Source organism: Malania oleifera, chromosome 11 (genome assembly GCF_029873635.1).
Source record: "Malania oleifera isolate guangnan ecotype guangnan chromosome 11, ASM2987363v1, whole genome shotgun sequence".
Classification (NCBI taxonomy): Eukaryota; Viridiplantae; Streptophyta; class Magnoliopsida; order Santalales; family Ximeniaceae; genus Malania; species Malania oleifera.
The window spans coordinates 46,073,389-46,145,477 of NC_080427.1; the positions used below are offsets into that span (position 1 = coordinate 46,073,389).

At 35.9% G+C, this 72,089-nt stretch overlaps 2 protein-coding genes across 4 annotated transcripts; both read left to right on the forward strand.

Moving 5' to 3' along the window:
• Positions 1-5,652: 5,652 nt before the first annotated feature.
• Positions 5,653-31,751, forward strand: LOC131167761 (UPF0400 protein C337.03). 3 transcript variants are annotated; one of them, XM_058126641.1, is made up of 9 exons: positions 5,653-5,982; positions 6,298-6,379; positions 8,106-8,226; positions 9,709-9,956; positions 11,715-11,834; positions 11,938-12,094; positions 13,706-13,845; positions 13,938-13,973; positions 30,760-31,751. In XM_058126641.1, the coding sequence occupies exons 3-9, from the start codon at positions 8,151-8,153 to the stop codon at positions 31,534-31,536; spliced, it is 1,554 nt and encodes a 517-aa protein (XP_057982624.1). In that variant the 5' UTR covers positions 5,653-5,982; positions 6,298-6,379; positions 8,106-8,150; the 3' UTR covers positions 31,537-31,751. The 3 variants fall into 3 exon arrangements, with proteins under 3 accessions (XP_057982624.1, XP_057982625.1, XP_057982626.1); XM_058126642.1 differs by having other exon boundaries at positions 5,657-5,982; positions 8,127-8,226; XM_058126643.1 differs by lacking the exons at positions 5,653-5,982; positions 6,298-6,379 and adding an exon at positions 6,544-6,675.
• A 19,895-nt stretch (positions 31,752-51,646) lies between these two features.
• LOC131167762 (glutaredoxin-C1-like) lies at positions 51,647-52,322 on the forward strand. Its single transcript, XM_058126644.1, has one exon. The coding sequence runs from the start codon at positions 51,735-51,737 to the stop codon at positions 52,131-52,133; it is 399 nt and encodes a 132-aa protein (XP_057982627.1). The 5' UTR covers positions 51,647-51,734; the 3' UTR covers positions 52,134-52,322.
• Positions 52,323-72,089: the final 19,767 nt, after the last annotated feature.

Here is a 72,089-nt window from a genome sequence, read left to right on the forward strand (position 1 = left end):
TTCGTCGACAAAGCTTGCCCAAATTACCACTTTACCCTTATTTCAAATATTAAATCCACATACCACGGTTCGGGTTCTTACACAACCTATGCCACGGGGTAAATAGGTGTAATTATGTCATGCCAAGTTGGTCGTTGTTCTAATATTCATATACATGATTTAAAAGCTTTATGGAGAAAATTTATAGCATATACGTTGTTATACATGTTGCTTCACAGTATTGAAAATGTTCGCTGTTTGTATCAGATTTAATTAAATAAGTATATGCAGTCACACATTGTTGTAATACCTTCCACCTTACTGAGATATGTCTCACCCGATAACCTTTGTTTTCAGGTCCATCGAGACATTGGTCTTAGTTGCTAGAGGGACTTGGGAGGTTGTTTTGGGCTAAGCTTACGTGAGTGGTTCTTTTGTGTATTAAACTTAGTGGAGTACCTTTTTGGAGGTTGTAATAATAGGTTATGTTATAAGTCTGGATAAATGTAATTGAGGATACAATAGTAAGCTCTGGTATATGTCTAATAGAATCCCTATGGATGTTTATATTTTTCCGCAACATTTACATTACAGTCATGTGTATGATACACCCATATGTCCCCGTGTAGGGTGGGTGGTTGTTGTATGTTATTAGTTACAGGTTTACAGTAGGCATGGCAGCAAACGGGGTCTATTTAAAGGACCGGGTTGTTACACATAACCTGCCTCATCAACCCTTGAGGCACAGAAGGAGACTCATCACTCGCAGTCTCCTCGGAGCCACTATCCAAGTTGTTATCCTTGGGCTCCATTCTGAAAATAGAATAGGAATCAATAAGAATCCCTATGTCATATACAGTTTATGCAATCATTGACATCTAATCATGTTAACTACCCATCTCATGGTCTAGGTCTATCCTATCACACCAACACAAATTCATCAATGGTTTGCCGTGATTTTACTAAAATAGTCCTTTTAGGAAAAACACAGAACCCCGCCAACGAGTCCCTGTCTAGCAACAAAACAACCCTCGACCTTCTCTACCAATTTCCTACATCCTGTACTCTGGTACGTACACACGGCTATGCCTAACTAAGTCTACAAGACCTAGCAACTTGGTTAGCTCTTATACCAAGTTGTCATGCGCCGAATCCAGCAATGAGACTCGGGGTGTGATGTAGTAACCTAACATGTCCCTGTATCATACAAAACATAAATGATACAATAATGAATAAGGGTCCGACCCCGTGGGGTTCCCGTACACCCTATACACATTCATATACACGACATATACACAGTGGAAATGTTCATTCCATACATACATTATACCATACCAGAGTCTAAACAGAGTCTAAACTCCGTAATACAAAACATAACCTAGGGTGCCAACAAATACCCAAAACGACAACCCCGTTACTGTCCTAGTACTTACATAAGCACTTCACGTAGTATACCGACCACTACTGTAAAGACCTCAATTTCTTAACATAAAATATAACAATAATAAATGGAAAAGTCAACCCGAACCCATGGGTAACCGGGACACCTGTCAATCACAGCGGATACCTAAGCAGCAGCAAGTATAAAAATCTCAATCATCCAACCTTAAAACATAATACCAGAATTTACTATATCATCAAAATACTGTTCCGATATACAACCTACAAAAAATCAAAATCACACTAGGATCATACAACAAAATCTCTCGATCCTAGTTCAACGCTTACCCTTCTAGTAGGGAAGCTCCAATCACTCAACGGCGGCCCTGACCCGCTGGTCTCTCTGGATTTCCTGAAAATCATTTAATGTTCGGGGGTAAGACACTTCTCAATAAGAGAAAAAAAACTAAATACATCTGTGTGGCAACATGAATATTTAATGTAATTATACATATACAATACATTTCATATATCTGTAGACATTTATCATCACATACTGAATAATCATATACTTTCATAATTGCTGATAAATCACGTCGTATGTAAACATCTGTTATACTGATAATACTGAAAACATACTTAGGATGAATAGCTAGCTGGTGTCATGTATTACCCCCCATGACGTGCAGCCCGAAGGCGGGACCCGATAATGGTTGGCTGACTAGTGGCGAGTCGAATATGTCTTTAAGTACGATGGACCCGCCACACCCTAGTCCGGACTATCAGGTGGACGTCCACACTCTATTGAAAGCCACATCGATTATCCATCCCCCACCCCCTCGTGGGGTGGTTAGCACTAATCCGTCATAAACATTTGATCTATAAGCTACGGTATCGAGCTCCTAAATTGAACTAAACTAACATCCGGGTTTTGATAACATATAGTACATGATTATATAGCAACTTTCATAATTACGGCCTCGTGCCGAACATATCATAATATTGTTCTGAAATTACATCAATAACCATGCATTTCAAAATCATCATAATATATTGTACTCTTTCATAATTTCATAAAACATATTTCATTTGTATCATCGTAGTATCATGATATTCTTACATTGAAAATAATATTCATGCCACACATTTGCTGAATAAAACCATACATTATATTCTAAAAATCATAATTTCTGGCATCTCATACATATCTATACGTTTCATCACATTGACAGTATTTTTCTCAAACATACATTTATTCCATAATATTCAAATATCGTAAATATTTTCAGGAAATCAAGTTACTCGTAAATAATAATAATTTGTGTAAAAAGTAACTGTTTTAGTTTATTCCCTTACCTAGCTACTGAGAAAGCTCATAAAATATCATAGTTTAACTCCTGTAGAACTTCCTGATAAATACCCTGAAACTGAAAATTTCGAGTATTAAACTTTAGTATTTCCATGTGTACATAATTTCCTATGACTACCATAAGACCAAATTTGGCTTAAAAAGTCTTACCTCAACTCAGGGATGATTTCCAACTTGCTTTCACCAACGATTCGCTCCTGCAGATTTGGAGAGAACTTCCCCAGGAGCGTCGTGGTGACTTCAGAACGTCGAACCGGCGTAAATCCAGCCCAAAATAGAAGAAAGAGAGAGAGAGGACCGAAGGGAGGAGAGAGAGGAAAGAGTTTGCTTAATTTAGAAGTAAAAATTCGGATTTTAGATACTTATAGAACTGGATTCGTCAATGAGTCCTTCAATAATTTTGTCGACGAAATTCAGTCGGTTCAAAACCTCTCTCGGTATCTCTTCGTCGACGAATCCCCTGTATTCGTCGACGAAGCCCTGATGTTTCCCTTCGGTTATTCCTTCCAAAGTACAATGTCGTCGACGAAGTCGACTTCCTCCTTCTGTTACTATTTCCATTTCCCTTCCTCTTTATTATTTAAATCCCATTATTATTTGGGTTGTCATAACTACGCTTCCAACACAAGGACGCTAGCTTCGGTTACTCGAAGGACTTGAAAAACATGTACGTACAATAGGGATGAAACACCTATCAGTAAGGAAAAATAAGGTTATATCGGTGCGTGGCATATGAGTGTTATCATGATATAAAACATACACAACCAAATACAATTTCGGTATTTTTCACAAAACAGTTCTAGTATAATTCTCAACACACATATGATCAAGCAACCTGATGTCGTCACACCCTTCGACCCGAAGCCGACCTACATTACACAGCGTCCCCGGCACATGGCGTAGCCCCAGGCTCACATGGCATCATACCGGTACAATTGTTGGATCCACACCCTTTGGTGATCAGCCAGTAAGAGGCGATATTTCACGCCCTTGAATATGGAACCAGATACTCTTGTCACTGGCAGGTGGTATTTCACACCCTCGGATATAGAGCCGGACACGTTTTCACAACTTGGAACAATTCAGAGCTCACGTTCCTATATCTCATTTCAGCAAATCACAACTCAATGCATGCTCATATAACAGTTAATTCCACACTCATTTGGTTAATTTCAAAATCATGATTTCCAAAAATACAGTTTAAAATAAGTCAAGACACGACCATCCCCATAACACAATATATAACACAATATATCCACGATTTTCCAACGAAACTAGAGATGCAACCCGATGCCCACTTTTTCCCAAACTGTAATACGAAAACCTCATAATTTTACCTGTTAGATTTCTTCAAATAAGTAGTCAAAACACACACAGGATTGTGAACCACAGTTCTACCGAATCCGATTTAAAAAATAACCGATATAAACAGAATCCCCTTACCTTTCCTCGAAAATTCAAATACGAACTTTACCGCTCCTAAACAGCGAACCGAGTTCCCATAACCTATAAACCACAATACAATAATTACTTACAATCTTACTCCCTACAGTTCTACTAAAATGGAAATGAAAACCGACCCTATCTCTATTTTTGGGTCACACTGGAAAACCTCAAAACGAAGATCCGTTCCACAAAACACATAGAGATTTTTTCCTTGATCATCGCAGTAATGTTGGTTTGTCGATTCTAACAACGAACGAAGAAGAAATATATATAGAGAGAGAGTAGAGTTTCGAGTTTTTAGAGAGAGAGAGAGAGAGCATTTTGATAACTTAGCTTCAAAGCAACCCAAAAAGATATTTATAGCACCTTTGACTCGGCCAACCTCGTCGACTAGGCGGCGTCTTCGTCGACGAGTCAATAAAGGGGGTTCGTCGACGTAGCGGTGGCCTCGTTGATGAGCCTGAGATTTTCGGATTTCCCGAAACCTCTCGACTTCTCCTCGTTGATGAACCTTTGAATTTCGTCGCTAAACAACAAAATGGCCTTCGTCGACGAACTATGGCTTCGTCGATGAAGCCTACTCAATTTACTGTTTTACCATTTTCTTATTTATTTATTCCCTATCTCACGGGTCGGGTTCTTACATATACAATCATTTAATTTTAATTTAAAAAATACGTATAAAACTATTTATTTAATCCAAAAAAAGTAATTAACTTATTTTACGTCAAAATATTATCACTTTTACCTAAATATGTGTGTGTGTGTGTTTTACCTTTTCCAAATTCCATCAATTAATATTTTTTAGGCACAAAAGTTTTATATTTCATAAACAGAAAATACATTAAATAATTAGACAAATTAAGTTTCCTTGTTATTAATAATTATTCTTAAGTAGCATTTTCTTTGGGTATATTTAATGTCACACGAACACGTCAATATGTAGATATAAATGTGAATAACTTAAGACGCCGTATTCAACTTAGTGGATACTCTTCGGTCAACGGTCGAAACGTCACTGATGCTTAAGATAAGTGAAATTAATTGAAACAAATACAAAAGTTTAAAATTTAATGATAATCGTTAGATAACAGTTGTATCAAATGATTTAATAGATCAAGAATGACTAGAGCTTACAACGATAATCTCTACAATTTTAGTATATTTTAGGTTATCCTAATGAGAAATCGGTCCCACATTTTAAAATTTCACTTTAATCCCTATATGTTTAAATATTTTCAACACAAATTTAAGGAATTTGTTTTGCCCGGTTGAACCCGTAATATTTTGGATATATGAAATTACATCCCCAATTTAAAATTTTAACAGACGCTGGGGGCTTTGGCAAATTACCAATTGCCCACACAGAACGAGCGAAACGGCGTCGTTCGAAGGCCTCCCATTACCCTACGATGACGTCCTCTCCGACCACGTATGCCGACGCTTAGATGGTAAAAATACTGAAATTCCAAAGCCAAGGGCATTTCCGGAATCCAAAATCCACACGTTCTACACCGTACCGGAGGCAAAGGAAAACCTGTACTCCGCCCTGCCTCTCTCCCTCCTCCTCCTCCTCGATATCGCCCTCTCTCTCTCGGATTCTATCGCAGAGCGGAGGAGAAGAAGAACGGCGAGCTCCGATTATACGAGCTCTCTTCAATTCCTCCGGCTCGCCGGTGCAAACAGACTCCGATGCCTCAACAGCTTCCGCATAAATCCCTAGCTTCTAGCATGAATGAACGATTCTAGTAGATTAAATTATTGTCACTGCCAGTTGTTTGTCGCGGTTCCGGCATTCTTCTTCACAGGTTCACATTTGTTCGGCTCTTTTTGTTCTCTACTTATTCCGTTCAAGCTGTCGTTTTTTTTAATTGGTAGTCCTTGTGTGTGCTTTCTCCCGAGCTTTCTAATCGTTTTTCGTTTCGTTGCGTTTTTCTTGTTTGCGCTTTAGGGTTTTACTTCCTGCAAATTTAGCTGTTTTTTTTTTTCGCAATTTATTTATTTATTATTTTTGTTTTCCTTCTTTGTTTTCTTGTTTATTTTTGTCTGTCTGTTTTTTAAGTAGAATCATAAGTTAGTTCTAGTACTCAATATAATATATTTTGGTTCCTTCACTTTCGTAGGACGCAATTAAATTTGCCTTCTGCCAAAAAAGAAAGAGAAGTGACACTGTTATGGAGCTGTAATTACGAATTGGTGCAATTGGTAAGTTTTTCATCCCAATAAGCTCGATGATTTTAATGGAAAATTTTCACAATGCGTTGGTTTGTGTGGTTAACAGTAGCAACGAGCAATGGCAAATTAAAACTTCACTTGTCCCCTTTTGTTAGAGCGGGGATAATTTCTGTAGCTGCTGGTGACTTGAGATTTATGGTCATGGTTTTTGAACTGAAGTTTATAATGGTGGGGCAAAAGAATTGAGGAGTCAGAACCCTTGTTGTTGAAGTAATGAGTATCTGGCATACTATCTTCACCTTTACAAGTTTCATTAGTGTTTCTTGGTATGATTTGAGTGGCTAGCTTAATTGTAGAAAATAAGCAAGTGCAATTCCTTCATTTCATCAATTGAAACTTAAGCGTAGGGACCAAAATAGGTTGTAGTGAAAAGAGTAAGAACTGGCTTATTATTCTGTATATATATATATATTATCCTCGGTTGCTTTGTTTGGATCTTTTGCTGTGTTAATTGAGGATTCAGTTACTTGTGGCATTATTCCAAGACGCATTATTCATTTATTTTTCATTTTTGTTTGAGTGTTATATGCGGAAACTGCTTTATTTGGATGAGAGTGTAAAGTAAAAAGGATAGTAATGTGTTGTTTAGCAAAAGAGATTCGGAATAACTAGACTGGGCGAATCACATTAAAGTTCTGTACTTTTTCTTGTAAGTGAAAAAAACAGAGTATGCAGCCCATCCTCAGTTGCTTGAACGGACTTTATTATCCAGGCTGGCTTAGAGCCTATTGTTTTGACCCATGTAGTATAGAGGTTTTAGGAGATATTTGGGACATAAGGTTATATAGGATTTCTAGGTTTCAGTGAGGGAGCAATTTAATCATCATTGTGGGAATTTCCAGTTGCTTAGTGGATTTTCTTGTCTCTCTATCATGGACATTGTCCTTAGTTTTGAACCACATTAATCTTTGTCTGTGTTGGGATTGTCTTTGTTGTTTGCTTTGATTTGAACAGTTTGGCCCATTTAATCTCGTGTCTTCCAGAATTTTCCACAACCACGTCTTTATGCCGTTGCTGAACAAATATATAGTTGTTTTATTGGTCTATGTCAAATCTGTGTGGTATCTACTACAACTTCAATAAAACCCTGCTTTTCCATGACTAGAGCTTTTCAGCGTGTATGATTGCCTCAAGTGAAGTGAAAACTTCTAAATCTCTCTCTCTCTATCTTTAATTTATTTTTTAAAAATGTAAGTAGCACTGATATTTTGAGCTTATGGCAGAATTATCAAATGTTGAGAAAGAGAGAGACGGAGAGAGAGAGAGAGAGAGAGGCTCATAAAAAAATAAGGGCAAGGTTGCATCCCTGCAGATGCAAATAAAGAAGCAAATAATACTGTCATTAACTTGAGCAGAAAATAAAGAAGCAAATAATACTGGCATTTTGGTTATGTAAATGTTGGGATATCTCTAACGTCCCCAAAAGAATTATATCTGCTGAACCCTGTTGCTGTTTATTGTATTATAGGAACTTTGCAATTTTTATATGATTGGGTTATTCTTTTTTTCCTCCACACGTGAAACAATAGCTGCGCATCTTTCTTTCTATGTTTAATATTTTTCTTGTCAGACAATGAATTTACTTTATTTATTTATATATTTTTTGATTGTTTATCTTTCATTCTATGCTTGATATTATCTTGTGAAGCAATGAATTTACTTTGGTGTTCTTATTATTTTTTTCACTTTTTTGAAGGGCTGTCTCTTGTTTTATTAGTTGTGTGTACTTCTATCAGAATCAATGGCCAGTACATTTAATCCGCAAATTTTGGTGGAAAAGCTAGCCAAGCTCAACAACTCACAACAGAGCATAGAGAGTATCCTTATTGCATTATTTCAATTGCAGTGATAATTTCTCTTCCCTGTTTATGCCTGTTGTATATTATTTGTTACATTCACTTCCATAGAGGCATTAGCCTCTGCTTTCAGTGTTCAAGGGTTCAATGATCTGTGACAATTGGGAATTAATTATTGTTTAATTACTGCTCTGATATGTGGCTGTTAACTTTTAGGGGCCATTTGGTCTGACATTAGAGGGATTGGATGGCAGCATTGATGTATACTTTGCTTCTTTTTTTTCCCTTCTGTTTTTGCTGTGAAGGAGGATGGCTTGTCCTCTTTCTCCTGATTTTTACTTTTTCTTGCATTAATGAAGTTTTTGTTATCTAAAAAAATTTAGGGGCCGTTTGATATCATTTTCAAAAATTAGAAAATATGAAAACCAGAAACAAAAAATAAAAACTGAAAACCAAAAACTTCATTAGTTAATATTTATAAAACTAATGCAAATTAAAACCTTGATTAACAAATGCTGATTTTTGTTCTTAAATCAAATAAAAATTAAAAGTATAATTGAATTAATAAAAATATGAAAAATTATATAAATTTAAAATATGTCATAATAAAATAAAAATTATATATTGTTTTACTAATTATTATATTTCAAAAATCACTTTTTAGTGATGCAACAACAATCTCATTATATATGAAAATTGAAAAATTGTAAAGTTATCTTTCAAATGACAAATTATTTTTTAAAAAAGTTTTTAGACATTTATGGATGTTTATTTTAAATTTATTCTTAATTCACACAGTTATTTTATATAAATTTCAATTAAAAATTATGTATAAAATGAGTGATTTAATTCACAAAAGCTAATTCTGCATATTAAAGTATTTTGGCAATAGGTTGCCAAAACAACTAAAAATCATAAAATCTGGTTCTCAATTTTTTTGAAAGCAACAAAAAACTGATAACAGAAACAAAAAGTTGGCAATTTAATAAACAAACGCATCTCAGATTCTGATTTGTTATTACACAAAAATGAAAACAGAAAATTGAAATGATACCAAACTGAATTTAGGTGTTACTGTTATTCCATAGTAATTTCTTCCGTTCCTTACGATTGCTTTTACTGGATAATGATTAATAATATACAGCTTGCACCTTCTTGTCCACTGCAGATTAATTTCCCCTTTCTGTTTCAATTAAGACATGAATGTTGGTGATTTTTGTTTGAATTCTTATAATGGATCCTACCATCTCTTTTTTGGGTTGACAAAACTTCTATTTTCTTATGGTCCTCTGTTTGGTTTCTTTTTTTAATTTGATTTTTTTTAATGCAGTAATTGTAGCAACTCAAGGGATAACACAACATTGTGTTAAATATTGATTCATAGGCCTGCACATTTTTTGAATTATTTGTTTTGTTCACTTCACACTTTAGCTATTTTATATATTTTATGCTTATCATGAATATATTCTATAAATACTCTTGACTCTCCTTAATGCAACTAAGCTCTATCGCATTGGTGTATTTTCCATATGAACAAAGCGAAACAAGTTGTTGAGACTTGGGCCCGACAATTTCATTGCTCCCCACGTGAGCAAAGATTGGCTTTTCTATATCTTGCGAACGATATTTTGCAGAATAGTAGGCGGAAGGGTTCAGAATTTGTTGGTGAATTTTGGAAGGTTCTTCCAGATGCTCTTCGTGATGTAATTGAGAGTGGCGATGAGTTTGGAAGAAATGCTGCTCTACGACTGGTATTTTTCTTCTAAATTTTTGTGCTTGTTGGGTTTGCATTTGCCTATATCGTAGATTTAATTCCTTTATCAAATGAGATGTATGATTTTGTCTTAAACCTTAAAGCATTTTGTTATGGAAAATAAGAGTGTATTGAAACATAGAATTCAAGTGCTTAGCATACAACACCCTGGCATGTTAGACAAAAATGTTCATGCACTTTAGGGGTTCTTGATGACAGTGCTCTGTCATCACAGTTTTAAAGTTACCTTTCAAGTTGAATCCTGATCATTCAGTCCATGGAAACATTTTTGAGAATAAGATTTATTTAGGGATGCACAATTTGTAGTTTGATAATTTTTTGTTGTTTGACCATATATTGAATTGAAAAAAAAAAAAAAAAGCTCTTTTTTCAAAGCACCAGAAATATATGGCCCATTTGTCTCTGAATAGTGAAGCTTATAAACTCAATTGTCTTGCAGGCTGATCCTCTTTATTTTTTAGCTTCTGAATTCTGTAAAACATTTCATATGAAAGAATTGTAGTCAATGAATTTATTTATTATTGATTGATCGTCAATTGCTAAGTGATGGGAAAACCTCTCTCTGCATCTTGGGCTTTCAGATTTTCACAAAAAGTTTCATAAGTTTTAAATTTTATAGAAATTTTCATGAGTTTAAAAGTGTAGAAAGATGCAAAGAGTTGGCTGAAACTATCCAAATAATCTAAGAGGGAAATCGCATTATGTCAAAGCTAAATGAGCATCATGTCATGTCTAGTTGAAAAATGAGACATTGAGAATATGTTTGGTTGGATGGAAATGCTTGAGAATCAAAATCTATGTGTCATTAAGGATATGTACATAGAGCAATAACTAGTGTTAGGACTAGGGGTGGAGAATCTGGGAATTTTTCCACTCAAAAGGATCTGCTTTGTGCCCCTATCTTTTTGCATTAGTAATGGATAAACTTTGTAGGAGTATTTAAAATGAGGTTCTATGGTGTATGTTTTTTGTAGATGATATTGTCTTGATTGATGATACTAGGGGTAGAGTAGAATTAAGTTAGAAATTTAGAATTATGAGGAGAAGCTTTAGAGTCTAGAGCTTTTAGGATAAGTAGAAATAAGGTAGTATATATGAAAATTTCAGAAATGATGAGAATAATGTTGGAGAAACGATTAAACATGATGATCACGAAATTAATGGCATTAGTAGATTTCAATAGTGTGTGTCTATTATGCAAGCAGAAGGGGAAATTGAAGAAGATGTAATAAGTAGAGTTAAATTAGGTTTGGTAAAATGAAGAGTGCTTTGGGCTTGTTGTGTGATTGTATAATACCCCTAAAATTAGGAGTAACTTTATAGGATGACTATAAGACCAACTATGCTAAATGGATTTGAATGTTGAACAACTAAGAAACAACATATCCAAAAAGTGAAAGGTGTTGAAATGAGAATGCTAAGGTAGATGAGTGGTATAACATTAAAAGATAAATTAAGGAATGAACGTTTCGAGGTAAGTTAGGCATAACACCTGAAAATAAGATAATGGAGGGGTGCTGTGATGGTTTGGGCACTTAGGCCAAATATCTTGTACCAGCTAGGAGTGAGCTGGTTGTTGTTACTGGCAATAGCTGGTTCTAACTTTTTCATAAGAAAAATTCTAATGTGCCCTCTGCGGCCTACTTTATTGTTTGAGAATTGAATTCTTATATTGGTATACTGAAAAATACAATGAATTATTGCTTATTGTGGTATTAACTGGTTTTATGTCCAGATTGGCATATGGGAGGAGAGAAAGGTATTTGGTTCTCGAGGGCAAATTCTTAAGGAAGAGCTTGTGGGAAGGCACATGGAAAATGGTAACAGAAATGGGAAGCATTCTGGCTTAAAACTGGTATCGTTGATTTTCTTTTGACTGCATATTTACATGTATATTACATTTTTAATTTTTTGCAATGTGAAAATTAATATCAGCATTTTTTCTTTCTATTGAGCAGAGACATTCTTTTGGGAATACAGTGGACAAAATAGTTTCAGGTTATCAGGTTATTTATGGTGGCCAAATGGATGAAGATGTTATATTGAGCAAATGTAGGAATGCTATTAGCTTTGTTGACAAAGTAGATAAGGAAGTCAACGGTGATTTGAGTTCAGGTATTTCATGCTTTTTTTTTCCTCCCTTTATAATAACAAAACACTGCTACATTGAAATGTTTTTGATGTTAACGCATTTATGGAATGTAATTTGTGCATGCTTGCTTGTTGCATGTTTATTTCCAGTTTACACACGGACTCTCTCACATGGCGCATTGTATTTTCTCGATCCATGTTTAATTTGCATAATGTTTTGGCATTCCTTATTATAATGCTAGAATGATGCACTTTGCATTGCCTATTGTAGGGGCACTTGTTATGAATGCAAGTTTACTCATGCGTTCTTGTACAATATAATGCTATCCATACTGAACTGTAAGTTTTAGTTGTGTCCATGAGTGTGTACCCTTGTTTTAGTTTAATTGGGTTTCATTGATAAATCTTCTTTTGGAGAAAAGTTTTAAGGCCATTCCAACCCCTTAGTGCGATGAAGAGCCATTATTTGTAATATATGCTTTCCGCATTTTTGCTCGTATTAATTGCTTTAGAGTTTTTGAGGCTATGATTCTCTAACTTAACAGAACAACTATTTCACTGATCATAGTCTAATAAATCAATTTTAATTGTTTTGGAGAAAAGATTTAGAATCTAGAGGCTTTAGGATGAGTAGAAATAAGACAAAATATATGAAATGTAATTTTAGTCATAGTAGGAGGAATATTGGGGACAAATTTAAACTTGATGATGAAGAAATCAATAGCACTAGTAGATTTTGGTACCTTAGATCTATTATGCAAGCAGCAGGAGAAATTGAAGAAGATGTAATGCATAGAGTTAAAGCAGGTTGGTAAGATGGAGAAGTGCTTTAAGTGTGCTGTGCGATTGTAGAATAACCCTTGAAATTAAAACGAAGTTTTATAGGACGGCTGTAAGACCAGCTATGCTATATGGATCAGAATGTTGGGTGGCTAAGAAACAACATATTCAAAAAGTAAAAGTTGCCGAGATGAGAATGCATAGATGGACGAATAGTATAACGTTAAAAGATAAATTAAAAAATGAACATATTCACAGTAAGTTAGGCTTAACTCCTGTAGAATATAAGATGAGGGATGACTCGGGTGGTTTGCGCACTTGCAACGTAGGCCATATAGTGTGCCAGTGAAGAAGAGTGAGTATTTTACTATGAGGAGGGACGGTGGAACCTAAAATAGCTTGGAATGAGATAGTAAGGATTTAATAGCCCTAAATTTGTCCAAGGAAACTGTCCATGATCGCATAAATTGGTGCAAAAAGATTCTTGTAGCCGACGCCACCTAGTGGGATTTAAGGCTTGGTTTGTTTTTGTTGTGATTGCCGGAGCCTTGACATAATAACTATGGAACAAACAGGGTTCTAGATGTCAGTTTCAATAAATGCATCCTTGAATTTTGAAAAGTTAACAACTGATAGGTTGAATTCATGTTTGACATTTTAACTTTTTTTTTTTGGAGAACATGATCTTTGTTGGCCTTTCTGATATGTGTTTCTAACTTCTGAGCAACTCTGTTCCAATTTCAACATGCTTATAGTAGTACTAATGTTGTTTGCATTTCACATGATTTTTTTTCTCCTCATTTAATTTTAAAGAAAGAAATAGATAAATAAAAACACTGCAATTTTTCTGAACAGGTCAACTCCATGGATCTGGATTTGTGGAGGAGCTGCAGGGGCAGCATGGTGTGCTGAGAGACTGTATTGAACAGCTAGCAGCTGTTGAATCATCAAGAGCAACCCTTGTATCTCATCTAAGAGAGGCTCTCCAGGAGCAGGTGGGAGATTTTCTTCCCTTTTGTATGTATGCTTTAGCTGGCTTGTCTTTCTTGATCATTCTGATGGAGAATTGACATGGTTTTGTTATCAGGAATACAAGCTGGATCAAGTCCGTAGTCAACTTCAGGTATTCTCTTTGCACTTACATACCATTTTAATAGTACAGTTTTAACTTTATAGATAGTTGTCATCAAGTTCTTTATATTTAAACATGTGGCACATATTGAATTGTGATTGAGAGTGTGTAATTCCTGGGAGCAGCTTCTTCATAATTTATTTATTATGATTATTGTTATTTTAAAGCTGATGGTTAGAAATTAGGATCATTTCCAAAACTTGCTTCCTAGGACACCACTTAGTAGTACCAGCTTTGGGAAAGTTATCTTTTGTTTGCATATAGACATGCATTGATCTGGACGTGGCAATTTTGCCTTTGCTGTTCTTGTGGTTCTTTGTCTGTTCTAGTGGTAATTGAAATTATTAATGCCTAATTAAAATTGATTTGTGCTGATTTTTATTGAAGGTATTAGACCTGTATTTAACAGATAAATATTCATTAATTTGGTTTATGCCCTTGTATATTTAAATGTCAGGTATTGATTGAAGTATGCTTGTTTCTGAGTGAGCAGAAGTTCTGTATATTTGAATCAGACATACAATTAATTTTGCATTTAGGTTACATCCTGCTATCATTTGCTTAACTTGATTCTTTGATTAGCATTCATAGATGACAATTGTGCTGGTACCTGGACTTTGTTTTGGGATTGATAATTCTAAAACCTTGGAGAATAGAGTTCCGTACATCATCCTTCTGTCATCTCTTCTTTATGTGAAATGCTAGTGTTAATTAGAAAGCTGGTAGTTCTTTTCAAGAAGTTGTTGCTGACTTCCTCTCCATTTGACTGGCTGGGTGGGAAACTGCAGTAGTCGACGTAACAGAGTTTAGGTGCTGTCAAGAAAGCTCTTGGCTCATTGTCAGTTGAGTGTCGGAGGTTGGAATTCAGAAAATGAAGGCATCATCAATACACCCTCCAAATGTCTGGCTTTGGAGTTTGAGGATGAAGTGTTGGAACAATTGGAATTCAGGGAGGTAGCTATTGCTGTTGGGGGTCTGGTGCAGTTGTTGTCGCGGAGTCTTGCACACGATGGATGCCTAAAGGTGGGATATGGAGCTGGTTGTGCTCCTGGTGATGGATATACATATTGGATGGTGCCTGTGGCATGTGATTCAGTGGCAGCGCCCTTTTCCTTATTGGAGATTCTTTTCAAGCTTCTAGGAATTTGCATGGACTCTTAAGGTTGGTGATACCCCAATTAGGTGTTAATGCAAATAAGAGGTTTTGATGCATTGTTTAGAAGAGTGATGAGATTCATATTTTGTGAATTATTTTATCATACTAAAAAACTTGAAAGAAACTTGTAAGCGTACTCATTTTGATTGCAGCATCATACAACAACAAACAAAAACAATAACAAGCCTTAAGTCCCACTAGGTGGGTCGGCTACATAAATATTTTTCCACCAATTCACCCAATTGAGAACATTTTCCTCTATTAGATTAAGGGCTATTAAATCTTTCCTCATTATCTCATTCCAAGTTATTTTAGGTCTACCCTACCCTTCCCTTTTTCATGTCAGAAACAATAACTAACTCACTCCTTCTCACAGGTGGTCTATTAAGCCTGCGTTTCAAATGCCCAAACCATCTAAGCCGCCCCTCCCCTATCTTTTCTGCAACCGTTGCTATGCCTAAATTATTGCTTATATGCTTGTTTCTTACTTTATCTTTTAATGTTATACCACCCATCCACCTTAACATTTGCATTTCTATAATTTTTACTTTTTGTACATGTTGTTTCTTAGTTGCCCAACATTTTGAACTATAAAGCATAGCTGATCTTATGGCTATTTTATAGAACTTTCCTTTTAGTTTTAAGGGTATTCTACGATCACACAACGCACCTGACACACTCGTCTATTTTACTTGACTTGTTTATGTTCTATATACATCTTTTCCAATTTCTCCTTACGCGTGCATAATAGATCCAAGATATCGAAATCTATTAGTGCTAATAATTTCTTGATTATCAAGTTTAATCTTCTCTCTGCTGCTATTCCTTAGATTATTGAAATTACATTTCATATATTCTGTCTTATTTCTACTTATCCTAAACCCTCTAGACTCTAATGGGCTCTCCAAAGTTCTAACTTAGATTCCACTCCGCTCTTGCTATCATTGATCAACATGATATCATCTGCAAACAACATACACCAAGGGATCTCATTTTGGATATTCCTAGTAAGTTCATCAATCACTAAAATAAAAAGATAAGGACTCAAAGTAGAACCTTGATGTATACCTATTATAATTGGAAAATCTTTAGATTTGCCGCTTGTAGTCCTAACGCTAGTCACTACTTTATCATACATATCCTTAATGACCTTAGTATATTTTCTGCAATAAAAATAAAAATACAACATTTGCTAGGATGTCACAATAAAAAAACAATTGAAAATTAAGATATGTGATTTTAAAAAATATCCCATTAAATTTACCTTACTATATATTATATATTTAATGCCTCAACACCATCATAACCATATTAAATAATTATTAATTCACATATAAGCTACATCTTTGTCCTTTTTTTTTTGGTTAAACATATAACTAAAATTTAAAACTATTAAAAAAGCATAATTTTCTTCAATAACATTAGAATCTACAAAGAAAAACAAATGTTTCATAAATCACTAAATCCATGCAATGAAAAGTGATTGAGGTGATAGATGACATTATTGGTGAATTAGAAGGCTGTGAACTTTGAAACTTGCCGGCTTGAAATATTGATCGCTGCCGCTGATGGCTGAGAATGATTTCCTTTGGACAATTGTTTAGGACACGATATTTAACTTTGAATTACCAAGGGATACAAAGGTAAAAAAACAGATTGTTCAGTTTTTCAGGAAAAAAAAAACCATCTTTTGTTACAGGCGATGGAAACTTTGGGGGTTTGGACTGAAATAAGGCTCAAAGGAAGCAGGACTAGGCTGTTTCAGTGGTCTCTCCCGTGTGCTAGGGAGACTGTGTATTGGAACATCGTTGAAATCTCGAATGAAGGGAAACAAAATGCTGATTTGAGAAGACAGGATGTTTTTGAGAGTTTATAATGTTATATGGTGCCCCAAGGACAAAATTCTCTGATTTAAACAGCGAAAGATCTGATATAAAATGCATTCTGGTGATGTTGGCTGGAGCTGGTTAAATCGAGGGAAGATGGGAATCAGTTTGAGCAGGGCAGACTTTTGGCTGTGATTTTTGGTCTGATTGAAGCAACAGATATTTGTTTTGAATTTGAGTGGTAATTGGTCTAGGAATAAGCTTAAGGCTCGATTTTTTATGATAGGGCTAGAGATTGACCAGTTGTAGCAGTGACTGGTGGTAAAATAGCCGAAGCTCTTGATTGACTTGCACTATATGAAGGAGTTTTCTTGAATGATTGTTGTGTTTCTGATCAGAAACTGGCTTGGGCAAGTGTGTTGAACCTGGACACTAATTGAAGAAGAATTGCAAAAGAAGATGGTTCAGGAACATTATAAGCTTTTGAGAATGGGGGGAAGCGATCCCGATTCGTAGGATTTCATGGGAGATTCTGGTTTTTTAGTTTTTTACAGAGTTGCATCTTTCTTTGCTGGGAATCCTAGGAATCAAAAGGCATGGTTGCCTAGATCCATTGTTTGACCATATCAGAGTAGCTACTGGTGACTTGGTTCCTGATTATGTAATGGAAACAATGAGGAACTGGACACATTTTTGGATGCTAATGGTGATTCTGAAGAGGGAGTCGGTGCTTTGCAAACTGAGGATGAGGGGAGGTGGATATACCATCATTAAGTGATGGGGGTTCATGAAGGTATCTATATTCCTTGTCACTAACTGATTTCTTACTTTGCTGAATTAAGATTTTTTTTTTCTCTAAAAGAAGAGGTGTAGATTGTTAGAGAAGGCATTTGATAAGACCTTACTCAAGGTGTCCAGGGCCAGATTGAGATGGTTGATATGAATTTAAATGACTCTTTCCTTCTAGCCAAAATTGTATTGGTATTTCAAGGTCTTTCGTTGGACAAAGATTTGGGTCTTGATAAGGAGGCTAGTCTAGTTTCCCTCTCTTGTTTTGCAATCTGGATGGTAACCTTTACTCTTTCATTCCTAGGTCTTATTCATCTATTTACATTTCAATTATGAATGAGTTTACAGGTGCTAGTGTGCATAACACTTAGTCTTGATCTACAGTTGTTGAAGTTGATGCAGGGACGAATTATTGAACTGCCAAAAGGGGTTGGATTTTAAAGGGGTTGTTGTGTATCTGGGATACTCTAGGAGGTAGAGGGACACCTAGGAACTACAGGGTTGTTGGGTAACTTGGGGTTTAGATTAGTTGGTTGCACTGATCAGGAGGTGCATGTTGTTGCGAGTCTAAGGACTCAGGAAGAAACTTGCTGCGAAAACTTGCTTGTTTGTCTGGGGGATTCTAAGAAGCATAAAATTAAAAAATAATTTCAAAGGCTTCCCCTGATTTCATGATGATTCAAGAGTCTAAATTAGAAGCGATTGATGAATTTTAGGTGTCTAGGTTTGAGGATTCAGAGTGGTTGTGTTCTTTGTGGTTTGCATGGGTGTACCCTTGTCATCTAGGCTCTAGGTTAGCTAGTAAGGTTGATAGGCTCTTGTGGTGTTTTTGATTTTACATTCTTTTAGGGCTGAGGAGTTGTAGCCAGTGGTGGTTTATCTATGTTAAATTGTTAATGGCTGTAATTTTCCAAGAGTTTAGTGCTTTCTTGTTGGGGGTTAGTGTTACCTCTAGTATGAGAGTTTCTGATAATTCTATTATAGGATGACTTGCCTCATATCCTTGTTGAATGTGCACTTTACTTGGTTTGCTGCGGTCTATAGCTACTCAAATTGATTGATTCCTGGTTACTCTGTAGTGGAAGAACACTTATCTTGGTTTTATGGGATGATCTTCTGAGGGTGTTGTTTTACCAATATCCTTTTGTCCTTAAATCTAGTTCAGTTATATAGAGGACCACTTCCTCTAGGTTTAACAATAAGTATCCTTTTTATTATTCATTTGCATAGCTAGTTAAGGTTTGTATTGCTGAGAGGTGGAAGGTTTTCTTTTAATGAAGAATTTGAAAATTGAAATTTGCTAAGAAGTTAAAATCTTGAAATATATAGGTTTCTAGTGATGTGCAAATCAGAAAGAGAGGCATCTTGGGGAAAATTGTTAGTTTAAATTGGCTGAAAGAGGTCTTTTTTGAGAATTTAGCTTGTAGAAGAGTTCAAATTCTGCATTAGTTTTGTGGAGGTTGTTTTGAGGGAAGAAATTAGTTAGAGGCAAAAAATGAGGCTAAGATGGGTATAGGAATTGTAAGACTTGGGTTTTTTAGAGGATGACTAGTGGTAGATGAAATATGATCTCATTAGAATTTTTAATGAGCTTCTCATGTAAGTTGTAGCTAGGTGGAGCATTAATTCTATTTCTATCACTCTAGTGCCCAAGAAGGAATAGCCTAGATTAGGGATTGGCCTATTGGTTTGGTTACAACCATACAAGTATTTAGAAGATTCATCAAAGGTTCATTTTAAAAGTATTTATGGTGTGTTGGTTGCTACTAAACATTGTACCCAGAGTCCTTTTATTGGAGATTGTTAGATTCTAGATGCAACTCTAGTGACCAATGAAGTGGTGGATGATGCAAGGAGAGCTACAGAAGTGATTGGTTTAAAGTTAGAATGTGAAAAAAATCTTATAACCACGTTTCTTGAGAGTTTCTTGGAGGGTGTTAAAGTGGAAGAGTTTTGGGTGTTGGTGGAGGAAGTAGATTGGGGATTGCCTTTTTTGTGCTATGTTTTTGTGATTGTTGATACAAGTTTTGGTTCAAAGATTCTAGGGGTATTAGACACAACGATCCTATATTTCCTTTTCTTTTCACTTTGATTGTATGTTGAGTATGACAACAAATAGACAAGTGGAGAGGGATAGTGAAAGGGATTTTTCTTTTTGGGATGGGTGGGGGTGGGGTGTCAAAATAAGTCTTTTCCCCCCCTTTACTTGCAATTTGTAGATGACACCATCCTCTTCTTGTATTGATGAAATTGAAAATTTCTCTATTTTGTTAACTCTTTTGCAATTATTTAAGACCTCAAGAGTCTATTTATGTAGAGTGGGATTGTGGGCATTAATGTTCATTATATTGTCCTTTCTCAATGTGCTTTAGTGGCCAAGTTTGGTACTTTGTATTGGTGCCAATTGCCAAGTGCAGTATTTTGGGTATTTTGGATTGGCCTCTTACTTATTTAGATGTTCTTTATGATGGTAGTCTTACTTTTTTTTAGGAAACAATCGTTTAGTTTAGAAGAGGGGAGGTTACGTTACATGGTTAATTTTACTAGAAAAGCATTACTAAGGAGGATCCCTTTCTTAGTTGGGAGACTCTTTGTAAGCCTAAAGTGAAAGGGGGTTCTACTTTGGCAATTAGGTGTCTAAAAGCATCTCCCTTGTGAAAAAGTGGTTATGGTGGTACTCTTTAGTGGGGATGTGGGTAATATGTAGCAATCATTGGCTACGACAGAAAAGGTAGGATAATAGAGATGGAGCAATTGTTAGCAATGTCGCTTCTTTCGTATTCAAGGGGACTTGCCTTGGAATTTCCATTTTGCTTGAAACTATAATGATCTTACCCTTCTACTTAATGTGGATACTTTTCATTATGTAGGGAGAGATAAAAGATCTTGGTTTTGGATTCTTCGGGGAAATTTTCAAATCTTTCTTTGAATCTTTGCTCATTTGACCAAGATGTCTAATGCCAATCTTTGAATTGACATTTGTGTATTTGGTAATCTAAGATTCCCTCCAAAGTTTAGCTTTTTACATTGATTACAATTGTAGAAAGAATGAGAACATTTGACCTCGAATTTTGTCCAAGGCGATACGACAAGAAATGAAATTAAAGGAAAAAGATAAGATCAAAGTTGCCGCTTTATCTTTTGGAGAAGGGAAAACAAAGGAAACTCTTACATGGTCTACAACAAGAGAAATGAGTTTGGGAATATAGTTATTGGCAACGAATGTGTGACAGCGGTTCAAAGAACGGATGCCATCATTGATTGAATCTTTGTCCTAAAAGAAAAGAAATAAAGGGAACAAATCCAAAGGAAAAGACCCTTAGTCATTTAGTTAAGTTATTATTGTCAATAAGTGCTCATGTGGGTTTTGGGAAGCACAAACCACTGGGGATTACTCTTTACAAAAGGAGGTGGCCTCAATTTTTTTTTTTTTTTTAAGATAGTGAATAAGGAAAATTGATTTTTTAAGAATATTAGGTTTGAATCGATCTGAAAGCATGCGTTGTAAAATTATTGGGTTTTTTTCTAGAATTTTTGGAATTTTATGGCATTTTATGAAATTTCAAAGAAAAGGAAAGTAAAGTAATAGTAATAAAATAATAGGCATTTTGGGTTGAATTGGGTTGGATCTTACCTGGTTAAGATAAGATGTTGGGTGGAGAAACTAGGTCAACTTAGTTGGTAGTGCCATGGGGGGGAATATTTCACACCTTGGGAAGGGTTGTGCGCAACATTAGTTAAAGCACTCTTGTTTAACTAGTCAACCAAAGATTATTGTGGTTTATCACAAGAATACATTCACGACAATTGAATGTAAAGTAAGTGGAAGCACCTAGTAACTCATGGAAACAAATGACAAGCAAAAAGTAACCATTGAAACCAAGTAATTCGTTACATCACCTTTGTAACCAACGTATGTTTAGCGAGGGAGGCTAGTAGACTAAACATGGTTAACAAATGCTAGTGAGTTTTACAAGACTGATGAATACTCACCCTCTCTTGAAGGGCTTTATATGCTATTTTAACTTTGGCACTAGTAAACATCAAATTTTCTTAGGAGTCATACTCCCATTTTACACTAAGTTGTACACCTACTCAAAGCATAAAAACCATGCTACTATTTACATGATGGTAGCCCATCCCATGCACACAAGACAAACGGTCACAGCCAAGCATAATGCTTTGAACAAGCTTGGTTCGTGACAGTGGGGCGGGCAATGGGGGAGAACTAGGGGTGACACGTATCTTGGACACATGTGGCAATCTAGAGCATCTACTAAGGAGTTAATCAAGAAATTCTAAAATTTAATACTGATACAACATAGTTTAAGTTTGTATTTTGTACCTTTTTTTTTGAATTTTTAAAGAATTTCACAACTATAACTTTGGGAGTGAACAGACCACTTCTGATTGGCTTAAATCCAATTGATTTTGTTCTTGTTGCTCCAAATCCCCCCAAATGACCAAACTTGTTCTCCAAGTGGGCCCACATAACCCCCATCCCAAACATTTGTTCAACCAAGCGTTGAAACCTCTCCAATCTTTATGTTTTCAAAGTCTTGCCACGTGGCATACAGTCATTGGATCTGCAGGACTCTCTCCATGCACATGCATGTATCTTAGCAAGAAACGTAATATCCTAGTAATGCCACATGATAGTCGTTTTGGCGACCGCGTAGCATTTTCTCATCGCCAGTCAGGGTTCAAATTCAATGGATATTCATTCCTATTGGTTGGGGTTAAATCCAATGGATTTTATTCCCATTGATCCATATCCAAGGAGATGAACTAATCCCTTCTAATTGGTTCAAGTTCAACGAATCCTATTGGTTTTTAGTCAATAATTTTGTCCCTATTGGTCCATATCCAAGGAGATGAGCTAACTACTTCTGATTGACTCAAACCTATATTTTTCCCCTTTGGTTGTAATCCAAGGAGATGAGCTAACTACCTTGGATGAGCTCAAATCCGATAAGATCTTATCTCCTCTAACCATATCCCCAATCTCCCTCAATTTATACCTAACCATAACCCAAGAGGTCCCCAATTTCAAAAACCTAATGGAAAGAGAGAGCAAGCTCTATCAGTACATGCTCTCCCTCCATTACACATCTCTTTGTTTGTCCATCAACCTAGCCTCCTCAAGATAAAAATCATGCATCTTCCTTGTTTCTATTTAATAATTCATAATCTTTAAGCATACTTTTAGCATGTTTTCTGCTTGTTTAATCTCGTTTGACTGATTTTAGAAGCATTTTTTAAGGTGATTTTGCAAAAACTCAGAGCATGAATGACTTGTTAATATATATATATATATATTTTGGGGATAGCTTAAATGGGGAAAATGAATGTAAGTTTGGTTTGCAAGTAGCCTAGATTTTGGTTTTTCATTATTGACTATAAATTATGACGAAATTCCCCATTTTTGGATTTGGGTGTGTGCAAAACGGGTTGATCTGAAATTGGGAGCTTGGTGAGGCTTGAGGTTGGCTTAGGGAGATGTGCAAGGTCCTAAAAGAATAGAATATCGCTAAAAGAATATGATATCTTATAGGTTCTCTAGGGTAGACCTAATAAAATGGATAAAAATCCGTTAATCCAACCCACATCTGACCTATTTTAACCGGCTTATAATCAACTGCTTGCTAAATGAGTCAAATATGGTTTTCCATTTTCATATCGGCCTCCTTAGCGGGTCGGGTCGGGTTTATCCAGCGGATATCCGGCAGCCCGCTTAATTTAATTTAATTTAATTTATTTTAATAACAAAGATATTTTTATTCAAATAATTGAGCCGTGAAAACTATGTGCTTTAGAGAGGATACAAACATGGGTATTTAAACACAATTACACGATATAAGTAATAATAAATAAGATATCATAAATCCCATGATTTGAGATAAAATCTACATTGTTGACATATAAGCTCCTTTTGAATCAATAGGCTCTGATTTGTTAGCTTATATGATCCTTAGATAATTGACTTTGGATCTTTGACGCTCCTTAGTTTTTATTGTGATGATTTGCCTCGGATGTTCGTCATTTGAATCTGCAGTAGACCAATGTAACTGTTGACGGTTTGATGAACGATTAGTTTTTAATGCTTACAGTTTTACTTACATGAGTCAAGAGTTGTTAATTAGTATAAACGATTAACTGATTGATATAGTTACTAGAAAAGTTAATACACAAACTAATCGCAAGTTGTCGTATACAACTTAAATTATCATGACACAAAATAAATTATTAATAAAATTATATTTGAGAATGTCGGATTATCTGCCCATTCGCCATGAATTGTCCGACTTGAAACTGCCTAATCCGCCACTTAAACGAGTCGAATATGGATTATGATTTCTTCACCCGATAATCCGCCTTATCCATCACGGATTATTCGACCTGATCTGCTTTTCCAGGTTTACTCTAAGGTTATGAACACCCTCATACTCTTTGCATTTTGTATTAATTCTTCTCTTTCCTCTTGAATTAGGTTGTGTGAGGAAGGGGATCTGTTCGCCTTCACCTTTTCCCATTTCATCTTGTAAGGGGGATCCTAGAGGGATGATTAAACTAACTTGCTTCACATCTTAGAAGTCTTACTCATCATCCTTTACCTCCCTAGGTCAAAAGATTTATTTTTATAGAAAATAGAATCTTTTCTCAATTTTATTATCAATGATATCCTATATTTTCATTTAAAATCATGCATTCTTCAAACATGTTCAAACCCCGTGCACCCTTTTGCCTTATTTTAAAGAAATTGGTCTTTCGGGCTCAATATGGTTTTTAGAAATATTCCCCAACATTTTTTCTTCAGTCTGCGACATGAAATCCAACATTGTCTCAAATACGCCATTTTCCATGCATGTTTTCAAATTGGTACACGAACTTGATGTTATTTGCAAATCATTTTTTTTAAAAAAATTAGGGTACAAAGGCCAACTCTTTTTTTAAAGAGTAACCCTAAGAGCTCTGGTTTCCCAAAGCCATGCTTGAGCACTCTTTAACAATAATAACCTTACTGGATGACCAAAGGGGTATTTTCCTTTTGATTCTTTCTTTTCTTTGGACAAACACTCAATTAATGGTGGCAAACATTCTTCAAACAAATTTCGTAAGTTGCCCAACACCTTCCTTGCACATAATTAGACTCCTAAACCAATATCTCCATCTTAGACGATTAGATGTTTTGTGTTGTGTTTATGTGGCTCTTATACTTGGTGAGGTTCATAAACAAAAGGAGAAAAACATATGGGTGTGCTGTGCAGCAGGCACTTGTTGACGAGTAGATACCAAGAGTTAGGAAATCTCAAGAATTCAAGGACTCGTTGACGAGTGGGCCATACTAGTCGACGAGTGGCCTTCTTAGTCTCGTCGACGTGTGCCCGGTTCTCGTCGACAAGTGCATCTGGGCTGCGAGGAAAACTTCAAATTTTGAATGTGAACGTTGTGACGGTTAGGGATTTGGAGGGACGCCTCCGAGGGGTTGTTATATATGTTATTCTGGGCATATTTTGACATATAAGAGAAAAAGAGAGGGTGAGAGAAAGAGAGAAGATCATTGTATACCATTGTAGTGTGTATCTTTGATTTTCATAGTGGAACTCTTGCCGTTTGCTCCCGTGGTTGTAAGCTTTGCCAAACCACAATATTCCTGGTGTCGTCGTTCTTATTATTGCTTTTTCTATATTGCTATGGTTGTGGAAGTATTTTGTATTTCACTATTTAGATTGTTGCAAGTGTATGTTTGATCATTTACAATAATATTATTATTTCGCTGTGCATTGTTTGAAGAGGCATTAATTCACAACAACAAATGGTATCAGAGCGAAGTTTTAATGGCCTCTGCATTGAAGGATCTCTTGGTACAACAAGGTATGGTGAAAGTTTTATACATAATTCAATCGGATAGCATAGATGCAACGACTTGGAATGAATTGGGAGCAATCATTTATCTTTGTTTGGCTAAAGACGTGTTGTATCACGTCATGGATGAGAATTCTCCGGCATCAGTTTGGTGAAAACGGGAATGCCGATATATGTCTAAGGGTTCGTCAAAATCTGCAAGTGTAGTGGAGGAAGATTCAGAATGTAGTGATGGAGATATGTTATGTGTTTCATTGGGTTCGGAGTGCCTTACGGGTGATCCTTGGAACTTAGATATCGGATGCTCTTATCCTAGAAAATGGTATGACACCTACAGGTCAGTTTATACTGGTTGTATTTTGATGGAAAATGATATTTCATGCAAAATATTTGTTATTGGAAATGTCAAAGTCAGAATGTATGATGGTGTTGTAAAAGCCATATTTGATGTAAAGTATGAATCGGGTCTAAGGAAGAATGTTATTTCATTGGGTATTTTAGACTGTAATATGTATTATTACAAGTCTGAATGTGGAGAAATGAAAGTGTGTGAAGGCAACTCGATAGTGATGAAAGGAGAAACGGTAGTGGGAAATATCTATGCGGTTAAAGCATATGGGTGACTACATGTATTCAAATGTTTGGGAATAGATGATGATAGCATCAAGGAATAAACATATGTATTTCGTGGATTTATCACGAAGGGTCTTGGTGTACTTCATGCAGTGGCTGAGGTCAAAAACAAACTGGGAGAGAGATTCTCAAGTAAAACATTGGGACTGAATACGCTGGTTTTATTCAAGGAGTTTAGTGAGCAGGGCAGATCATATGTATGGCTTGCAGGGTACTTCTTGGTGAAGTTAGTCAGTATGACGTGTTTCTCGTGTGATCGATCGCCAATGGTATCGTTAGATGGAAAAGTTGCAGGTGAATTGTGGGCAGGTATTGCGGTAGACTACTCGGTTGTGAGTGGATGTCCACTGGTGGACTATTCTAGTGATGAAGGATCTAGGCTTGGTGTGATGTTCAAATAATATACTTTTCTGGGGTATAAGAAAGGTGGGTACATGCTTGGTGATCCTGTGGAAAACAAAGGGGTGATCGAAGACATGAATTTTGGTGATAGAGTCATAGGGCAACGTGCTTAGGTAAAGGATGAGAAACAATTGCTTGAAAATTGTGGTAGCAGCAATCATGTTATTCAGGTGGAATTAGGGACTCAGGGCAGAAATGCGGGGAGTTATATCTCGGGTCAACAATATCACGGTATGAATGGGCATGTGATGCAGGTAGAGTAACAGACTCAGGGCAAAGATGACATAGTTCATATTGTAGGGAGTTTTAGTTCGAGAGACCAACAGAATCACGGTAGGCCCGTGTGCACTATCAAACACTCAGGAATAAATTTGACATTTTGGTGTTTCATGTATTCATTACTATTAGCAATAAGGTTTCCACTATTTTTCAAGTTGCAATGCATAATAAAGGGAAAAATAGGTGGATGAGTACTATGGTGGAGAAAATGGAGGTATTGCATACATACCAGGTGTATGAGTTGGTGAGACTTCCAGTATGGAAGAGGGTGATAGTATGCAATGGAGTGATGTATCTGTTATGTGTAAATGACACGTTATTGGCTAAAGAGGCTTTAATTGAGGCTAATCAGTTGGAAACTCTGTTGAAAGGTTTTGACATGAATGTTTTGGGTACGACCAAGATGGGTTTTGGTTTGCTGATTCGCATGGACAAAACTGCAGGGAGATTAGTGTTATCTCTGAGTGGTTTTATGGACAAGGCTATAGGGAGTTTGGTGTTATCTCAGGGTGGCTTTATGGAAGGAACCGTAGGAAGACTTTGTTTGCTGTCTCAAGGGAGTTCTATGGAGAATTAATATGGAATGTATACCGTATGGTACCCAAGGACGGGCTGTGATGTCTAGGATATGTCAAAGGTCCCCCATGATTGTGTAATGAGTTGTTTTAGCAGGCAACAGAGTGGATTGTCAGTTGTAAGTTTTGTTAAAGACTATGCAGGGGGCTTTGGTGATATAAGGCTTGCAGCAGCTTTTATGTCTACTGTTGTGGGATGGTCTTATTAGAAGCCTAAGGTGAAGTCTTCGGGTAATGCATCTACAACTGTATTGGGGTTGATGGTAGAATCTGAAACTGCCATCAGCAAGTTCAAGCGGTGCGTTGCTTGGACTTGGTGCATGTCTGCAAATGCTAGAAAGGAGATGATCCCAACCGAATGTTCTAAGTTCAAGGTGGAGATATCATATATGTTTTTCAGGTTCTCCTAAGGGGCGTATAATCACCAACGTGGAGATTGTTGTGTTTATGTGGCTCTTATACTTGGTGGGGTTCATGAACATAAGGAGAAAAGCATATATGGGTGTGTTGTGCAGCAGGCACTCATTGACGAGTGTCTCACTCATCGACGAGTAGATACTGAGAGCTAGGAAATCTCAGGAATTCAAGGACTCGTCAACAAGTGGGTCATACTAGTCGACGAGTGGCCTTCTCAGTCTCGTCGACGAGTGCATCTGGGCTGCGAGGAAAATTTCAAATTTTGAATGTGAGCGTTGTGACGGTTAGGGATTCAAAGGGAAGCCTTCGAGGGGTTGTTATATATGTTCGTCTGGGCATATTTTGACTTGTACAAGAAAAAGAGAGGGTGAGAGAAAGAGGGAAGATCATTGTATACCATTGTAGTGTGTATTTTTGATTTTCATAGTGAAACTCTTGTCGATTCCTCCCGTGGATGTAGGCTTTGCCGAACCACGTTATTCCTGCTGTCGTTCTTATTATTGCTTTCTCTATATTGCTATGGTTGTTGAAGTATTATATATTCACTATTTAGATTGTTGCAAATGTATATTTGATCCTTTACAACAATATTGTTATTCCTCTGTACATTGTTTGAAGAGCCGTTAATTCACAACAACATTTTCTTTGTTTTTTCCCTCTTCTAAAAGATAAAACAGCAACCCCTATTTTGTGTTTGTCCTTCACTGCTTCCTCTTTGGAGGCTATATGTTCTCTTTTTTAGGGTTTTTGGAAAAGGCAAAGAGTGGGGTGAAATGAGAATGTGCGTTTTATTTATTTTAGGGCTTTTGGGAATGGGGAGGAGAGAGAGGCTTTTTGTGAAATGCTATCTTTGCAGTGGTTTGGTGGATTTGCGTGGAGTGTAATGCCAGAATTCTCAAGGGTTTTGCCATCTTTGTTGAATTTTTATGGTATAGGGTGGTGTTCTTTGTATCACTTTGGCATCTAGGGTTTTTTTTCCCCCAATTATGTCTTTGATTAGTTACCATGAAGAAGCACAATCTTGTATCCTTTGTGAAATGCCTTTCGATTTGCTGGATCAGGAAAGAGAATTTTGTTACATTGACAATATTGTTGAGAAAATAATTAACAATTGTCCTATTAAATAATAGATATATTGAGTTGGGTTGCATTAAATTTTTTTTGGGTGTACTGTTACTACTCACTAGATTGTGCCAGTTAATGTTTGGAAAGTGTGGAAGGTATGAAATGAACCTTAATTAGTTACATTAAGTAGGGCAATCTTGTTTTCTCTGTAACATGCCCTTTTGATTAACTGGATCAGGAAACAGGACTTTTCTACATTCACTAAAATGTTGAGAAATGAATTCAATGTTGTCCTATTAAATGAAAAATAAATTGGGTTGGGTTATATTAAACCTATTTTGATTGTACTGTTACTTGATTGTGCCACTGTTTTAATACTTATTTCAATAATGTGGAAGAGAAAGCATTAACTATTGCGTACTTTCACAAGTTCTTGGAGGCTTCTGTCTCGAGTTGCCTTACCCTAGGCTGAAGGAGAATGCCTCTAGGTAGAATCTTGAGGCTTAAACAAGTTGGACTTCAGGACCCAAGATGTGACACTCGTGAATCTTGAGCCTCATTCCCTAGCTTATGTTTGGAATATATGCTATCTAAATCCATGACAGTATCTATTTTATGCCCAGGTCAATCATGATGTTGTCTCGCAAATGTGAAGAAAAGCCAAACTATATTCGTATTCATAAAACGACTTCGTAGAAACTCCTTGCGGTTAGCTTTTTATAGGGAGTAATAAATGGACTCAAATAAAAAGTCTAGAAACTTGCTTTCAAAATTAAAAGTTGTCCTATAATAAAAATATCCTAGTAAAAGTAACTAATTCAAATGTATTGAATTATTGTAACTCTTTAACAAAATTCTGAATTAAAAAAAAAAAATTTCCCATAAGGCTGCTTATAATCATTGCATTTTTTTGGTAAATTGCACATGCCATCACCCAAAAGTGCACACAACTTTTGGGATGCAGAATGTGCCTATTAAAAAGAACTCATCCACACACACCCTCGATTTGGAAGGAAAATTATTGGCAGTTGGAGGATGACAAACAACGAATCAGTGATGCTTGTAGTTAAGCAATACAATCCAAAGCCTCAAACCTATGTTGGACTGCATGTTGAGGAAAGCCATTGTCAATTGAAGGTAAATTTATTAGGAATAATAAATTGCACAAATGCGATACATTTTTGCCTTCCAATTTTAAGCCCAATGGAGATGTTCTTCATGGATTACAGCCTGCCTATTGCAATTTCCTCCATCTTTGACTCTTATTTAAGTTTTGGAGAGGCCTTGGATTTGGAGTTGTATTGGGATTTAGATAAGATGATGTATAAAATTATATTGAAATTTGTCTAAATTCATCCAAATCCAAATCCAAGGTCTGAAATCTATGCACCCAAACACTACCTTATGATTTCAATTTGGTCTGGATCAGATTTCCAATTTCAGGCCCCTTTTCTCTTAAGTTCGTCTTCAGGTTTAATTGAAACTTCCTTAGTCGCTTCCACTGCAATCCTCGATTGGAGGTTTTGAGGAATAGGTGTGGAGTTTGAGTTTTGCTAGGATGTTGACATCCTGCATCAGACAAATTTGTCATTCCTAGCTGTTTGTCTTTCTGACCATGTTATTCAGTTGAAATATGTCAATTCTATTAAAATTTTGCATTTGAATATCTGTGCGCACATGGCCTTTTGTGTCTGTGGATGTGAGAGAAATTTTGCATTGCCACTGATACCCATGTTAACCGTCTGCTACTCGCATGTATCCTTCTTCAGGCTGCTCAGTCCCATTCAGAACAGGCAGGTAATATTTGCCGGCAGTTGCTGTCCGAGCAGGGTCTAAAGGAACCTCAGACCTCCAAAGCCCCCCATAATTTTATAGCAGGGGATGGGGAGCAATCTGCTCCTGTTATGTACACTCGGCAGCTGCCTTACCCTGAAAAGTCAGGCCACATTGAAGAAGACCCCCGCAAATCTGCAGCGGCTGCAGTGGCAGCAAAGCTCACTGCATCTACATCTTCAGCTCAGATGCTCACTTACGTCCTCTCCTCCCTCGCTTCTGAAGGCGTAATCGGGAACTCTATCAAAGATTCTTCCAGTGATTATCCCTCTGAACAAAAGAGACCTAAGCTCGATAATGATCAATCTCCTTACATGCCGCCTCAAAATCCCCAACCCCCACTTCCACCTTATCCGCATGCTGAAGCAATGCAACACAATGTGACGACCAGCGCCCAACAAATGACTTCAAGCGAGCAGCCGCCTCCCCCAGCATCATCTCCTCCACCGCTCCCGCCACTGCCTCCATTGCCCCCCTATGTTGTTCCCCAGTTCATGCAACCTGCTGGATCCATGACTAATGCACCGTACAGCTACGTACCAACTCAGCAACAGCCACCTTTGCCTGGCTATCCGCCAGTAGGGGCTCCAGTCACCGGGCATTCTCCCTTCACTGCCCCACCCACAAATCCCTACCAGAATTTTCAGGGACCTGAAGCTGGTTACTACGGCCAACAGCCGCCCTTGCCAATGGCACCGATCTCTCGGCAGTAGAATTCCTAGCCGCACTTGGTTGCCTGTAAATGCAACTCTCGTTTTCTGAAACTAGATGAAGGCTTCTTTTTCTTTTTGTGCTGCAATGTCTCTCAATTTGTGTCTTGGTCACCATACATGTTAGAATTTTGCACATAATTTAGTTGTAATTCTATGTATTAACTGCTTTTAAATTTATGGGTTTAGAATAATTTGTTTGCATAGTGAACTTGAAAGAATGGAGTTCTATGTTAATCGGGGCCATCCATCATCTCTCAAGATGGCGCGATGGCGGTGATAGCCCAATGCTGGTTTTTTTTTTTTCAGTTTAAGCCCATGGAGAGAAATGGCTGCAGGATGTATTTTTCCTTTCTTTTGGAGTATTATTAGAAGAAAAAACTCCCTTGTGTTTGGGAGCATGAAACTTGGTTCATAGATTTGGGCAAACTGCAAGGCAAAATTGTGTTGTGATTTTTTTTCTTTTTTATTTAAAAAAAAAAAAAATCCACATAGATCCAAATTTTAAACATTACTTTGCTGTGTTGGAAAATATCTCTTCTTATATGTTTTGTAATTATTACATTTATAAACAATGGTAATTTTTTTAAACTATTATATTTATAAAAAAAGCGGTTATTTTTTCATTATTATGTTTATAAACAGTTATGTGTATATATATATATATATAAGCACTTTTGCCCTGACAAAAGTGAGGATGTGATGAAAGTATCGCGTGAACGTGACGAGGCTTGCTTTAAGGCCTCTGCAAGAAAAATAAAATAAAGAAAGAAATTCTTCTTTTTTTTGGTGTGTGTGTGTGTGTGTGTGTGTGTGTGTGAGAGAGAGAGAGAGAGAGAGAGAGAGAGAGAGAGAGAGAGAGAGAGAGCAGAACTACAGAAGGGGATGTCTTGCTCTCGAAGGCCATCATAGATTGGGCCTTTGACCATTGTGGGCGTGGGGTGGGTGTCCCTCGCCCCTCAAATCCTGTAGGACACAGTTACCCTTAATTTTGGGAATTGTAAATTTGTAAATCCTCTCTTACATATTTTGGGATTGTAAATTTGTAACTGGGCATAGGCCATAGAGTAGGTCATAGGTGCTTGTAAGTTGGTGTGGATTGGGTTCTCAAAGTTGGGCTCCGTAATTTCTTTCATTGCCTTGGAAAAACCTAAGTGCTCTCTCTCTCTCTCTCTCTGACAGAAGGCAAACAAGACCCAGAAGGGAACCTGACATTCCCGGGAAGGGGGACAGTGGAGTAACACAAGGAGGGACAAAAGCAACTCTCACACATTCTTAATACCTCTGTTTGTATGGTAAAAAAAAGCACTCATTAATCATTATATATTTTATATGTAGACCCAAAATGAAGTCAATATTTTATTTTATGCAAAAAATTTAATAATAATTAAAATAAAATGATCCTTCATTTAAGAAGTGTTACTCATCAAATAACTTAGAAACGTAAATGTAATCTAATAGTGTATATATATATATGTGTGTGTGTGTATATATTTTTTTACATTTAATGTAATAATTTTTTTACCATTTTACTTATTTTATGGATCTCAAAATTTTTTTCCACAAAATCTTGGTTGATTTATTATGTATGTAAAAGTAAGCACAATGAAATATTCATCGTTAAATGATGTATTCTACTAGATAGATTTAATTACCTTTTTTATTTTACCTGAGCTACACCAATATACTATCTTTAAGAGAAAAGTAAAAGTTATTTCGTAATAACAAAATTATTTTCATGTCTCTGAATCTTATTAGGGTAAAAAAATTTTACCTCTCTAAGGTTTTGTAAAAAGACATAAACCTTTTTTAAGGTTTCAAAAATCTCACATACCTCTACTGAGGTTTGTCAAAAAGACACATACCCTCTAAGAACTTATCTTTTATAAAAAAAATGAGAAAAAATTTGTGTTATTTTGACAAATCTCAAAAGTGGTTCTTGCATTTTTTTTAAAAAAAACATTGATCTACCTTAAAATTAGATAAAAAGACACTGATTTCTCCTAAAATTTGATAAAAAAAACTTTGACTTTCTTTAAAACTTCAAAAATTACATAGACCTTTGTTGAAATTTTAAAAATTTTAGAAACTTTTCTTAAAGTTTGCTAAAAAGACACGAACTTCTTTTTGTATTTTGTAAAAGGACAAATTTTTTAGCGAGAGATTTATATATTTTTGACAAACTTCACTACATGTAAGTGTCTTTTGCCATTTCTTTTATTTAAAGAATTTTGATAAGTAGAAATAACAAAAATTAAATTCCTAATTTACAAACATTAGTTTGATACAAAATAGTTTTCCATCACATTCTTAGTTTTTATATCATTCAAGTTTCTATACAAAAAAAAAATTACATACAATAATTTCACATAAATTAAATAAAATAATTTTTTATACTGTACAAAATTTAACCACTATTTCCCTAAATCCTTAAAGTTATAACTTTAGCTTTTCTACAAATGCATAATTTAGTTAACTAAATAATTTCATAACAAATTCTTAATTACAACAATTTCCCTCTATATAATTTACACATAGTAAGTAAAAAATAAAAATAAACTTTTACAAGAAATATATTTTCTAAAAAAATAAAAAGAAAAGAAAAAATAAAAAGCCAACGGTCAACGCTGACGTCGTCGACCACTAGACAAGAGAGAGAGAGAGAACAATTTAAAAAAAAAAAATTGAAAAAAGCTATTTTGGCTTTTTTGGGGGGGGGGGGGGGTGCCCTAAGCTGTGACCCTGCGAAGGACTGGAGGGGGTAATAATAATAAAGTAGGGTCGGTCCAGCTTTTGAAAAGGTGTGTGCGTCAGCGTCTGCCTGCCCTTCCTTAGGACACTATCATAGCCCTTTAGAGAGAGAGAGGAGAGAGAACCAGCCTTCTCTCTCTCTCTCTAGAATCCGTACCCGCCGCCCACAGCCTCCCGCGTGGAGTTGCCAGGGTTTCTTGTCCCTTCCACTATTTCACATTTTCCAATGACTCCATTGGCCCTTTCCCCAAAATACCCTTTATATCAATAAATAAATAATAATAATAATAATTGCGTCCAGCTCGGTTTATTCAAAGAGTAAAAACAAAAATGAACTTTGACATCCCTATAATCTCATATTTGATTTTTTCACTTGTACTTGTCCGATAAATTATCAGGGATGCGTCAATTGGTAAGGGGATAATGTTTTCATCCCTCAATTTAATGTTGTTTGGATGGGTCTAAAGGGCTCGCCAAAGTTCGAGGCCTAGGTCATCAAAAAACGAGAAATATTTTATATAGAACAATTATTTCATGTAAGATATAGAATCCAACAATTACAAAATGTCACGTTAATAGTTGGATCAATATAAATAGAAGTGGCAAAATAGGTCGAAACTCGATGAGTGATTCATGACTCGCCCGTTTACATCGAGTTTGGGTTTAATAAAAGCTGACCTGTTTATAAACGGGTCAACTCAGACCCGACCCGTTTATTAAATAGGTTAAGCGGATTCGGGTCAAGTCACTCGTTTGTGACTCGTTTAAAAATAAAATGGAGTGTTTTGTTTTTTGAAAAAAAAAAATGTCATTTTATATGAAATATTTTTAAAAAATTAAATAAATAAATTATATTTTTTAAACGAGTGACCCGTTTGTGACCCATTTATTGAACGAACGGATTTGAGTTTACATAATAATCACCCGTTAATAAATAGGTAAACTCGAACCCATTTAATCCTGACCCATTTATGACTCGCCCAATTTGCCTCGTTAGCCTGTTTTGTCATCCCTAAATACGAATTAGAGCTACGAGTTTGTGTGTGCCCCAATTATATGGGTCCCACATTATTTTAGTGATTTCGAGTCGCACTTGTACGAGTCCAAGTACTAATGAAATATCCTCTAATCGGTAGATTTTAATTATGCCCAAACCGAAACTGAAATACCCAAATCAAAGCAAAATCAAATAAAAAATTTATCTTTAAAGAATGAAAATTTTAGTCCTTTTCTTTTCACTTTGAATGTAGGAAATTTGAATTTCTAATAGTATTAGATATTTTCAACTTTGAGAAAAAAAAAAAAAAAGCCTTTTGACAATTTCTAGATAACGTGACGAGAGTATTATATATAATAATCGATAAATTACTTAATTTTAAATCAACTTCTTTCGACATTTTTTTTCTCGAGAAAAAGTAAAAAGTAAATAACTTTTTTTTTTGATAATGCAATGACAAGTTAAATGTTTCAAGTGGTATGCTTGCTAGCGTAAGCATGAGCACATCTTTTTAAACCGTGATTGATTTTCATTTCTTTTTTCTATAAAACTTTTAACCCCTAGGGTAAAAGAAAAACAAAAAAGGTTAAGATTAAAGATTATTACTTTTAGAAGTATACACGATTCAGTAAAAATAATAATAATAATATGCTCAATATATTTGTGCTTAATAATACTTGAGAATTTCTTCTAATATTGTAGGGTAGAACCTAGATATGTATTAAAAAAAAAAAAATCCCAAACAAGCGAAGAGCATTAAACGACAACCCCTTAACTTGGAGGGTAGAAAAATGACTAGCAGTGGCAAAACGGGTTAATGGGCCGAGTTCGAATGGGTTATAAATGGGTTTGGGTTCGAGTTGACTCGTTTATTAATGAGTGACTATTAAGTAAATTCAAACCTGTCTATGTAATAAATGGGTTACCCATTTAAAAAATATAATTTATTTATTTTAAAAAAATTTAAATATTTAATATAAAATGACATTAAAAAAAATGCATTGTTTTTTTTTAAACGGGTCAGGTCCAGGGTCAACCCGTTTATAAACAAATTACCTTGTATTAAACTCAAGCCCAATTTAAATGGGTGGGTTTTTGGTTAGCCATCGGATTTCGACCTATTTTACCACCCACTAAAAATGACCATTAAGCTTAAAGATAATAATTATTGGATAAAATTATTTTAAAAAAAATAGATTTGATAAATATTAAATATTTTGTAATATTTAATTTAGATCCATTTATGGGTTAAAGTTGCCATTTTTTTTTAATTACTGTACCAAAGTTTTAATTAGGATGGGCATTTGTGTATCGAGAAAATTGCTTATATGGAGTGACGTGTGATCTCGTGATTGGTTGAAATGCTTATGTTTTACAATTTAATTGGTTAAAATTAATATAATTTATTTTAATTTTATTAAAATTGCAAAATCTAAGCATGTAAACATGCAAGAATTATTTTTTTATTCCTTGCTTGGAAATAAGGTAAAGTGATGATGATGTTGGGGAACGTCAAGCACGTGCGTGGGAGCATGTTTGGGCACCATGACCCATAAATTAGGGTATTATAAGCTCCTATTGCATAGTTTGAATTAGGGTTTGTATGAGTTTGAATTTACATTAAAAAATAAATTAACATTGTGTTTTTAAAATAATTCAAGTCTCAAATTTCATAATCCCAATAAATTTTCAATTTATTTCTACTATTCAAGTTGATTCTTGATTTTGAGAAATACTTGAAAGGAATGATTCCTACACGTATAATTAAAATCTATCAATTAGAGGATATTTCATTAGTACTTGGACTCGTACAAGTGCGACTCGAATCCATTAAAATAATGTGGGACCCATATAATTGGTACACACATGAGCTTGTAGCTCTAATTCGTATTTAGGGATGACAAAACAGGCTAACGGGGTAGATTTGGGCGAGTCATAAATGGGTCAGGATTAAACGGGTTCAGGTTTACCTATTTATTAACGGGTGACTATTATGTAAACTCAAACCCGTTCGTTTAATAAACGAGTCACTCGTTTAAAATATATAATTTATTTATTTAAATTTTTTTAAAACATTTCATATAAAATGACATTTTTTTCAAAAAAAAAAACACTCCATTTTGTCTTTAAACGAGTCACAAACGAGTGACCTGACCCGAATTTGTCTAACCTGTTTAATAAACGGGTCGGGTCTGGGTTGACCTGTTTATAAACAAATTAGCTTCTATTAAACTCAAACTCGATTTAAACGGGCGGGTCATGGATCACACATCGAGTTTCGACCTGTTTTGCCATCCCTATTCGTATTGGTCCAACTATTAACATGACATCTTGTAGTCACTCATTAATAAACGAGTCAACTTGAACCCGAACCCATTTATAACCCGTTCAAACTCAGCCCATTAACTCGTTTTGCCACTCCTAGTCATTTTTCTACCCTCCAAGATAAGGGGTTGTCGTTTAATACCCTTCGCTTGTTTGGGATTTTTTTTGTTAATACATATCTAGGTTCTATCCCTACAATAATAGAAGAAATTCTCAAGTATTATTAAGCACAAATATATTGAGCATATTATTATTATTATTATTATTATTATTTATTTTATTTTATTTTTTTACTGAATCGTGTATACTTCTAAAAGTAATAATCTTTAATCTTAACCTTTTTGTTTTTCTTTTACCCTAGGAATTAAAAGGTTTTTATAGAAAAATAAAAATAAAAATCAATCACGGTTTAAAAAGATGTGCTCGCACTTATGCTAACACGCATATCACTTGAAACATTTAACTTGTCATTGCATCATCAAAGAAAAGTTATTTCCTTTTTACTTTTTCTCGAGGAAAAAAATGTCGAAAGAAGTTTATTTAAAATTAAGTAATTTATAGATTATTATATATAATACTCTCGTCACGTTATCTAGAAATTGTCAAAAGGCTTTTTTTTTTCCTCAAAAGTTGAAAATATCTAATACTATTAGAAATTCAAATTTCCTACATTCAAAGTGAAAAGAAAAAGAGTAAAATTTTCATTCTTTAAAGATAAATTTTTTATTTGATTTCGCTTTGATTTGGGTATTTCGGTTTAAAGGAGGATTTAGTGATGTTGGATGATAACATATATGGATTTAATTTTATTTGATTCGCAAGCTTATGCATATTAGCGCATAGAAGAACTTAATTTATTACAAAATTTTTGCATTATCATATTTCAAATTAGGACTTAGCAGAATGAAGAAGACCATGATAATTAAAAATGCATTTAAATTTGATTAAAAAAGTAATTTTTGAAATAATATATAATCTAAATACATTTATCTTGATTTTTTTTGTTGTAACATTAATAAGTAGTAATTAAACATAATTATGAGTTAACTTAATAACATTAAATTTAATTCATGAACTTTTTTAAAACAAGTAAAAATTCGTTAAGTGAGTTGCAACATGTAAAAATTAGTCGTTACAACATCTAGTCAATATATATATATTTACATAGGAACTCCAGCCACTAACGAGTCCTTCGGACCCCTTCGTACGGCACAAAGCGTAGAATATAAAAATGGACAATTGCTATACTTAGAATTGTAGTTGTCCGTTTTATTTTGCCTACAAAAAACGGGACAAGAATTAAATGATATAAGATAAACTTTAAGTTCAAGATAAATAGCGCATTTTAAATAATACACGTATACATATATTCTACTAAACTTTAGCCCGTGTAGTCAAACTTGATTCTGCATACTAAGCTTTTAAAAAAATCAACTATGGACACCCAATTGTTTAATTCATGATCTTGTGTTATATATATATATGCATGAAATAGATAGATGGGCATCTCTCCTAACAAGGTGAAAAGGCAGATACCAACCAGATAGACATAAATTCCTCTCCTTTATCTTACATTTGATGCTTATTGGATAATATATAGTAACATATATTATAAAAATATATTTTATATATATATATATATATATAAGGAAAATATTCTTTTTTTTTTCCTTTATGGGTTTCTTTTGAATGGTGACGAAAAATGGGAAAAAATAATTAAAAAATAAAAATGAAACCGCCCAAATCCGAAATGCAAGAGAGAGGGAGAGAAGAATGAGAGACAAGGGGAATATTCAGCAAAATTAATTAAAGGGGTATAGTATATGGTATGATCATCAGGCTTACGTTTCCCATATGGACCCTCATCCAAATTCGACTCAATCTATGCGTGCCACCACTTGGGCATGGCTGACTCAACCCAACATCAAAAGTCATCTTCTCTCTCTCTCTCTCTCTCTCTCTCTCTTACACACACACACACACACACACAACAAAAGGATACTTATTGGGAGCAAAATATTCTTTGAATGTATTTTGAAGAAAATATGTTCTTTAATGTGACAATATTTTTTTAGCACAATTTATTTGAATATTTGGGTATGAGTATACTAATTTAAGTAAATAGCAAGCATAAATATCGAAACAACTTAGTTCATTAAAATTGTTAGCACTGGAGGAGTCCATATATAAGTGCGCTTGATACACATGGGTGGACACCAATTTGACCCAAAAACTTAAGTTCATTGGGTTTTGGGTGGTTTATGTATATAAGCATTCATCATCCACTCACCCTTTTCAATGTGGGACTAACTCATTAATGAAATTCTCAATAATTTCTCCCTCACTTGTGAGTTTCAACTGTTCCCCCTTGAACGGAAGCTCCCCCACTTGTAAGTTCCAATTGCTCCCCTTTGAACGAAAATCATCTTCTCTCTCATGGGACTAATTCTCCAATAGTTGCTCAAGTGGGCCTTACCGTCGCACCTTACGTGACTCGGATTATATTCCATGTAGACCTACGAACCAATCCAACCTTCCACGTCTTGACCCTATTTGGATCCATCTTTCAGACCAGTTACTCACCCAAAGTTACAAACCGTCGGCTCTGATACCACTTGTTAGCACCAGAGGAGTTCATAGGTATGTTTGATACACATGGGTGAGTACCAACTTGACCCAAAAACTTAAGTCCATTAGGTCTTGAACCCAACCATATATGTAAGCACCCATCATCCACTCACTTTTTTCAACGTGAAACTAACTCACAAGTGGAATTCTCAATAATAACAACACCTTTATTAACAACATATGTCTAATGAGGGAGACAAGTAGACTAAACACGATTACAATAACTAGTTAGTTTTATAGATTGATGAATACTCACCCTTCTCTAAAGAATTTTCTGTATTAACCCATCTATGACACTAGGAAACATCAAACTGTCTGAGAAGTAATGTTTTCATTTTTACACTATGGCAAAAATATCTTTAAAAATAGACCTACACTAATATATATAAAATAATGGTAACACATCTTAAGCACGCGAAATAAATTATCAAAGGCAAGCATAATGCCCTAATAAGCTTGGTTCGTGACGCAACTTCGTTTACTAGTCAGGTCATCATCAGAAAAAAGTATTAGGTATCTAGCTGCAGTATTTGTTTTCAAAAGATTAAGAATTAGGAGTTGCTTTAGACCAAGTCAATGCTAATCTCATTTAAACTACAAACCAAGGGTCTATATCTGGACAACACAATGATTCACCTCACCCTCAACAAAAAAATGAAATACAAACTAAGGGGGTAGGGTAGGGGAAAGTACTTTTCAACGTGTCTAGTAGATGTATATATGTTAAACACATCATCACCACCAATTTGGTGAGAAAAAATATACTTATACAATGTGATATCTTAGGTCGTTTCTAGATAGGTACAAGGATGGACCTCACAACCATATAGGTCTCAAGTCTAGGGTTTACCCAATGTCTATTTGAGACATGACCCAAAATAGTGTCACTTATGGGGTACACAACATCATCCATTTGTGAGTCAAATCACTAAAATTTTAAGGATCAAATAAACAACACATCAGTATTCTGTATATTTTTTGAACCTATACTTCTATTCTCTATTATTTAAGTTTTAATAATTGTATTTTACTCTCAACAATTGACTATTTTTGTAACTATTTTTCCTATCAGATTGCATAAATAGTCTTCCATTTTGATTTATCTTGAAATATGATTGTTTACTATGGTATATTTATCAAAGTTACTCAACTAAAATTGTTCCCATCTCTCGATTAGTGAGTGTAAATTGATAAGAAGGGTTGTTATATTTTGACAAATAGACGCCAACGAGCATTCTGCGCTGTGTAACGCTCCGACTTGCCACATGGGGCCCAAGGTGCTACTTTAGTGACATTTATGTTCCTAATACCATATTCATTATATAAAAGTAGCGGAAATAAATGATACATTCTCCAAAATACATTACCAGAGTTCTAAACTACCTTTATACACGAAGGTCTCCAAATATCCATATTACAGACCATAATACAATACAAAAACCAACTCAGTTCATACGACCATATTACATATTCAGGGACTTCAAACATAACTTAAATACATTAGAGTTCTATAGACACTCACAAAACTAAACTAACTATCACCCCGCCTCGAAGCTTGCGAAGCTCGATCTCGAGATGGTCTTGAAAAATGATTTGTATATTGGGCTGAGATACTTCTCAATAAGGCAGATTAAGTTAATATCAGTGTGTGGCCAACATGAGTTTTAGTGCGTACAAAATATTATCAGTTGTTAATTAACCACAGTTATAAAATCATTCTCAGACCATACTCACACACACACACACACACAATTATTTATAAGTGAAACTCGAGGATAAGGGAGATTGCATGCCCATACATGTAGCTCCCCTCTGCTCTAATACATTATGCAACCTGCTATGACTACAACTGATACCTATTAGGGTACTCGTCTTTCTCAACAAGCCCTCGGGCGGAGAGTTTATTGCGACATAAACATTCATGCATTTTAATTCACATACAAATGTTCACACCTTTATAGTTAAAAAAATATGCATTTGCTTCTTGAGTATAAACTAGATCAATAAATATTAACACCATTACATAAATTAGCATATATGCGTAAAAGAGACTCTCTGAGACTAACACGCTATTTACTTCCCCCATGGTACGGGTTGTGCGACCCGAAGGCTGGACTTATGCCTAAGGGGGTTAACCCAAACACGGTCAAAGTAATCATCTGCAAGTGCGTCTATAGGCATTCACAACCCAGTTGCAGGTCTGATTGCCTTACTACTTCTTGATCCAGAACCCAGGAAAGGTACTTCATTTTTACGCAGGTCAATCGGCTGAAGCCACCCTACACCTCTCAGTACAGTGTGGGCGCACATGGCCAAATAATAATTGTAATAACCCCAAAAAAAAAAGGGGGGGGGGGCTATGGAAGAGTAGTGGGGTGATTCCCAAAAATAATAAAAATAATAAAAAATAAAAAATTAATTAATTAATTAATCGGATTTAAAAAAAGAAAAAAAATAATTAATTATAATTTGTTTTTATTTCTATTAATAAAATATATTATTATTAATATTAATTAAATATATTATTATTATTATTATTATTATTATTATTATTATTATTATTGTTCTCCTAAAGCTAGAAGCTTTAGGAGATTCATTTTTATTGGTTCTTTCTTCTTCTTCTTCTTCTTCTTTTGTTTTCCTGCGCGACAAACTCTCTCTCTCTCTCTCTCATCGATTTCGTGGCGGATTTTCACCCGATCAAAAATCAGAAGATACCGCTGGACTCCATTTTCCACTGCCGTCATTTCTACCGGAATGGATAGGTGGTAAGAACGGCGTAAACGTATCTCCTGGGGTAAGCCAATTTCTCCTTTTTCTTTAATTTCTTGTAAATTATAAGCCCGATTGACGAACAGACACCACCCCAAGAATTTAGGGATGACTCTCTACAAGTCTAGCAGGACGGAATTCTCGTGGGATCGTCGTGGGCAAAACCCCAAATTTGGGGTACGGGGGTTATTAAGGGACTTATTTTTAATTAATAAGGATTAATTTAAAAATGCTAAAATGTCGAGCATTTAGAGTTGAAGTAGGATTTCTGAAATTTAAGGTTCGGGTGAGCACCGCAGGTGTAATTTTGGGACCCGCAGATAAAATTCAGAAAATTAAGTGGGGATGTTAAATATTAGTTTAAATGTTAATTTGAGGTATATGGAGCCTAGGGAAGGTTAAATGAGTATTATTTTGAAGAAATAAGTTAATTAATCTGGAAAAAATGCAAATTATAGAAGTTGAATTTCGGGTGCCAAGGGCGTAGAATTTGGGTGTTAACAAGTCTCTCAGTAAGTCAGGTAAGGGGAATAAATTATAACAATATTTTTAAAAATACTATTTAAATTAATATGTGAAAATGTGTTTATGGCATTTTGTTTGGAAATTATTACGATATAAATATCGGATAAATTGTGTGGCATTTGAGTGATTTTAAATTGTGCTATTTTAGAGTGTGAAAATAATATGTTATGAATATTAGATAAAAATTGTGTGGCACATGACATGTGTTGAAAAATGTGAAATAAAACGATGGGTATTTTTTGAGAAAATATTGAAATGAAAATGATTGATATGATTAGTGGAAAATAATTAAATGCGACATTTATTTGTGAGTGAAAATTATTTGCATGAGAAATGAGTTTGTACAAATTATTGATATGAGCATTTTGGGAAAATGTGAAAAATACGTGAGATATGATATATGTTATTACGAGATGATGAAATGTGTACAGAAAATGATGAGAATATTTATATTGAATTGAATTGTGATATACTGGAATATGATTGATGAAATGCCAATACCGCATAATGATTACGAGTATGTGATAATGAATCCTGATGGATGGTTATGATATTGAGCACGGTACCGTTGCTAGTGGTGTGTTAGTGCAACCACACGGACTCTTGGAGCGTGTGGTGTGACAGTCAACTGTGCCATTTTGTAGGGTTGTTGGGCCCCCTGAGTCTGGATCAGGGTTATAGGCCAGCCAGTCGTACTACAGACGCGATATGTGATATGATACTTTGATCTAACCGGGTCGGCCAACCGCAGTTAGATCCAGCCTTCAGGCCGCACAATCTTGACCATGGGGGGAAGCATGGGGTGGATAGAAAGATCCTCAGGGTGGTCATGAGTTACAGACGCGATGTTGGTATTTGATACCGAGGATACTCGTGAGCTGGAAAGTAAAATGGAAATGAAAAGTGAAAGAATGATAAAATTGGATAAAATGAGAAATAAAAGAAAGAATGGAAATTGAGAAATAAAGAATGATAAAATTGAGAAATGGAACAGTGTGAGTTAATAATATAAATAATTGAGGTGAAGTGAAACTCTCCGCCTGAGGGTTTACTGACTAAGGTGAGTGCCTTGATAGGTATCAGATTTGGTCATATCTGGCTGCATAACGTGTTAGGGCAGAGGCAAACCACCTGTATGGGCGGGTAACCTTCCCTATTCTCAGGAACTTCGCGGTAAATATGTGTTCGAAATTATTGAATTTAAGAAATGGTTTTAAAGCTTATAAAAGTTTGTGTTGTATATCTATATGATTATGAGAATGTGTATATCAGTGTATTTTCTCAGATAAAACGATGGTTTGAAAAGTAAAGTGTATTATAACTGAACTCATATGGCCACACATTGTGAATAATTTATTCCTTCTTATTGAGATGTGTCTCACCCAAATTATCTAAATTTTTCAGGAAACAGGAATAGATCTGGTGATAGAGCTCCATGATCATAAGGAGCTGGGACCCTGACACGTAGGGTGAGTTTTGGTGGACCAAGGAGATGTGATTCCCTAGGGCTGTATTGTTTTTAGGTATGAGATAGTATTGTATATATGTGTATGTTAGTACTCTGGATATTGTATTTTGGATGATATGAATATACTGTCTTCCGTTGTTAGGTTTTTAAATAAAATAACTTTTTACCTGGTATCCAGTGCGGGTCGGGTCATATGAATAGTGATATGGTGGTTGACGTGGCTGATTTGTGAATGTTTTTGATGATGAGTGATTATTTATTTATTATTGAAAAAAAATTGTACGAAAATCGGGGCGTCACAATAATTCCCTAACAACAATACCATGCTCACAATACAACTGGTCCTTTGGGTTCTTAAACTATATCGTGCAATTTCGATAATAAAAACTGTAGTATAAACTCATTTCATATATAACCTGCCTTTTAATAAAACCCGACTCCTAACCATTAAATAAAACCTGGCTCACAACCGTTAAATAAAACCCGGCTCTCAGTCGTCATATCAAATCCCGGTATTTTGCAAAGGCATTTTCCGTATTTTCACAACCTTACCTGTAACGACCTCAAATTCCTTAATATAAAATGTAACATAATAAATAAAAAATTTGACCCGAAAGCGTGGGTAACGAGGGCACTTGTCAATCACAGCGGAAACATAAGCAGCAGTAAGTATAAAATCTCAACCATCCATTCATAAAACGTAATACCAGAGTTTACTACATCATTAACATACTATATTTATATACATCTTCTAAAACAACAAAATAACTCTAGGATCATACAACAAAGTAATCCTGATCCTAGTACAAAATCTTACCCTCCTAGCGGGGTAACTTAATAAGTTCAACGGCGGCCACGACCCTCTGGTCACTCAGGGTCTCCTGAAAAATTAATTAATGTTGGGGGTGAGACACATCTCAGTAAAGGAAAATAAACTAAATACAGTTATGTGGCAACATGAACATTTAAGGCAATTATACATATACAGTACAATTCATATATCTGTAAGCATGCGTCATATTATACTGAATCCTCATAGACTTTCATATTTAATTAATAAATCATAACGTACATAAAACATCTGTTATAACTAATAATACTGAAAATATACCTAGCATGAATAGCTAACTAATGTCATGTATTACCCCCCATAACGGGTTGTGCAACCCGAAGGTGGGACCCGACAATGGCTGGCCAACCACTGCCGAGTCAAATATGTCTGTAAGTACGATGGGCCAGCCACACCCTGGTCCGGACTGCCAGGTGGACGTACACATTTTACTGAAAGTCACATTGTGTATCCATCTTCCACCCCCTCGTGGGGTCGTTAGTACTAATTTGATCATAGATGTCTGATCTATAAGTTACGGTACCGTACTCCTGAAACTGAACTAAACTAACATCCAGGTTCTGATAACATATAATACGTGATATTATAGCATCTTTCATAATTACGGCCTCGTGCCGAACGTTTCATAATTACGGCCTCGTGCCGAACATTTCATAATTACGACCTCGTGCCGAACATTTCATACATATATACGGCCTCGCACCGAAATCATACATAATTACGTCATTCTGAAAATAATCATTTTATCCTGCATTTATCATAATCATAATGTATTGTATACTTTCATAACTTCTCAAATCATATTGCATTTACATCATTATCATATCATAATATTTCTCCACGTATAATAATATTCATGTCACAAATTTGCTGTATAAAACTACATATTGTATTATGAAAATCATGATTTCTGGCGTCTCATACATATATACGCGTTTCAACATAATAACAGTATTTTTCTCAAACATGTATTAATTCCATAATATTCAAACATCGTACATATTTTCAGGAAATCAATTTTCTCATAAATAATAGTAATTTGCATGAAAAATAACTGCCTTAGTTTATTCCTTTACCTGACTACTAAGAAAGCCCCTAAAATATTCTGGTCTAACCCCCATAGGATTTCCTGATCAATACCTTGAAACTGAAAATTTTTAGTATTAAACCTCAATATTTTTGCATGTATATCATTTCCTATAACTACCACAAGACCAAATTTGGTTTAAAAAGTCTTACCTTAACTTAGGGATGATTTCCAACTTACTTTCACCAACGATCCGCTTCGACAGATTTGGAGAGAACTTCCCCAGGAGCATCGTGGTGACTTCAAATTGTCGATCCGGCGTAAATCCGGCCCAAAATCAATGAGAAAGAGAGAGAAAACCGAAGGGGAGAGAGAGAAAATGAAAGATGGCTTAATTGTGAAGTAAAATCTGGATTTTTCTATATTTATAGAACTAGATTCGTTGACGAGCCACGTCATTCGTTGGCGAATCCTTTAATAATTTCGTCAACGAAATTCAGTCCTCGTCGGCGAAATTCAGTCAGCTCAAAACCTCTTTCGGTATTTCTTCATCGACAAAATTCAGTCTTCGTCGATGAATTCTCTTAAACCCTCGTCGACGAATCCCCTGTATTCGTCGATGAAGCCGTGATGATTCCCCTCGGTTATTCCTTCCAAAGTGGTGTTCGTCGATGAAGTTGACTTTCTCCTTCTATTACTGTTTCCATTTCCCTTCCTCTTTGTTATTTGAATTCCATTTTTATTTGGGTTGTCACATTACCCAAATTCGGTTATACAATAAATCATACTAATTATTCACCTGCCACACAATTTCAGTATTTGAATATAATCCATTAAACAACCGAGGAGTACCTCGTAGTATACTAGTTTGTAAAGTAAAACCAAGTTTTTCATTGTTTAATTATTCCAAAATACCGTATCATATATCCTATATTTGTAAAGTCCGTTTTGAACAGTCAATTTTCGAAATAACCTTTGAAATCATAAGTATACATATATATATATATATATATATATAACAATTTAATCGATTCAAATTTAATAGAAACTTGACTTAACTTAATCTCCTTACCTGTTCTTGAAAAAGAAACCGATTACGTTCGAAAAACGGAAAACCCTAGTTTTTCGATCTTGTAGCTGAAAACGAACTGGCAAGTCGAGAAAAGAGAGGAAAGTGATCGGAGTGCGAGGACGGGCTTCGGGTGAGCCTACGGGAGAGAGAGTGAGAATAGAGAGAGTCCAAAAACCTAGAGAGAGAGAGAGAGAGAGAGAGAGAGAGAGAGAGAGAGGAAATATTTGAATTATGTTTTAAAATGTTTTACTTAGCCCTTAAGTAAGCAGACCCGTAGGAAAACTATCGACGGTTTGGCAGTTGACCCTCCCCTGTTGACTGAAATCGGCAACGATTTTTTCCAAACTCTATAAAACCGTAGACGGTTTGGGTCCTACCAAACCAATCTCCTTCATTTTCCTTTCTATCCCTTTATTTCTCTCTTTTAAATTTATTTTCTTTTATTTTTCAGGTTCAGGTTTCTGCACACTGTATTAGAGGAAAAAAATCTACTATAAGAGCAGTAATATACATGTCTCAACCGGTAATTTTTTACTAATAATTTTTTTTACATGCTATTTTACAATAACAAAAAGACTTATTTTTGTCGAAAATTAACATGTGCGTGTGCAAATATTTAATATATAAATATTATAAAATACAAAATTTTACATTCGCTGCTACAAAAGACCGTATTCTGAAATTAATAATTTTTTTCAAATAATCCCAAATTAATTTAAAATTTATATATATATATATATATATATATATATATATATATGTGTGTGTGTGTGTGTGTGCCCTCTCAAGCTAAAAGTTAGATGATAAAAGTCATCCAATATCTACGATGAAGGGGTCCACATTTTCCATGCATCCCCTTATTATTATATTATTATTATTATTTACTTGTTTTTGTAAGTTTTATTTATTATTTTTTTAAAAATAATAATAAGGGAATATTGGGAGGGGGCTCCAAAGGGGGATGAGGCTAAAATGCGCATGGGAGGTCACGTCAAAAAAAAAAAAAAAAAAAAAAGCTTCTATAAAAGGATGAAATAAAGAATGTGACACGTAGGGCCGACAAGAAGGACGAAGATAGCCGTCTGATAAGTCATAAGTCCATAAGCCATAAGTCATAACCCAACAACTCTGAAAAAGCCTGTTCTGCTGTCCCCTTTCCCTCCCTCTTCCATTCCTTCTAATTACCCCCCACTTTCATTAATTAATTAATTAATCTGTATATATCTAAATAATATATATATATATATATATATAACATATATATCTTTATGTTTATTTATTTGCTAAAATGAAATTAATTTATAATCATTTTTTTAATTATTATCTATCAGAGTGCACGATACTCATGTTTACGTACTCATACATTTTTCAACCTAATTTTTGAAATAATTTTAATAGTTATTTCGATAACTTTATAAACATGTGTTTCTTACTCTTTTGAGTCCTATGTAAATTAAGACTCTGACATGTAAGACCGGAAAAGCATCATATTAGATTTAAGCATTTTAGTGATAATTCATAGGAGACTCAAAAAGAGCGTCAAATTATTTATAAGATATCTCTCTTACTTGTTTGTGTCTAAATGTTTGTCTGACATTATATGATTCTCGAGTTCCTCTCACTTGTGTGTAGCTCGAAGTGCAAATATGCTATTCGATAATTTTATAAATATGTGTTTTGAATATGACGTGGCACTCTTTTAGATCATATGTAAATTAAGATTCGAGCCTAATGAGTAGTGCTATGCGACGCGGGATCTTGTCTTTTGATTTGTAAGGCCCAAAAGGTATCACCCTTGATTTAAGGGTTTAAATGATAATTCATGAGACCCAAAAGAATACCACATTAGTTTTAGGATATCTCTTATTTGTTCGAGTCTAAATATTTGCATAGAGGTGTCAAAATGGGTTAGCGGGTCAGGTTTGGGCGGGTTGTAAATAGGTTTGGGTTGACCCGTTTACTAACGAGTGACTTATACATAAATTCGAAGCTGGTCGTTCAATAAACGGATCATAAAAGGGTACTCGTTAAGAACCCATTTAAATGTTGGGGTTTGTCTCATATTAGTTGTGGAAGGGGCTTGGTGGTCAGTTATTAAGTGTGAGGGAAAGTCTCACCTCATGAGCTAGCTTTTGGGGTTGAGAAGGTCCAAGACCACCTAACATTAAAAATATGATTTATTTATTTTTAATTTTGTAAAACATTTCATATAAAGTGATTTTTTATATTAAAAAAAAACAATACTTTTTTATTTTATTTATTAATATCTTAAAAAAATGTAAAATGTAGAAAATAATTCATCTCTTTAATTAATTTTTTGATATAATACATACATATATATATATATGTATATAAAATTAAACGAGTTACCTGGCGGGTACCTAACCCAAACCTGCTTAACCTATTTATAAATGGGTGAACTTCTACTAAACACAAACTGGATTTAGACGGACGGATCACATGTCACACACCGGGTTCCGACCCGTTTTGCCACCCCTATGTTTGCATCACATTACATGATTCATGTGTAGTTCAAAGTACTAACATTGCATTTTATAATTGGTGACTTTTTGATCCGGCGTGCAAGAACTTTTAGAAGCATTAATGAAAACATTTGCCATGTTATAATAGAGTATTAATGAAAATCAAGTTGAGTAACGCAATTCAGTCGGTCAGGAACTCACGTGGCAAGAATCGAGAGAACAAAAGTTACGGTGTACATACACTTTCATCCAATCAACACTTTACACGAGGCCCTTGTCGGTCATGGTTTCCGACTTTTTTTGTTTTTCCTAGTGTAAAAAACATTTTACATTTGAGCTTTTTGCCTATCTATTGATGCCAATTAACGAGTCAACTCCTATATTTACTTCTTCTTTTTTTCCCAAAAATCTTTCATCATGTATTCATTATTAAAATAAAAATTTGGGCTCATAAGTAATTAAATTACTGAATTACCAAATCTGTAAATAATTACACGAACACATGTAGTTTGAAATTTTTTGCTCTCTTTTTCGGTAGTCACTAAAAAGTTATACCTATATGATACAATAAAAAAAAGCAAAACACATGATACAATTATCATAGTATACTAGAGATTGAGCATATGCGTTGCCTGTCATCAATTTTTATATTTTAAAATTTGTATAATTATGATTATTTTTAAACCATTATAAACATTAGTCTGTAATATTTGATTTTAAGTGATTATATGTAAATAATAAGAAATTTTCTCAAAATATTATGCAAAAATATATGCTAAAAATGATCGACACTTGTTTACTATTTTGCTCGGTACATAAATATAGTATTGCTCTTTTATTAATATTAATAATATATATATATGAAAATTATATAAAAATAGTATAAATTTTTTTTGAAAGGTCAAAATATCTATCATGCAATGTGAAGCTACTACCCTCTCTCTCTCTCTCTCTCTCTCTCTCTCTCTCTCTCGCACACGCACACATGAAGCTGCTGACGTCTCATTTTCATTTTTGAAATAACAAGACATGCTTGATAATTAATCACAATTATAATTAATTAATATAACCCTTTCATTAATCAATTGAACTAATTAAACGTTTAATCAAGCATATTATGTTAATTAATCTCTACAATTAAAATTACCTCTCTCTCCCCCCCCCCCCCTCTCTCTCTCTATAAATAGCGTCGCTCCCCAGCTCAGTCTCACTCGCTCATAGATATAACCATTTCCAAATCTCTCCGATCAATTTCCGACCAGAGCTCAACCGGAAGGCCGGTGAAACACAGCGCATACGTGCAATGCAGTACCAAGCCGAGCCGTGGCGGGGGTCTTACAACATGCCTGCGGCGATGAGGGGAGGCGCAACGGCGCCGGGGGACCCGGCGATGGAGAGGATAGGACGGATGGCGGCGGAGAACGCGGTGGTGATATTCAGCGTGAGCACATGCTGCATGTGCCACGCCGTGAAGCGGTTGTTCTCCGGCATGGGGGTGAGCCCCACCGTGCACGAGCTGGACCGTCTCCCCTGGGGCCCGGACATCGAGAGGGCCCTCGCCGGGCTCATGGGCACGTCCCAGGCGGTACCTGCCGTCTTTGTCGGCGGCAAGCTCGTCGGCACCATGGACAGAGTCATGGCTTCTCACATCAACGGCACTCTGGTTCCCCTTCTCAAGGATGCAGGGGCTCTCTGGCTCTGAAACAGAGCAAAACAGAGCAGAAGAAGAAGAAGAAGAAGAAGAAGGTGATTAATGATTAATTACAGATATAGGGAATTAATAGACAGAGAGAGGAGCATGGATGCCCTCCATTTTGGAAACATCAATGACTAATTAATCAACTAAATGTTTTTTTCTTTTAATTCTCTCGGGTTCAGGTATTTTCTTCAACAATTTCTTTCTATTTTTCGAACTTTTTTTCTTCTTGGTCTGTCAAACGCTTCGCAATTTGATTCGAGCTTCGCTCATCCGATCGAGTTGCAGAGAAAAATCATGAAAAAAAATGTAGTTTCCACTTTCCTCTGTACATATAGAAAGATTTTCAGAAAAAAAAAAAAAAAAACACAACACACACAGAAAAGGTTTGGTTAATTTCATTCATTACTTGCTTCCCCTGTTTCTCTACTTCTTTCACTGTTCTATGTACAGAGAGAGAGAGAGAGAGAGAGAGAATTCTGAAATTAAAACTTATTTTTAATTTGTTCAACTCTATACGAATATACGATGTATAGACTGAGAAAACGGCGTCGTTTTTGGGCATGACGTCATGGCAAGCAAATCCAAGTGGAACGGCCAAAAGAACAATGACATGGAATTGATTGGTGGTTTTCAGGTTTTGCGGCGGAAAACTCGCCGTGAGACGTGAGTGGGGCGGAGAAGCGGCGGTGGCATGGTGGTAGGAGTCACTTTGGGTGGCGTACCCGCCGTCCGTACTTCCGGGCCGGCCCCCACCCAACTGCACACTTCTCTTCTCTTGTCTTCCACAAAATTGACACGTGAGCCCAACTACACATAGATGTATAAAATAAATTGATAATAATATATTATAGAAATAATAAAATTACAAATAAAATTAAACAACAAAACCGAACCTTAGTCCCACTAAGTGAGGTCGGCTATATGAATCCTTTTCTGCTAATTTATGTGATCATAAATCATTTCTTTTGATAGATTTAAAGATATTAAATCCTTACTCACTATCTGCTCCTAAGTTATTTTAGGCCTATCCCTATTCCTTCTCTTGCCCCCCACAGTAACTAAGTCACTCTTCCTCACAGGTACACTATAAGGCCTACGTTGCAAGTGTCCATACTATCTGAGTCGTCCTTCCCTTATCTTATCTTCTATAGGAGCTACACCTAACTTACCACGAATATGTTCATTCCTTAATTTATCTTTCAATGTTATACCACTCATTCATCTAAGCATCCTCATCTCGACAACTTTTACTTTTTGGATATTATGTTTCTTCGTCGCCCAACATTCTGATCCATATAGCATAACTGGTCTTATAGTTGTCCTATAAAACTTCCCTTTCAATTTTAAGGGTATTCTACGATCACATAGAATACTTGAAGAACTTTTTCATTTTACCCAACCTGCTTTAACTCTATGCATTACATCATCTTCAATTTCTCCTTCAGCTTGCATAATAGATCCAAGGTATCGAAATTTACAAGTGTTATTTATTTCTTAAGTTTAACTTTGTCTCCAATATTCTTCCTATCATTACTAAAATTACATTTCATATATTCTGTTTTATTTCTACTTATCTTAAAGCCTCTAGATTCCAAAGCTTTTCTCCATAATTCTAACTTAGCCTCTACTCCATCCCTAGTTTCATCAATTAATACAATATCATCTGCAAACAACATACACCATGGAACCTCATTTTGAATACTCTTAGTCAATTGGTCTATCACTAAAGCAAAAACATAAGGACTCAAAGCAGATCCTTGATGTACACCTATGGTAATTGGAAATTCTCTAGTTTCTTCATCTATAGTCTTTACACTAGTCATTACTCCATCGTACATATCCTTAATGGCATCGGTATACCTACAACATACACCCTTTTTTTCTAAAATCCACCATAGAACTTCCCTAGGTATCCTATCATATGCTTTCTCAAGGTCAATAAATATCATATGCAAGTCCCTTTTCTTTTTCCTAAACTTTTCCATTAATCTTCTTAAAAGATAAATTGCTTCTGTGGTAGATCTCCTAAGCATAAAACCAAATTGATTTTCTGAGATCTTCGTTTCTAACCTTAATCTTTGTTCAACTACTCTTTTCCATAGTTTCATCGTATGACTCATAAGTTTAATTTTACGATAGTTATTACAATTTTGAATATCTCCTTTATTTTTGTATATAGGTATTAAAGTACTTTTCCTCTATTCATCTGACATTTTCTTAGTTTTTACAATTGTATTAAATAAATTAGTTAACCATATAATTCCGTTATCACCCAAGCATTTCCAAACTTCAATTGAAATGTTATCTGGTTCCATAGCTTTCCCATTTTTCATCTTTTTTAGTGCAAACTTAACTTCGTTAACTTTAATTTTTCGAATAAATCTTATATTTTTAATCTTTTCCTTATTTGACAATTCTAAATTTAAACCTTATATTTGGTTTTCGTTAAACAACTTACTAAAGTAACTTCGTCATCTTTCTTTAATGTCTTCGTCCTTAACCAAGACAATATCATACTCACTTTTTTATATATTTTACATTTCCTAAGTCCTTGTTCTTCCTTTCTTTAGCTTTAGCAAGTTTAAATATATCTCTTTCCCCTTCTTTTGTACCTAATCTATCATACAAACTATTAAATGATCTATATTTAGCTTCACTAACGGCCTTTTTTGCATCTTTTCTTGCCTCCTTATATTTTTCAAAGTTATCATTGTTTCTACATTTTTGCAACGTTTTATACCAAATTCTTTTTATCTTTATGATTTTTTGTACATCTTTATCCCACCACCAACTTTCTTTGCTATTTGAGAATCTTCCCCTTGATTCGCCTAAAATCTCTTTTGCTATCTTTTTAATAGAGTTAGTTAATCTATTCCAAAGAGTATTTGAATCTATCCCATCCTCTAAGGTCCAATCCCCATCTTTGATCATTTTATCTTTAAATTTTATTATATTTTCTCCTTTTAGGTTCCACCATCTAGTTCTCCTACACTGGTTTATTTTATCCTTTTTCTTCCATTTTTTAATGCATATATCTAACACTAAGACTCTATGTTGTGTGGTTAGATTTTCACCTGGAATAACTTTATAATCCTTGCATGATACATGATCTACCCTCCTAGTTAAAAAAAAAATCTATTTGACTTCTATTTTGTCCACTTTTAAAGGTTATTAAGTGTTCTTCTCTCTTCTTAAAGCAAGTATTCATTATACTAAAATCATATGACATAGCATAATCTAAGATCATCTCTTTAGACTCATTTTTGTTTCCATATCCATATCCTCTATGTATCCTTTCATAATTTTTATTATCTCTTCCAACGTGTCCATTCAGATCTCCTCCTATAAATATTTTCTCAATCCCTGGTATGCCTTGTATAATACTATCCATATCTTCCCAAAATTGTCTTTTAAGATTTTCTGCTAAGCCAACTTGAGGAGCATAAGCACTAATGATATTAATTATCTCTTGTCCTAATACCATTTTGATTTTTATAATTCTATCCCTTACTCTAATTACATCCACAATACTATCTTTTAAGTTTTTGTCTATAATAATGCCTACTCCATTCTTATGTTTTTTTTTTTCCAGTGTACCAAAGTTTAAAACCTGATTTATCGATTTCTCTAGCTTTCTCCCTCACCCACTTAGTTTCTTGAAGGCAAATTATATTAATTCTTCTTCTAATCATTGTATCCATAATTTCCATGTTTTTACCCGTAAGTGTCCCTATATTCCAAGTTGCTAATCTAATCCTAGTTTCCTGAACTATCGTCTTTACCTGCCCACGTCCAGAATGATGCAGGAGCCCTCGCATATTTGACACCGTACCCGGGCGTCGACACAGGGCGTCGCTTCGGGACGACGACCTAGCCCACCCTCGCCCACTTTTCGCTACACTCGGGTGATTTAAGTGCAACACGTCGCTCGTAGGGGACGCCCCAGCAAATATTCGGTAAGGATTCATATCATAGTGATCTGACAAATTTTACGCTGGCTGTCAGCTACCTAACGCAACCCTCCTCCTTTAAATCGTAAGGATTGACTACATGAATCATTTTCCATCAATTCACATTAACAAGAATATTTTTCTTTATTAGATTAAGTGAATAAAATTATAAACTTAGTCACATTTAAGGACACAATATTAAGGACATGTTTGTTTGGTATATAAAAATAAAAGTGAATTGGGATGAATGAAATTTAATATTTATTTTTTTCTATGTACTTCATTCAAATTTTTTTATACTTGCTCAATATTGTAAATCGAACATTATTGTATTACATAAATGTAATGATTTCAACTAGGGGTGGCAAAATAAGTCAAAACCCGATAGGTGACCCGTGATCTGCCAATTTAAACTAGATTTGAGTTTAATATAAGCTAACCAATTTATTTGTTGAAAATTTCACTTGTGAATTTGTCTTACATTGAAAAATTTGAGTAGATGATGGGCGTTTATATAAATGGTTAGGCCTGAGACCCAATAGGTTTAAGCTTTTGGGTTAGGTTGATGCTCACCCATGTGTATCAAGCTCTCCCATGGACTCTTCCTAGGCTAACAAGAGGTATCAGAGCCGACGATTCATAACTTTAGGTGAGTAATATCATAAAAAGTCGAGACGTTAAGTTAATTTTCTTTACGTGCTAACAGTTGGAGGACCAAGTGTGTGGCCGAGGCCAATAAGGATCATCTACGCTAGGGATGAATCCTAATAGGGTCAAGATGTGAGAGGTAGGATTGGTTCAGAGGTACATGGAATGCAATTCGACACACGTAAGACGCTAGTGGTAAGGTCCACTTGAACAACTATTGGGGAATTGGGCTTACTGCTATAAGGGAGACGGTTTCCATTCAAGGGGAAGCAATTGGAACTCACAAGTGAGAATGAAATTGTTGAAAATTCAACTTGTGAGTTTGTCCCATATTAGAAAATTTGAGTAGATGATGGGTGTTTATATACATGGTTGGACCCAAGACCCAATAGGCTTAAGCTTTTGGATCAGGTTGACGTTCATCCATGTGTATCAAGCTCTCCTATGGACTTCTCCCATGCTAACATTATTAACGGGTCAATCCAGACCTGACTTGTTTATTAAGTGAGTTAGGCAGATTCGGGTCAGATCACCCACTAGGTGACCCGTTTATATGCCTATATAAACATTTAAAACTTAACCCCAATTTCTTCTAATCGGCTGCAGCACACAGTGTAGTGGCGCACTCTATCTTCCAGACTTCCAAGTTTGGAAGTTCCATCTGGCCATCTCCCTCACGAGTCATGGCCTCACAAGTCATAGCAGTGGCATAGAACAGTAGAAACAGAAGCCTCCCTTACTCTGTCTGTAGTGATTCCAAAAAAATACATATATTAATTAATTAATTAATTATATTTATTAATTAAATAAAATATAATAATATATTAATATAATATAATATAATAATATTACAATATAATATAATATATATATAATCAATCGTTCCTAATTCTTCAGGATAGATTCATGTTAATTGAAATCCAGGGAGAGAGAACCCCCTATGATTTTTTTTTCTTTGTTTCTTTTCTCTCTCTCCTCAAACCTCACTTTCTCTCTCTAAGATTTTTCTCCATCCGTAAGCCAAATCAAAAAACGAACACCACCACGGGGTCCTAACTTTGATTCTCGTCATTTTAATCGGAGCAGATTCGTGGTTTGGAGATCCTTGGCACCACTACAAAGTTAAAGTAAGAAAAATGAATTATGTATGTTATTTTAGAATTAATTGAGCCTCAACAATTAGATATTAGTTTGTCTATTGCTACGCCGACTGGGGCTGTTGGGATATGTAGAAAGATACTCAGGAACTGTCTAGTAGATATTCAGGGGAGGTGTTTGTTAGCTAATTTGTGTGTTCTTGATATGCATGGGTTTGAGGTAATCTTGGGAATGGACTGACTATCTGCCCACTATGCCAGCATTGATTTCAAACTCCAAAGCATCACAAATTAATATTTCTCAAATGCCACACAATTTATCTGATATTTGTATCATAACAATTTTCAGGCAAAATACAATATGCTTATTTTCATATATTAATTTAAACGGTAATTCTAAAAATACTACTATAATTTATTCTCCTTACCTAATTTACCGAGAGTCTCGTTAGAACCCAAATCCTATGCCCTTGGCGCTCGAAATTCAACTCCTGCAATTTGTATTTTCCCCAGATTAATTAATTCATTTTTCCAAAATACTACTCATCTAACCTTCCCTAGGCCCCATGTACTCCAAATTAACATTTAAACCAATATTTGACACTCCCACTTCTGAATTTTGCCTGCGAGTTCCAAAATTACACATGCGACACTCACCCGGATCCTAAATTCCAAAAATTCTACTTCAACTCTAGATGCTCAACATTTTAGAATTTCTAAATTAATCTTAATTAATTAAAAATAAGCCCTTTAATAACCCCCGTACCCCAAATTTGGGGTTTTACCCACGACGACCCCACGAGAATTTCGTCTAACTAAACTTGTAGAGAATCATCCCTAGATTCTCGTGGTGGTGTCTGTTCGTCAATTAGGCTTATAATTTGCAAGAAATTAAAGAAAAAAGGAAAATTGGCTTACCCCAAGAGATACGTCTACGCTACTCCTACCACCGATCCGCTTTGATAAAAATGACGGCAGCGGAGAATGGAGTCCAGCGATATCTTCTGATTTTCAATCGGGCGAAAATCCGTCATGGAACTTAGGAGAGAGGGAGAGAGAGAGAGAGAGAGAGAAAATTCAGAGACTGCTTGGGGGGGGGGGGAACCTCTACGCAAGATGCTTCTCTACATCCTCGTTTTTCTTTTTTTTCTTTTGAAACCCTCATGAAGCTTCTGCTTAAGGAGGTGAAGATATAATAATAATAATAATAATAATAATAATAATAATAATAATAATAATAATAATAATATATTTTATTAATAAAAATAAAAATAAAAATTAATTTTTTTCTTTTTTTATAAATTTAATTAACTAATTAATTAATTAAATTTTTTTTTTTGGAATCACTCCACTAATCTTCTATATCCTTTTTTAGGGTTATTACATTCTCCACTGCTTGTAAAATTTCGTCCTCGAAATTTGCTCTTCATCACTTTTCATTCTTAAAGAGAAACATCCCAATTTTATTAATTACCCTCACTTATGGCAGAGGAATACCGTGGTTATAACAAGGGTTTTGGGAAGTGTTTCCTCAGCATAGAAACTTGGAATACGTCATGGATCCTAGACAGGACCGATGGTAATGCCAATCGATAGGCAATTGGATCCACTCTTTCAAGAATCTCGAATGGTCCAATATACCTAGGGCTCAACTTACCCTTCCTCTCGAACCTCATAACTCCCTTTATCGGTGCCACCTTCAGGAATACGTGATCTACTACGTCAAACTCCAATTCTCGCTAGCGAGTATCTACGTAACTCTTTTGCCGGCTTTGTGCTGTCCTGATCCTGTGTCTGATGAGTCTAACTTTATCTTGAGTCTATTGTATCAGCTTTGGCCCCAATATCTATCCCTCCCCGATCTCATCCTAGTACAACGAAGATCTGCACCTCCTGTCATATAATGCCTCATACGGTGTCATCCCAATGCTGGCCTGGTAGCTGTTGTTATACGCAAACTTGACTAGTGGCAAATACTGCATCCAATGACCTCTAAAGTTCAGCACACATGCTCGCAGCATATCTTCCAAACTTTGTATCGTCCTCTCCATCTGCTCATATGTCTGAGGATGAAAAGTTGTGCTGAACGACAACTGAGAACCCATGACCCCTTGCAGACTCTTCCAAAAACAAGACGTGAACCGTGGGTCTCTCTTTGAAACTATGGACACTGGGATGCCCTAGAGTCTAACTATCTTCTGGATATATAACTCAGCCAATATGTCCATAGAGTAGCTAACTCTGATCGAAAAAAAGTGGGCTGTCTTTGTCAGTCGATCCACCACTACCCAGATAGCGTCCTATCCATGCAATGTCGGAGGTAATCCTAAAACAAAATTCATCGCTATATGCTCCCACTTCCACTCAGGAATGTGGAGTGGCTGCAATGATCCCGCCAATCTCTAATGCACAGCCTTCACTTGCTGGCATGTCAAACACTGATCTACATACTGGGCTATCTCTCTCTTCATGTTGCTCCACCAGAAGGACTCTCGAAGATCTCTGCTAGATGTACAGTATACAAGGACCGATGTGCTTCCTCCAAAATGACCTTCTTGAACTCAGGATCGATAGGAATGCATAACCTGGTACGGAACCTCAAGGCTCCATCATCTGAGATGCTGAACTCTATTTCTTGACCATCCTGTACCTTTCCCATAAGCTTTACCAATTCTGCACTATTCCTCTGAGCTACTTTAATTTTCTCCTATAGAGTGGGCTGCAAAACCAAGTCAGCAATGAACGCCTGGTAATCGCCCTCTACCATCTCCACACCAAGTCTTTCTAGATCCATCTGAATCGGATGCTGAATCTCCACTGCAGACACAGATGAACCCACTGATTTACAGCTCAAAACATCAGCGACCACATTAGCCTTTCCTGGGTGGTAGTTGATAGTGTAGTCGTAATCCTTTATTAGCTCCAGCCATCTCCTCTGCCTCATATTCAATTCCTTCCGCGTGAAGAAATACTTAAACCTCCTATGGTCACTAAATATCTCACACCTACCCCCATATAGATAGTGCCTCCAAATCTTTAGTTCGTAAACAACTGCTGCCAACTCCAGATCATGGGTAGGGTAGTTCTTCTCATATTCTTTCAACTATCGTGAGACATAGGCTATCACTCTCCCTCACTGCATCAACACGCATCCGAACCCTTTATGGGACGCATCACTGTAAATCAAAAACCCCTTTTCTCCTGAAGGAATCATCAACACAGGCGCAGTGATGAGTCACTGCTTCAATTCCTGGAAGCTCTGTTCACATTCATTAGACCACTTAAACTTCACTCCTTTCTTGGTAAATCTGGTCAATGGGTCTAACAGTCTAGAGAAGCCCTTAACAAACCTGCGGTAGTACCCAGCTAATCCCAGGAAACTCCTAATCTCGTGCACGTTCTTTGGTTGTACCCAGTCTACTACCGCTTCAATCTTACTCAGATCAACGAAATACCACCCCTGGATATAACGTGTCCAAGGAAGGTAACCTGTTACAGCCAGAACTCGCACTTCTTGAGCATCGCATAAAGCTTCTTCTCTCGCAATTCCTGAAGCACTATACTCAGATGCTCTTTATACTCCTCTGTGTTCTTCAAATACACCAGTATATCATCAATAAATACTACCACAAACTGTTCTAAGTACTGGTGAAAGACCGTGTTCATCAAATCCATAAACACCGCAGGAGCATTCGTTAAAACAAACAGCATAACTAGAAATTCATAGTGACCATACTGTGTTCTAAATGTCGTCTTTGGAACATCTTCCGCCCTGACTTTCACCTGATGGTACCTGGAGCATAAGTCTATCTTCGAAAAAATCTGTGTCTCCTATAACTGGTTAAACAAATCATCGATACGCGGGAGCGGGTATTTATTTTTGATAGTTACTTTGTTTATTTCCCTGTAGTCGATGCACAACCTCATCAACCCAACCTTCTTCCTCACAAATAAAACTGGTGCTCCCTAGGGTGACACACTGGGCCGAATAAACCCCTTATCTAATAGTTCCTACAATTGCTCTTTTAATTCTTTCAACTCTGCTGGTGCCATTCTATACAGTACCTTCAAAATCGACGCTGTCCCCGGAACCAAATCAATAACAAACTCTACCTCACGATTAGGAGGTAGTTCTAACAAATCCTCAGGGAATACATTAGGAAAATCCCTCACCATTGGGATACCCTCCATCCTCAGCTCCCCTTCTGATACTGCCTTCACACAGGCTAAATATCCCTGACAGCCTTCTGATAGCAATCTATGCATCTGAATAGCATATAATAACTGAGGTGGGGTTCATACACGTGATCCCACGAATCTGTACTTGTGATACCCCATGGATGAAAAGACTTAAAAGATTAGATGTTACTACCCATATGAACAAGGTGCACCTTTCTTTTCGGGAACTTTCCCATAAGAACTCTAAGATTAAGCGTGCTTGACTTGGAGCAATATTGGGATGGGTGACCTCCTAGGAAGTTTTCTCAAGAAGTGTGTGAGTGAGGACAAAACACACTAAAAAGAACACGTATTGATTTGTGGGGCTAGTCATCAGTCCGATAAGACCCCCAGCTCCCTGGTGGTCTGGTCCAGGTGGAGGAGGAGAAATGTAGAGCTCCTTGGCAGACCCAGGATGGGGTGTTACAGATGGTATTAGAGCCAACACCCAGCCGAAAGTGTGATGAGATTCACATCGCCCGGGTTTGGAAATGTGGGTTCGCAACGAGGACGTTGCGTTCTATAAGTGGGGGAGAATGTGATACCCCATGGATGAAAAGACTTAAAAGATTAGATGTTACTACCCATATGAATAAGGTGCACCTTTCTTTTCGGAAGCTTTCCCATAAGAATTCCACGGTTAAGCGTGCTTGGCTTGGAGCAAAATTGGGATGGGTGACCTCCTAGGAAGTTTTCCTAGAAAGTGTGTCAGTGAGGACAAAACACATTGAAAAGGCACATGTTGATCTATGGGGCTAGTCATCAGTCCGATAAGACCCCTAGCTCCCTGATGGTCTGGCCCAGGTGGAGGAGGAGAGATGTAGAACTCCCTAATCGACCCAGGATGGGGCGTTAAAAAAAAATTTAATTAAAATTTATTTTTATTTTATTAATAAAATATATTATTATTATTATTAATTAAATGTATTATTATTATTATTATTAGCTTTAGGAGAGTGCCCCCCCCCCCCACATTTTCTTCTTCTTCTTTTTCTTCTTCTTCTTCTTTTCTTTTTCTTCCTTCCTGCGCAGCTCTGCAGGTCCTCTCTCTCTCTCTCTCTCTCTCTCTCTCTCTCTCTCTCTCTCTCTCTTCATTCTCTCTCCCTCTCTCCTCGATTTCGTGACCGATTTTCGCTCGATCAAAAATCCGATACCGCTGGACTCCATTCTCCGTTGCCGTCATTTCTTCCAGAGCGGATCGGCGGTAGGAGCGGCGTAGACGTGTCTCTTAGGTTAAGCCATTTTTTCCTTTTTCTTTAATTTCTTGCAAAATATAAGCCTAATTGACAAACGGACACCACTACGAGAATCTAAGGATGATTCTCTACAAGTCTAGTGGGACGGAATTCTCGTGGGGGTGTCGGGCCAAAACCCCAAATTTGAGGTACGGGGGTTATTAAAGGGCTTATTTTTAATTAATTAGCATTAATTTAGAAATGCTAAAATATTGAGCATCTGGAGTTGAAGTAGGATTTATGGAATTTAGGGACCGGGTGAGCGCCGCAAGTGTAATTTTGGGACTCGCAGGCAAAATTTAGAAAATTACCTTAGGGTGTTAAATAATAGTTTAAATATTAATTTGAGGTATATGGAGCCTAGGGAAGGCTAGATGAGTATTATTTTGGAGAAATAGATTAATTAACCTGGGAAAAATGCAAATTGCAGGAGTTGAAGTTCAGGCGCCAAGGGCGTAGGATTTGGAGTCCTAACGAGTCTCTCAGTAAGTCAGGTAAGGGGAATAAATTATAACAGTCTTTTTATGAAAATTATAGGTTGAGAAATATGTGAAAATGGTGTATGTTATTTTACCTGAAATTTATTATGATATAAATATGAGATGAAATTTGTGTGGCATATGATTTATATTGAGAAATGTTTAAACTGAGTTAGATAATTTACCCTATGAAATATGTGATACTGAAATGTGTTTTAATATGAGAATTGAAATGTGGGAAAATGATGAAAGTGAAATGTGCAAAAAATATGTCGTGACGTCCCGGGAGCGCGTGTGCCCTGGGCGGCGAAATCAAAAATCATTTTAATATTTTCATGGAAAAACATTGAATGTCGGAGTCGCCACTAACCTTTAGTGCGGTTAGAACACATGATTACTACCCCGTTAAGGGTAGAATCGGTCTACATTACCAGAGTTAGGCTCGAGAGTTCGGTTACGCGAGGGGAAGGTACAAGCACCCCCTACGCGCCCGTTCTTACGAACGGTACCTAATTAATTTGAAATTATCCCTAAGTTAATTTAATAAGTCTTTACATTACTCCTTTTTTATGAATTTATAATTATACATGAAAATAAATAAATAAATAAATATATACATATATTCCCTCAGAGCTTAGGGTACGTGATGCCCAAAGGCTCATACCCCCGCAATAAAATCATAGGGAAAGGAATATCGAGAAAATATCTTATAACAATAATAATAATAATAATGAGTATAATGATATAGAAATAAAAAAATATAATATAAACTACTTAAAGAAAATAAATACGGCAATTATGTAGAACGCACATCATGATAATGATAATAACACCTAACTTAAATATATGTACATAACGTAATAGTAATAATAACACGTACTTTAGCATATATGCATATATGTATAATAATTATAATAATAATAATAATAATAAATAACTTGTACTCTAATTTATGGTAATAATAACACGTAACTCAAATAATATATATATACATATACTAACAGTAATAATAACACCTACTTTTAACATATATATACCCACACAAACAAGATAATAATAATAATAACACGCAGTAGGATATACAATAATGACACAATTCTAAAAGTATATGTATGTATATGTATATAATGATAAAGATAATAGTTGTAGCAATAATAATATTAATAATAAAAAGGTACATCTTAATAATACAATACTTGTCTTAATAGTAACATATAATTAATAATAACATATACAATATGGAAATAATTAAAGAAACAAATCAATCGTACAATTAACATGTAAACTATACAATATGGAAACAAATCAATTCTAAAATTAGTATGTAATTACACAATTATGAGTATGACAACAAAATAATGAAATTATGGAAACAATCAATTCTAAAATCAATATGTAGATATGTAAGGATAAATATGGGAACAAATAAGCTTTAACATTAGTAAGCAATAATATAAAATGATAAAGATGGGAACAACATTAAATAATAAAATAATGATTAAGAATACCCTAAATAATTATGCAAGTAAATGAAATAATCACATTACACATTAAATAGTACAATAAAAAAAAAAAAAAAGACCTAAATAATTACACAATCAAATAAGATAAATATATTACCCGTTAAATGTCACGATATCAATAAATAAATAAAAACCCGAAATAATTATACAAGCAAATAAGGTGAACATATTACCCATTAAATATTACAATAAAAATAAAGAACCGAAAATAAGCATATGAGCCAATAGGATGAATATATTACACATTGAATATTATAATGACAACAAAATAAACCCTAAAACAGTAACCTATTACATATTAAAATTAACAACAATGATAAAAACCCTAAGTATAATATAAGCAAATAGAATGACTATTACATATTAAATGTTACAAAATCAACAAAGAAATCATGAATATATATACAAACCAACTAAATACATTGCACTTAAAATATTATAATATTAACACAACAAAAACCATAAATAATTATTCAAGACAATAATTGCATTTCAAATATTAACAATAAAACATAAATAAATACAGACCTATTACTAAAAGTATTACAACATTAAAACACATAAATAATATTACAACACAAAAAAAAAAAAGGCTTACTATAATAATAGTAAATAACTTATATGTGCAGTGCCTGTTGCGTGCAGGAATCTGGGTAGGGGTTCCGTGTATGTGTGTGTGTGTGTGGGTGTTCAGGGACTTACAGAGGGGGGGTACCGCCGGGAGACGATGGGGATGTGGCGTTGAGGGAGGCTGCTCGTGGGTGTTGCAGAGTGGGAGAGCAAAGGAGAGCAGTTGAGAGAACAGCCGGCTGGCAGCAGGCTTGTAGAGTGCTCCGGCGGCTGTGGTGTCGGCGGCAGATGGGTGGTGCTACGGCGGCGAGGAAGGGTGGCCGGGGTTTGCTGGCCTGCTACCGGTGTGATGGAGAAGAGCTCGGGTTGGCGGATGGTGCTGCCGGAGCTGGGCTGTGATGGTGTTGCCGGAGACTGGAGAGGTTGCAGATGAAGAGTTGCTGCGTGGAGGCTCGCTGGCTGTTCTATTCTACTGATGCTCGGGTCTGATGGTGGTTGAGGAAGATGGAGCGTGAGGAAGAAGGGGGTCGTGGAGGATGGAGAGAGAGTGGTGATGGCAGAGGGTGGCGGCGGTTGTTGGCAAGGGAAGAAGAAGAAGGAGAAGAAGAGGCTCTGGCTTGGCTGTCTCCTTCTTGTGTGCAGCGCCCGGCTGTGGCTGTCCCTGTGCACTCTGGCTCCCCCCTTTTATAAAATCTCAACCCTAAAAATTCCTTCTTCTCTTTTCCTTTTTCATTTTTATTTCCTTCATATTTTATGGTAATAATATATATAATAGTAATGACAAAAATAACTAATAATAATAATAATAATAATAACAAGATAAATAAATAATAGTAATAATAATAATGATAATAAAGATACTAAAAATAATAGTGACAACAAAATAATAACAATAATAATAATAATAATAATAACCGAAATAAATAATAACAATAATAATAGTAATAACAAAGATAAATAAATAAATAAAATAATAATAATAATAGTAATAATAAAGGTAAACATACTAATAATAATAATAATTAAAAATAATGTCAATAATAATGAAAATAATAAACAATATAAATAGAAATAAAAATAAAAGTAATAATAATAATACTAATGAAAAATAATAATAATAAATAAGATAATAGTAATAATAGTAAAAAAAATACTAATGATAATAAAAATAATAAAAATAATAATGAAAATAATAAATAATAATAATAATAATAAAGTACTATTAATAATACTAATGAAAAATAATAATAATAATAATAATAATAATAATAATAATAATAATAATAATAATAACAAGATTGGTGAAGATTAATAATAATAATAATAATAATAATAATAATAATAATAATAATAATAATAATAATAATAATAATAATAGTAATACATATATTGGGCCTGGGTAAAAAATGGGGTGTCTACAAAATGTATTCTCTGAGAAAATGAAGAAAGGTGAAATATAGAAATGTATTTTGAGAAATACTGAGTAATTGTGAAATAAAATATGTATATGATAGTATGAGATGAGATGAATTATGAACTGAGAAAAAATCATTTAAATGATGAAATGTGTTGAGATTACTGATATTGAAATGTGAATAGTGAAATGAAAATATTGCAATGTTAATTCTGCAATATGAAAATGAGAAATGTGGAAATACGTGAAATATGAATGATAAAATGCCAATACCGTTTAATGATTGCGGGTATGTGGTGGTAAACCCTGTTGGATGGTTATGATATTAAGCACGGTACCGTTGCTAGTGGTGTTAGTGCAACCACACGGACTCTTGGAGCGTGTGGCGTGACAGTCGACTGTGCCATTGTGTAGGGTTGTTGGGCCCTTTGAGTTCGGATCAGGGTTATAGGCCGACCAGTCGTACGAGAGACGCAATATGTGATATGATATTTGATCTAACCGAGTCGGCCAACCGCGGTTAGATCCAGCCTTCGGGCCGCACAACCTTGACCATGGGAGGAAGCATGGCGTGTATAGAAAGATCCTCAGGATGGACATGAGTTATAGACGCGATGTTCGTATTTGATACCGAGGATACTCATAAGACAGAAAGTAAAATGGAAACGAAAAGTGAAAGAATGATAAAATTGGCTGAAATGAGAAATGAAAGAAAAAATGGAAATTGAGAAATAAAGAATGATAAAATTGAGAAATGGAACCGTGTGAGTTAATAATATAAATAATTAAGGCGAAGTGAAACTCTTTGCCTAAGGGCTTACTGAGTAAAGTGAGTGCCCTGATATCCGATGTGGCCATACCCAACTGCATAACGTGTTAGGGCAGAGGGAATCTACCTGTATAGGCGGGTAATCTTCCTTATTATCAGGAACTTCGCAGATAATTATGTATTGGATATCATTGAATTTGATAAATGGTTTTAAAGCTTATAAAAGCTTGTGTTATATATCTATATGATTATGAGAATGTGTATATCAGTGTATTTTCTCAGATGAAATGGTGATTTGAAAAGTAAAGTGTATTATAATTGTACTCATATGGTCACACACTGTAAATAATTTATTCCTTCTTACTGAGATGTGTCTCACCCAAATTATCTAAATTTTTCAGGGACAGAGATAGGCCAAGTGGTAGAACTCCGTGATCATAGGGAGCTGAGACCCTGATATACAGGGCGAGTTTGGACTAGGGAGGTGTGATTCCCTAGGGTTGTATTGTTTTTGGATATGAGATAGTATTGTGTATATGTGTATATGGATACTCTGGGTGTTGTATTCTGACTGATATGTGTATATTGTCTTCCGCTGTTAGGTTGTATAATGAAATAACTTTTTACCCGATACCTAATGCGAGTCGGGTCGTATGAATGATAGTAGGATTATTGACGTGACCGATTTGTGGATTTATGATGTGATTATTTATTTATTATTGATATTCAAAAAAATATTTGTATGAAAAATCAGGGAGTCACAGTTTGGTATGAGAGCCTAGGTTGCTAGGTTCTGTAGACTTTAGTAGACAGCGAAATACAATACCAGAGTATGGGAGTGGATTTTAAGGAAAATAGGTGATGGGTATATTGAGATGTGAGTTAGTGATTGTTAGAGGATGAGGTGAGAATTTAGGACTTTATCTTACGGCCTAGAGACAAGAGTACCATGGTTGTTTCTATGTTTTTCCTGGGGTGACGATTTCAGGAAAACCATGGATACTATCGCTGGGTCGTGTTTCTGAGTGGTAGGACTGAATCTTAAATTGGAATTAAGGATGTGAATAGAAGAATAATTTATGAGTTATTGTAGTGTATGGGTTGTGTGATAGTGATTGTATGCTGAGATTAGCTGTTTCCTTTGCAGGATGGATCCGGAGAACAGTAACACGAATGCCGGAGGTGATGGAGCAGGACCTTCCAGTATGGGTGGTGCAGACTCTGATGTGATATTGCGTAGCGTCACTTAGCAGGTGATAGCTGAGATGGCCAGGAGCTCGGGAGAGCGGAGTTGCACGATCGAGCAGTTCACGCGAATGCGACCCCCATCTTTTGCTGGAGGAGCGGACCCACTAGTAGTAGAGAACTGGGTTCAGAACATAGAGGACATACTGGCAGTCCTCTCATGTACAGACGAGCAGAATGTCTTATTTGCTACCTTTAAATTGACCAGGGAGGCAAATCGTTGGTGGAGGTCAGTGAGAGTACTAGAGAAGCAGAGACCGGATCCTATAGCGATGACATGGAGTCGCTTTAAGGAGATTTTCTTCGAGCGGTACTTTCCCGCTACGCTCAGGAGTGCAAAGGCATCAGAGTTTTTGTATCTAACACAGGGGTCTATGACGGTGCAGCAGTACACAGCGAGGTTTGTTGAGCTATCCCGGTTAGCCCCGTATATGGTGCCAAATGAGGAGAGGAAGGCGAGGGAGTTTGAGGAGGGCCTGAGGCAGAATCTGTATGAGCAGGTGGTAGGCTTTCGAGCTCAGACATTCTTGGAGATAGTGGACAGGGCTGCGGTGATTAAGAGCAGCATACAGAGAGGCGCAGCAGCAAAGAGCCAGAGGAAAAGGCCCGTGCCTCCTAATTTTCAGGCAGGGCCCAGTCAAGGGTTGTGGAGAAGATTTGATAGTTGAAAGGGACGATGACAGGGAGGAGGAGATCAAGCAGTACAGGGCAGACAGATGCCCCCTCCTTGTCCCAAATGTTTGAGGTGGCACCCAGGAGAGTGCCGAGCGAGAGAGGTGGTCTACTATCAGTGCCACCAGCCTGGGCATATCGCAACAAACTGCCAGGCACCACCAGCTGTAGCAGCTGGTCCTCGACCATGCAGAGGAGGCTATCAGGCACCTTGAGGTGGACAGCAGAGGAATACTGCTCCGGCACAAGTGTATGCACTAACGTCAGGAGATGCTGAGGCGGCAGGTGATGTGGCGACAGGTACGATTTTAATACAGTCATTTAAAGCTACTGTCTTGTTTGATTCTGGGGCGACGCATTCGTTTATCACCCGGGATTATGTTAAATTGTGTGGGTTTGAGCCTTAGCAGTTAGAAATTAGTTTGTCTGTTACTACGCCGACTGGGGCTGTAGGGGTATGTAGAAAGGTACTCAGGGACTGTCTAGTAGATATTCAGGGGAGGTCTTTGTTGGCTAATCTGGTGGTTTTAGACATGCATGGGTTTGAGGTAATCTTGGGTATGGATTGGCTAGCTGCCCACTATGCTAGCATTGATTGCCATTAGAGAGTGGTAGTATTCAGACCTCCAGAGGGACAGGAGTACAGATTCGTGGGATCACGTGTGCGCACCCCACCTCAGTTACTATCTGCTATTCAGGCACGTAGGTTGCTATCAGAAGGTTGTCAAGGATATTTAGCCTGTGTGAAAGCTGTATCAGAAGGGGAACTGAGGGTGGAGGATATCCCAGTGGTGAGGGATTTTCCTGATGTAATCCCCAAGGATTTGTTAGGACTGCCTCCTGATCGTGAGGTAGAGTTCGTTATTGATCTGGTTCCAGGGATAACACCAATTTCGAAAGTGTCGTATAGAATGGAACCGGCAGAGCTGAAAGAATTGAAAGAGCAGCTGCAAGAGCTATTAGATAAGGGGTTCATTTGGCCCAGTGTGTCACCCTAGGGAGCACCGATTTTTTTTGTGAGGAAGAAGGATGGCTCGATGAGGTTGTGTATCGACTATCGAGAAATAAATAAAGTAACTATCCAGAATAAATACCCACTCTTGCGTATCGATGATTTGTTTGACCAGTTACAGGGGACACGGATCTTTTTGAAGATAGATTTATGCTCCAGATACCATCTGGTGAAAGTCAGGGTGGAAGATGGTCTGAAGACGGCATTCAGAACACAGTATAGTCACTATGAATTTCTAGTTATGCCATTTGGGTTGACGAATGCTCCTGCAGTGTTTATAGATTTGATGAACAGGGTCTTTCACCAATACTTGGATCAGTTCATGGTGGTATTTATTAATGATATACTGGTGTATTCGAAGAGCCCAGAGGAGCATCTAAGTATAGTGCTTCAGGTATTGCGACAGAAGAAGCTTTATGCAAAGCTCAAGAAGTGTGAGTTCTGGCTAGAACAGGTTCATAGTTTCAGATAGAGACCTACGGTTCACATCTCGTTTTTAAAAGAGTCTGCAAGGGGTCATGGGTTCTTAGTTGTCATTCAACATAACTTTTCATTCTCAAACAAATGGACGGAAAAAGAAGACGATACAGATTCTAGAGGATATGCTGCGAGCATGTGTGCTGGATTTTGGAGGTCGTTGGATGCAGTATTTGCCACTGGTTGAGTTTGCGTATAACAATAGCTACCAGGCCAGCATTGGGATGACACCGTATGAGGCGCTTTATGGTAGGAGGTGCCAATCCTCGTTGTATTGGGATGAGGTTGGAGAGAGACAGGTATTGGGGCTAGAGCTGATACAGCAGACTCGAGATAAAGTCAAACTCATCAGAGACAGGATCAGAACAGCGCAAAGCCAATAGAAGAGTTATGCTGATACTCGTCGGCGAGAATTGGAGTTTGACACAGGAGATCACGTATTCCTGAAGGTGGCACCGCTGAAAGGTGTTATGAGGTTCGGGAGGAAGGGTAAGCTGAGCTCTAGGTATATTGGACCATTCGAGATTCTTGAGAAAGTGGGTCCAGTTGCCTATCATTTGGCATTACCACCGGTCCTATCTAGGATCCATGACGTATTCCACGTTTCTATGCTGAGAAAATACGTCCCAGACCCCTCCCATGTGATCAGA

Bases quoted from the DNA above. Each gene is read 5' to 3' on its own strand.
- LOC131167762 (XM_058126644.1), top strand. From the start codon at position 51,735: ATGCAGTACCAAGCCGAGCCGTGGCGGGGGTCTTACAACATGCCTGCG.
- LOC131167761 (XM_058126641.1), top strand. From the start codon at position 8,151: ATGGCCAGTACATTTAATCCGCAAATTTTGGTGGAAAAGCTAGCCAAG. The intron at 11,835-11,937 runs GTATCGTTGATT...TCTATTGAGCAG, and splicing joins AGCATTCTGGCTTAAAACTG to AGACATTCTTTTGGGAATAC. The intron at 13,974-30,759 runs GTATTCTCTTTG...ATCCTTCTTCAG, and splicing joins AAGTCCGTAGTCAACTTCAG to GCTGCTCAGTCCCATTCAGA.